This window comes from Nicotiana tabacum, chromosome 11 (assembly GCF_000715075.1).
Source record: "Nicotiana tabacum cultivar K326 chromosome 11, ASM71507v2, whole genome shotgun sequence".
Classification (NCBI taxonomy): domain Eukaryota; kingdom Viridiplantae; phylum Streptophyta; class Magnoliopsida; order Solanales; family Solanaceae; genus Nicotiana; species Nicotiana tabacum.
The window spans coordinates 8,043,336-8,115,424 of record NC_134090.1 but is presented as its reverse complement, the minus strand read 5'-3'; the positions used below and the strand labels follow the sequence as shown (position 1 = coordinate 8,115,424).

The 72,089-nt window shown below is 37.0% G+C and overlaps 5 protein-coding genes across 7 annotated transcripts; 3 read left to right on the top strand and 2 right to left on the bottom strand.

Moving 5' to 3' along the window:
* Window positions 1-31,278: 31,278 nt before the first annotated feature.
* On the bottom strand, window positions 31,279-31,704 carry LOC142165729 (secreted RxLR effector protein 78-like). The gene has a single exon (XM_075224091.1). It carries the CDS (start codon window positions 31,702-31,704, stop codon window positions 31,279-31,281), a length of 426 nt encoding a protein of 141 aa, XP_075080192.1.
* A 233-nt stretch (window positions 31,705-31,937) lies between these two features.
* Window positions 31,938-33,451, bottom strand: LOC142165728 (uncharacterized). The gene is made up of 2 exons (XM_075224090.1): window positions 33,043-33,451; window positions 31,938-32,713 (listed from the first exon to the last, which is right to left on the bottom strand). Exons 1-2 carry the CDS (start codon window positions 33,449-33,451, stop codon window positions 31,938-31,940), a joined length of 1,185 nt encoding a protein of 394 aa, XP_075080191.1.
* Window positions 33,452-34,033: 582 nt separating this feature from the next.
* LOC107788300 (hyoscyamine 6-dioxygenase) lies at window positions 34,034-40,538 on the top strand. Of its 3 annotated transcripts, XM_016609975.2 has the most exons (5): window positions 34,034-34,184; window positions 35,746-35,910; window positions 38,106-38,356; window positions 38,997-39,315; window positions 40,033-40,538. In XM_016609975.2, the coding sequence occupies exons 2-5, from the start codon at window positions 35,836-35,838 to the stop codon at window positions 40,285-40,287; spliced, it is 900 nt and encodes a 299-aa protein (XP_016465461.1). In that variant the 5' UTR covers window positions 34,034-34,184; window positions 35,746-35,835; the 3' UTR covers window positions 40,288-40,538. The 3 variants fall into 3 exon arrangements, with proteins under 3 accessions (XP_016465461.1, XP_075080840.1, XP_016465460.1); XM_075224739.1 differs by lacking the exon at window positions 34,034-34,184 and having other exon boundaries at window positions 34,212-35,910; XM_016609974.2 differs by lacking the exons at window positions 34,034-34,184; window positions 35,746-35,910 and adding an exon at window positions 37,085-37,388.
* A 1,027-nt stretch (window positions 40,539-41,565) lies between these two features.
* LOC107788301 (uncharacterized) lies at window positions 41,566-44,816 on the top strand. The gene is made up of 5 exons (XM_016609976.2): window positions 41,566-41,886; window positions 42,223-42,321; window positions 42,532-42,718; window positions 44,214-44,315; window positions 44,588-44,816. Exons 1-5 carry the CDS (start codon window positions 41,668-41,670, stop codon window positions 44,641-44,643), a joined length of 663 nt encoding a protein of 220 aa, XP_016465462.1. The 5' UTR covers window positions 41,566-41,667; the 3' UTR covers window positions 44,644-44,816.
* Window positions 44,817-52,684: 7,868 nt separating this feature from the next.
* Window positions 52,685-55,987, top strand: LOC107788302 (uncharacterized). Its single transcript, XM_016609977.2, has 5 exons — window positions 52,685-53,036; window positions 53,952-54,050; window positions 54,176-54,362; window positions 55,373-55,474; window positions 55,769-55,987. Exons 1-5 carry the CDS (start codon window positions 52,818-52,820, stop codon window positions 55,822-55,824), a joined length of 663 nt encoding a protein of 220 aa, XP_016465463.1. The 5' UTR covers window positions 52,685-52,817; the 3' UTR covers window positions 55,825-55,987.
* The last annotated feature ends 16,102 nt before the right edge of the window (window positions 55,988-72,089 follow it).

Genomic DNA, 72,089 nt, shown 5'->3' with positions numbered 1-72,089 from the left:
ATTTCACAGTGCATTGGTTGTGTACCTGGTATAGAGGACAAAGAAGAAAGGAATGATCAGCTGGGCAGTATGCAATAAATATAGCAACAGCAGATACACAGCAACAAACCAACAACCACAAGTGTTTTCCACAGTCCACAGACAACCAGCAACAGTTTCCAGAACAAAGAAAACTAGCAGATGGTCGAGCACCAAACAAGTAATCCCAGAAAAGAGTAATGAAACAACAGAAGTAACAGAGTGTTCGATGCAGCAACACCAGCAGTCCAACAATCACAAGCAGCTCAATCAGTGCAAACAACAGAACTTGGCCAAGACAGCTTGACCAATATGAACTCTTATGTAGCTTTCAGACAGTGTTTGGTTACAGTGTTTACTGGAAATTTCCTTATGTTTTCAGTTTTCTTTAAACTCACAAGACCTCTCTCAAGACTAAAATTTCCAGCCCCTCTTAAGTTCTGAAATGGCCTATTTATAAGCCAAACAACTAGTGCAGTCAAGCTGCCTGGATTCTGCCAATTTTGCAAACTGTCCATACCCTTTAAACCCATGCCTAAGCATCTTTTAATGCCAGCCATTTGTTCCCCACGCCTGGCTTATTCTTTAATCAAGAGTTATGGGCTCATTTTAGTATTCATTTTAAACCCCATACTCTTGTGTCTTGTTCCCCATTGGTATTAGTTTAATCCCAAATTAGTACCCTACTTGTCAGCTCATTTAAACTAATCATTTGTTCTTTTCAAACCCCAGACTACCCCTGTTAAACCCTGATTATTACTGCCCTAAACCCATTGCAGCATCAGGGCATTTTGAACTTTTGAAAGTTCAAATTCAGAACTGCCCATGGGCTGAATCTTTTCTGTCCTTTTGCAATACAAACAAACCCATTTCAAACAGTGTCGGGCATTCAGTTTGTGACATGGTTCGATTAGTCATGTGACATTATTAGTTCATTTGATCAATTAGTTATAGAAAACTAATCGACGATGTTTATCGAGTCGACTATACTAAATACAACAGGTAATAATCAATCGTTCATATAAACAATACGTACAGGGACCCAAAGGGCATCGGACAAATTTTGTTCAATTACTGGGAACCTATATGAATTATTTATGCGACGACTATCCTAATCGAACATGTATATCACAGAATATATTCAGAACATACACAGAAAACAAACGACCAAATAAAAGGTCTTTGACAGAGATGGAAGAAATTAAGAAAATTATCAGACAATAACACACAGTCACAACAAAGCATGCTAACAACTTAATTAGCAGTTGAATAAACAAAAAGGAAAAGAAAAACTTACCGAAAAATGTTTAAACCCACCTGACCCAAATCTGACTCAACTTTGACCGTTTGAGGCCGAACAAATTTTAACCAGGGTGTTCTCACATGAGAACACCTTGGTTAAGGTCCATTAGACCTCAAACCCCTGTCAAAACCGGCCGGAATCCCCAGGTTCATGTGTTCTAAGGTCTGGCTTTTCGGATCTGGTTTTTTAGAAGTTGTGGGTAGATTCGGACCAAACCAAGCTTGGTTTGGTCACGAGGGAGGTCTTGGGACTGTCTAGTGTGAATCTGGGGTGGTTTGGTATAGATCGAGCTTCGTCTCGAATCTTCAAATCCAGATTCGAGACGATGGAAGGTGATTCGAGGTACATGGCTAGTGGATTCGTGCTCAGGGTGGTTGGATGTATCGGTGGTGTGAAGGGGGTGGTCACCAGCGTTCATGCCGCCGGGTTCTGGTGAAAGGGAAACTAGGGCGGCTGCTAGGGTTTGGGGGTTTCAGGGCTTGGGGAAGGAGATGAGTGAAGGGTGGGGTTCGGATGGGGGCGTGGGGTACGATGGAAAGCTTATATACGATCTAGGGGTTTAGATCCTGGCCGTTGGATCAAATGAGATCTATGGCCAGGATCTATTCACTTGGGGAAGACGGTGTCGTTTTGGGTTTGATAGTGGGTGAGACCGGGTGAGGCTGGATCGGGTCGAAGTTTGACGGGTTTAGGGGGAATGGCCTAGGTCCTTTGGATCAAGGGGTTGGACGGCTTAGATTAATCTGCCTGAAACGACGTCGTCGAAGTGAAGTGATCAACCTGATTAGGACCGTTTGTTTGAGTCAGATCAACGGTTCTGATAAGGACGCTGATACGGCGTCGTTTGAATCAGTGTTTGGGTAGGCCTGACTTGGACTGGGTCCTTGTGCCGGTTTTGGGCCTATTTTTATTTCATTTCTTGGGCCCAAATCACTCTTTTCTTTGTTCTCTTATTTTAAAACAAAAATGAACTAACAAAATAAATAATAAAACAAATGAAATTAAAACAAACAACCATGTGACACTTCAACACAATTATCACAGCAGATTAAAATATTTAAGTAAGTTAAATCACAACCTAGAACGAACGATGCATATATATTTTTTGAATTTTCGTTCTTTTTAATGACCGGATTATGGTTTTAATTACCCTGACATACATGCTTTGTATTTTGATCGGTAAGATTAAATGCAGAATGGACAGACCCACAAATGACTAACGACACATGTCACGGAAAACTCAAAACATTGTACAGCGAAGTCATTTGTCACTATTTTTATTTTCTTTTGGAGCGATTGTCCGTGAAGCAAAAATCTCGTGCTTACAGTAATGATCATTGAGCATTTGCAATATTTTTTGTAGTATATTTTCTGATAACTCCGCATCCAATTTTGATTATACCAATGATTTATTTGGTCTCTGCTCGGACCTCGACCTTTTTCTTCTTCATTGGCTCACCATAGTCTGAACATCCGACCATGTCCATAAATTAAGCTATTGTACGAGGATGCTCTTTAGGTTATATCAACACAACCAATTTTAAAAAAGAGACGGTTAAATCAAGAGAAATATTTGAGATCATATGCCTGAGAATATAAGAGAATACAACTTATTGGTGAATGTGACTGTAATAAACACTTGATTGAGCTTATTGTATGAAGCAGTAAAGTGTAGTAAGAAAAATTGATGGAAAAAATAAGAGTATTGATGTGTTCATTTAATATACAAAGAAATAGGAAGAGGAAGGTGATTAACTATACGAGAGAGTTTTGTTTGCTTAGGGAAAAAAATGGGTGTATGATAGTTCTAGTTGGTGGAATAATTTTTAAAATAAAGAGGAGAAAGAAACGGAGGAAAAGGGTCTTAGAATGTGGGTGGGTTTATTTTAATTTAGGTGAGTCTTAAGTTAGGCCAATGAGACGATGACACATGAAAATTAATTAAGTTTTTTTTTGCCTAACAGGGTCTTTGAAAGTTGTATGACGTAACAAGAAGAATATGAACGCACACACGCTAGAGGGGGAGGGTGGAGGGGAGAGATTTTTTGAGATGGGGGGTATTATTGCACAAACTCCAATAGTCTAGGGACAGTTTTGACCTTTTTCGGTTATGACACGTGGACATTAATTAATTTTTTTTTATCTAACATGGTCGCTAGTCGTAAGGTCATTCTTGAGCCAAAAAGATAACGGTAAAGGCAATGTTTTCAAAATAGGTGAACGGAGGGCATTATTGTACCAACTCCAATAGTCTAGGGGCAGTTTTGACCCTTTTTCGTATTATTATTGTATAAATACCTTTGAAATAGCATATATATATATATATATATATATATATATATATATATATATATATATATGCATATATAAGCATGCACCGGGTTTTTATAAATGTTTCCATAATTTTAAGGATTTAAATTGATTTATTTCCTCCCCTTTTATTCATAAAATTTCAATAATTATTATTATGATAGTTTATTCATTTAATTTCTATACTTATACCAAAATATGGTTAATATATTTTTATGCATTTTTATAATTGCACTTGGTTATTTTTAAGCTAAATTGCATATAATTGCAATGTTAGCCCACTTAATGTATAAACACATTTTATATGCGTAAAATTGGTCCCTATATTTTTAAAATGATAATTACATATTTTAAATCATTTTGGTATAGAAAATTATTTTTCAAATTTTTTTATTACTTATTATAAATTAAATAGGGAAAAGTGGCTATTTAAATTATAGCCAGATTTGGCATTTCAATTGCAGCCCAAATTGGACCCAACCCCAACCCAATTTCTTATTAAAATACCCGACCCAAACCCTATATACACTTACCCAAACCCAGAACCCATCTACCCGATCAAATCCTAGATGTTGATCTCCTAGATCAACGGTCCATACCTATTCTTTCCTTTTTAATCCTAATACCCCCTAACCCTAGTCATTCTTTACAGCCCGCCGCCTCTGAATCCTCTCGTATCTCAACCTTACCCTAAATCCTTTTCAACCGTCTCCCTTCTCTAGTCTTCTCCGGGGACCACTCTTCAACCCCAAGCCTCCAATGGCTCCTCTATTGCCTTGCTCATCCTCTCTGAGACCTTCAAGGGCCATGGGCCATGCCGACTTGTATCTAGGGTTGCTGTTTTGGCTGTTCATGGCTTCTCCGGTGTGATTTTGGGCAAAGTCACACTATATTTGTTACGATCTTTAAAGTTTTAAGCAGGTTCTTCCATCTCTATTTAGGTTTCTTTTGAAACCCTAATTTTCGTATGTATCTATTAGATCTGGGCCATTTTTTTAACGAGTCGAGTCTGTTCCTTCTATGTTTTACACTGTTCTCGAGCCACCTTTGAAAATTATCGACTTCAAGCTGGTTTTACTTTCTTTAAAGTTAGGGTTTCTTAGAGTTTCTTCTACACTAGTTCAAACCGATTTTTCTTTATGTTTAAACCTCTATCCTTTGCATATCTCAACTAATTCAATGTTTCTACTTCTTTTTCAACTCGTCTATGTGAAAACCCTAGTTCTTGGTCTTAACCCAGGGTTCTGAGTCTGTATTTGATGATTTATTAGTTTAATCTATATACTTGCTTGTTTCTCATGAATCCCTGAGTTTTCTGTGAATTTACCCTACTATGCTCATTAGGGTTTCTAATTTTTTTCTTCTTCCGCCTCTACTATGTTTATTCTGTTAAACTCCTCTAATCAGTACTATGTTCCATCTGTATCCCTGACTTTGTATGATTTTTACCCTACTGTGCTATTAAGGTTTTTGATTTTTGCCTCTTCTTGCCTATTGTGTGTTTATTTTGTTTGTTCATACAAATTTATAGTAATTCCCCCCTAAATAAGTACTATTATCCATCGAAATCCTTGATTCCCTGTGATTGATATCCTTCTAATCTCTTGTAATATTTTCTTCTGATTTTCAACCTCTAAGTTATTTTTCTTCCCTTATTTTATGGTTGACTATGCTGTCAACCGACTCTTATGTTATTTCCTTAATTGGGATATTATGTACTTAGCCTTAATTACATGTTATATACTTGCACTATGCTGAAACTATTTCCTTGTGTGTTATATGCCAGTCTTATGTGATCTCTTTCCTTATTTGACTTTACCATTTGAAATTAACTCCCTTAATTAAGGGAGTACTTCTACTAATTTTATACTAATTGATACTTAGTTCCATAATTACTACTTGATTTTGATTCTTACATTATTATTCTACCTAGTTTCAAACTATATATATACTCTCTCATTAACACACACAGATATGGACTTTTGGTTCAAAACTATCTCCCATACTTAAAAATTTCTGCTCTCTCTCTTTTTTTACTTGCTACTGCTTTAAGTTAGCCGGCTGCAAGCCAAAGCTAACCATTTTTGTTCTCTTGTTCTTTCATGCTGCTCACTATCCTCTTTACTGGTATGTCCTAGTTTCAATTCAAAGTTCCATCAACAATATGATTATCTTATTGTTTCAGTTCATCTTGTTTCTAATTTGCTTCTATTTGTGGTTTTGTTGTGAAACTTGTAGTTGAGGGTTACATTATTAGCATGTCATCATGTCTTCCCCTCCATTGAAATCAGTATATTTCCCCTTTTGTTTGTTTCTGAGCATGTCTACACCAATTATCTCTTACTTCTTATGTTTGCCACCATGAATTCCCCAAATACCTATCCCCCTGCATGTGAGTCTATTCTTTATGTCTGATTTTTTGATTATGTCTAGTTAGCTGCTTCTGGGCATGACTATACTAATTCCCGGGTCTTTGTTTTATTATGTGTCCTATGTATTCCCAAACCCTTTTACCCATGTTTGTGATTACCAAACCTGTCTTGATGTTGTGACTCCTGGCTGTGTATGAACTTATCCTAAGGTATTTGGACTGTGTTAACTACTCCAATCTTTTTTTCAAACAGTCTATGTTACTTACTAAATTACTTTCAAAAAGACTTTTGTTTTAAATTTTTTTACTAAAACCTTCCAACTTGTGTAAATCACTTTCACTTTACTCTTAGTCAATAAGTTTTGTCCCCCCCCCCCCAGTATGTGTACTGCCTTGGGGTCCTCTTGAGAACCCTCTGAACTCTGGCATACTGAGGCTGGCCCTTCCACGCTGCACTTGTTCAATTTTGGTTACCAAGTCTAGGTGTAAGCACTGCCCGGGATCCTTGAGATCCTTAGGGAACTTTGATGCACCTAGACTATGTCATTGTCTATGGAATTGAGGCATATGAGGTCATTGGAGGCTTTGGGAAATCTGGGCCTAATTGAAAGCTCCCTATAGAATAGATTCTTGATTTTTTATTTACTTGTGTAATTCATTCATTGGTCTGTAATAACTTGTAAACAGATATTGGGGTATTTAGTGAAAAAGATGGGTAGATATATGCTTTATGGGGTAATATGGGTAGAAATTATGCTCCCAGGATCTTATTTTTAAATTTGTTTGCTCTACTAAGTAGTAATCATATCTATAAGGTTCTACATCTTGTCACGTCTAGAAACCATGCCTATAGGATTTGGATAATTTCGTATTAAGAAACATGCTTTCAATGTCTTAAAAAATCGGATTAAATAATAGATGTCATGCCTATAGGACTTAATCCAGATTCAGTTGTAACAAGTGTTATCTATGTTTCCATGCCTGCAAATCGTTAAAATCAGTATTACCCTTAGATATCATGCCTATAGGGAATCGTATTCAAAATTCTGCTTGTCAGTCTAATCTAGTCTAATAAATCAACTTGATCACACCTAGTTAATTTCTAAATTGGTTTTATTAAGTATTTCATATTTCCTGAAACAAGTTCTTTCAAATTGTCTCAACCTATCATCAGATATCATGCCTATAGGTATTAAAGAAGTCCATTTCAAAACCTTCTTTGTTTCTATACAAATGTGCTAATCAGTACTCCGCGTATAGGCAAGCCCTTAGGACATTTTCAAAACTGCATCTCTGAAACTGTCTCTATTGCTTAATGTTTTCTGATACCTAATAGGCTTTAAAAATCCATAGGCAACTGCTAGGGTTATAACTTCTGAGTCTAAAAGAGGTCGTTTGTCTTCTGCATATTCGCTTAGATATCCTGCCTTAGGACATTGTCTAATAAAAGACCTTAAGTGTGCTTGGATCGTGTTGCTTATGTGTTTGTTTGAGGAGGAAACTTTGAGCCTCTAATTGCTCCCTTTATGTGTTGAAAGTCCTAGGTGTTTTTGATTATCGCCTTAGAATTTTTGCCTTTTAAAACCTTAGGGGTCCATCTAGAACCACCTATAGGTAGAGGTACTAACTCCCTCTAGGACCATTAAGAAGGGACGGGTAGCCATACGCAATAGAAATCAGTGACCAAACACTTGCTTTGCATGACCAATAAGGGATGTAAAGGGTAGATATGGGATATAATGACTGTGCGCTAATGTCACGTGTAACCCCTCATCGAGAAGTGTTTACCGGACATTGTGTGGGGTGATCCTATAGGATAACCAACCTAGGACCCCTCTTTACCAAATTCCTTTTTATTTAAACCTTTGTTTTACAACTTGTCCAAATCTTTACTACTTGAATTATCCCAACATGCTTTGCCTCTGACTTATTTGATTCAATTGTTTACTTGTAATGGACTAATTTGTGAATATAAGTTTGGTCGAGACCCACAGTTGTGGACCAAAAGGGGTGCCTAACACCTTCCCCTCGAGGTTACTTTGAGCCCTTACCCTAATCTCTGGTAATGCAAACCAACCCAAGAGTTAATTGCTCTAGGTTCCCTAACACACCATAATCTGTTAGGTGGCGACTCTTCCAATACCCAATTCCCAAAAAGGAGATAAGTCATTACACCCTGTGAATGTCGAAACCCGGACTTCCCCGTCAAAAATGGAAAAAATGGGACGCGACAATATCAGCAGTCGATCAGACAAGATAGTGCCGCAATACCAATGAAGTATCCATAACTCAAACACATCACCCTTTGTGAAATTTATACCTTCATCAAGCCACACCAATCAGTGATCTCATTTATCTAGTCATCTGAAATTGACCTTGCTGCCTAAGAATTTATGACCTTCCTTTCAAAACTGAACCATGACCTTACACATGAAAATTTCAACCCCGCACAACATACCGCATATACCATACCGTCCCATGATAAATATAATAACTTTATAATCCACTCCGAGCTACAAGTAACTACGTACTCAACCAACCAAGAACTTTTCCATTTGATCCCATCTAGGAGAAAATCACTATACATCCCATGCACCTCACGCTAGTAGAAAATGCACACCTCCAACTGTAGTAGAAATCATCAAGAACTCTCCAAATCCCCTTTGCACAAAACCAACCATCAGGAATGACTCCTTCTAACTAAACCAAGCTATGCAAGCCATCAAAACCTAAGAGCATTGCCACGAAACACCTGTAGAAACCCACCGCATCATAAGCACCCAAGAACCGATCGTATCTATTACCATGTCGATCCAACCTACTACCAAGTTGTCCTAATTCTCTGAGTTCCTTCCGAATTACCTTCAAATTTATATGTTTCCTTGCTAGTACACCAATATCCTTAATTAAAATTTGCCCCATGAATTTCAGCATAAAACCACACCACACTAAGGCTCATAAACCGTTGTATTCTTCTGAAGCACACCCAAAAGTACCACAACCAAGATACCCGCTCTGAAGAGACCTTCTGCGAATCTAAAGCCATTACCTTTGCCTTCCTGATACTGGTATGTAGAATCCATGATAATATAGAAATGCCACAAGTCCTGACATCCTCCCATATAATCTCAGTTTCTAGCCCACACACATCCTGAAGATTCCCAGTTGACACGTATAAATATTGAATTCATTAGAACCGTTCTCGAGAGTTATCCACTCTACTCAAATCTCAATTAGACTGATCGAACGGACCGAACAACTTGTTCCCCATTAGCACTCCAACACCCATGGAAGTAACCCATTCTTCTACGCCGCCGAGCAATTTTTCCTACTCCATACACATTACAACCTTACAAAAAACAACTAAATCATCCAATGTTTCTCATATACCCATAAAGTATAACAAAACCCTTATCCGAAATTCCCTTTACTCAAGTCATCCTCTATCTCAACCTCTGTAAGCCATAACTGATTCACTAGTATACCTCGAATGGGAACCAACACAACACATGACCGTGCAATCAACTGATCAATAGCAGACTCCCCCACTTGGCTCAAAGCCATATATCGAAACACACAAAAACTCACAATGCCCATACTCTATTACTGCCATAATACCATAGTGAGATTCAACTAAATCCTTCATAAGCTCATGCAACACAAACCATCTAGTGTTTCAAATCATCTGCGAATCTCGCATTCACCTCGTAACAGTCAAGCCCACTCTTATTAGTGATCCAAATTCAAATTGTACTAATATAATTCATTGGTAAAAGAAGACTCACTACAAAACAACATAGGGATCACACACCCTCAGGACACCCTGCAGGAGATAACCCTCTTGCTTAACCTCAAACTGGTATCTCTCTATGCTCCTCCATAATCATAACTATTACACAATTACATAACCCTCTGAGTCTGAACTCATAACACAACAAGAAGATCTACTCCACTCCACAACTAAAATACATGAGAGGTCCTTCAACACACTCATAGCTCGAGGTCATACGCTAACTCAAGATAGAGGTCAAGCACCTAATACTCCTTGCTACATCTCCAGCAAACTCTTCTCGTCACATTCGAACAATTTGAACACATCTCGCAATCAAATCATACTAACCCCATAGTCATTCAGTCACAAATCTCAGCAATAAGGACACAAACGGATATATAAGTCCTAAATGCACGTGCTCACACAATCGAAATATCAATACTCAAGCCACAGAAAAAACACGGCCTCAAGTCCTCCAAACTGGCCCATTACCAACATGCCAAGATCACATCTCGCACCTCATCCAGAGAATCACAAGCTGTCAATCATAGTTGATATCGAGCGTTCACATGCGCATACGAACACGTGGAAAGAATTTCAAGAGTTACATTTCAAGCCGAATCAATGTCGCACGATAATAATTCAAGAATGTGAAGTTTCCTAAGGGTTATGCAGCCTCTCGAAGATAAGTACACACGTCTCCGTATCGATCCGCAAGACATTACTAAACCCGCTCATGACTCATGAGACCTATGTAACCTAGGCTCTGATACCAACTTGTCACGGCGCAAAACCAAACCGGTCGTAAAGGTGCCTAACGTGGTACTAAGCAAGCCGACTCATTTCCAAAACCAATCAATATTTTCATTCTTAAGATAAAATTCATAGCTATTTAACAATAAACCTTCATAAAGTGTATAAATCAAAACAACATTCCGGAAAGAAAGCCTAACATCGGGATATCACTAGTCATGAGCATCTCTCAAGGACTGTCCGATAAAACTAAAATATATACAGTCTGGAAGACAACTAATAACAATCTATAGGAAGATAGGAGGGAGAAGAGCAGGGCTTCAATCGCTATGCAGATACCTTGCTAACTCCAATAGATCCGCAACGGGTGAAATCAACAATCACTAACACGTCCAGCAACTCCTGGATCTGCACACAAAGTGCAGAGAGTAATGTGAGTATGCCAACTCAGTAGGTATAAAGGTAAATAGAGACTGAGCAGTAAAAAACAAATAAGATCCACATCATGATAAACTTAGTAAGCACAACATGCTTTCAAATCAGAATATGAGTCAAATCATCTCATTTAAAATCCATCTTTTGGTAAAAAATCATTTGTAGATGCAGTTTACAATAAAAGTGATGAAGATCATAATCAGCCCCTGGGGCAAAACATAGTTCGTATACAGTCCCTCGGGCAAACATGAATCATAAATAGCCCCTGGGGCAAACCTCTCGGTCACTCATATACATCTCATAATATATAAATCTCAATGGAAATAACAAAGGCAAATCAGTAATTAAATTTTGAACATCTCGTAAAAACTCCAGTTTCAATGAAAGTTGTTTAAAACATTTGTTCAACATTTTCAATAGAGACTCAGTATAAAGAGGAGTGAAAATAGTAATTTCATAAAACAAGCCCCCTCGGGCAAAGCATCACTCGTATATATATAGCCCCTCGGGGAAGCCTCTCAGTCTCTTATGACTCAACTCTCATCAATCAGCACTCACACTCAACACTCACGCTCAATAGGTACCTTATAATAACCGTTGCGGCGTGCAGCCTGATCCATAAATATATATAGTCGGCTACGCTCACTGGGGGTGTGCAAACTCTGGAGGGGCTCCTACAGCCCAAGCGTTATATCACTGCAGTGTGCAACCCGATATATATATATATATATATATATATATATATATATATATATATATATATATATATATATATATATATATATATATTGCCACGGGTGCAGCCCGATCCATAAATATATAATCCTCACAATCAGGCCATCGGCCCTTCTTAGTCATCAATCTCACAAGCCACTCGGGCATCTTAGTGAAAAATCAGGGAAACTCAGCCCAAACAACTTTCATATATTTAAAAATAGAGTAATGAAACTGAATCAAACAATAAACAGGTAAAGTCATGACTGAGGATATGCTTTCAAATCAAAACAGTGTGAGGATAGTAAAAAAACACCCCTCAAGGTCCAAACAGTACAGGCACAAAGCCCCAATCATGTCATTCAGCCAGGCTATAAGAATTCTTTCTAAAACATATATCTATTATACGGCTTAAATCAAAATATGAAACTCTATAGTCGTTGCGGGACAAACCAAGTCACAATCCCTAACGGTGCACGCCCACATGTCCGTCACCTAGTTTGTGTGTCACCTCACAATAGTAAAAAGATGTGAAATTCGGGGCTTCATACCCTTAGGACAAGATTTATAATCATTACTTACCTCTACCCGGTTAATCCTCTACTCCACAATGCCCTTGCCTCTTGAACCATCTTCAAAATGCATCGAATTTAGCCACAAACAATTTGACACAATCAACACAAGCAAAAGGGACCAATCCCATAAGAAAATACTAAGCTTAAGGTCAAAAGTCAAAAAGTCAACTCAAAAGTTGTGCCCTAGGCCCACGTCTCAAAATTTGACCAAAGTCACAGAATCCGGCAACCCACTCGATTATGAGACTAACCATACTAGTTTCACTCAATTCCGACTTCGAATCGGCTTTCAAATTTGAAAAGTTCATTTTATGAAGTTCCACAAATTTTCCCCAAATTGTCACCCCAAATTACGAATCAAATGATAAAATCAATGATAGATTCATGTATTTTAGCCAAATTCGAGTTAGAATCACTTACCCCGATAAATTTCTTGAAAAACCTTCAAACAATCGCCAAGATCCGAGCTCTCTAGGTTAAAATATGAAATAAAACCCTAAATCTCGTATTTATAGTGCACCTCTTAGATTTCTATTTCTACTGACCACCGAAAATCACCGCCCCAGCGTTCACTCTGCCGTGGTCGCGAAAAAGTAATAGCGGTCCGCGCTTCTGGTGGCTGCACAATCAGGCCTTAGTATTTTGGACATAACTTTCTCTACAGATTTCCAACTAGACACGAAGGGCTACAATTTTTGTTTTAGAGTCATCTCCAAATTCCTTGTAGATCAAAAGATATAGGCTTTCGAAATTGGACCAACGAATTTGCAGATCTGCCCTGGAGCATCTCCGCGACCAAATTTATGTTGTCGCGCCCCCTATTCTGTCCTCAACGAAATTATTCTGCCCTCGGCAAAAATTCCTTCGCCCCAGCGAAAATTAAGCACCAGAACCATGCCTAAGTTCCGGTAATGCCCGGACTCTCTCAATACTCACCTGAAACACACGCGAGACCTTCGGTACCTCAACCAAATATGACATCAAGTCCTAAAATACCATACCAACTCAATCGAGCTCTCGAATCACTTCAAACAATAACAAAAACATGAATCGCACACCAATTCAAGCTTAATGGACTTGAAACCTCAAACTTTCACAACTGATACCGAAACCTATCAAACCTTGTCCGAATGACCTCAAATTTTGCACACACGTCACAAATGATATTACTAGCCTACTCTAATCCCCGTAATTCTATTCTGACTCCAATATCAAAATTTTCACTACCGACCGGAAATCGCCAAATTTCCAATTTCACCAATTCAAGTCTAATTCTACCACGGACCTTCAAAACACAAATCGGACGTGCTCCTAAGTCCAAAATCAACTAGCAGAACTAACAGAGTCGTCAAAATTCAAATCCGAGGTCAAATACTAAAAAGTCAAAACTTGGTCAAACCTTTCAAATTTAAAGCTTCAAACTGAGAATCATTCTTCCATATCTATTCCGATTAACCTGAAAACCAAAACCAAAGATTTACATGAGTCGCAATACATCATACGAGGCTAGTCATGCCTGAGAACTAGCGAGTGACGTGCAAGTGCTCAAAACGACCGGTCGGGTCGTTAAAATTTAATCCCGAGGACTTACCTATTCTCGTCACCTTTTCACTCACCTTTTCTTATCCTTACTCATGTCTAGCTAAAACGTTTTCGCTCTACCATACTTTATCTTGCGACCTACACATATCTATTTATACTACTCGCAACCTTCTTTTAACTTGCTAGCAGCATAGATTTCCTTATGTTATTCTAGAACCTCAAACGAGACATCATATCGTCTCTAACTCTTACTCTCTTAACAAAACCTTTCTGTATCTGGAAACCACAGGCTGGAAAATATGCCACCGAAGACACCACTATCATTTCTTGATACAGAATTACGACGCTTCCAGTCTTCTATCTGATATCTGGATTATTCGTAACCTTATGTACTTGCGCATCTCGTACCTTCTTCACATATACCTTACTTACCTTTAAATCTTGCATCGTATATTCTATCTCTTTAATAACCTCCCTTCCACATAGGTAGGATTCACATCACCTCATGTGCATACACAATCCGGTGGAAGCTTCATAGTTATTCCTTATGAGGCTGATACTTTTCTAACTGGCTTTTATCATAAAGCCATTATATAATATGATTGTTGTACTATCTCTCTTCTACCTCTAACATTAAGAGTGATTCTGCAATGTTCTCAATCGCGATTTCCATAATTATCTTGGTCTAATAATCAAACTCCTGATTTACTTAGCTGATTAACTCTTTAGATTCCTCTTCTCTCTCAGCCTTTATGTAGGCTTAAGCTATCTTCCAATCTACGGCTCAGGGTATTAGCTATTACTTTAGCCCCTCGCGGATGCTATTGAACATCCATGATATAACCTTTTAGATACTCAAGTTTTTGTCTGTGACGTGGACTTAATTCTTTATTTTAACTTATATTGGAGTCTCCTATAGCTGTATCATTGTCAACATATATGTTACATGGATAACACTCTGAAATCTTAAGTGTGCTCATAACATAACTAACTCTGGGTCATTGATCGAATAATTTCTTTCGTGCCTTCTTTAAAAAGTAAGCAATTACTTTCCTGGTCGTTCTACCACTTGTTGCATGAATACTTGACTTATCTTAGTGCCCACGCTTATTGGAATTTAGTGGAAATTATATGATCTCGAATATTGCTTTGGATTTTACTTCACATTCCTTAGTCACGATAGCTACCACTTTCTTATGGAGTGCATACAATATTATAGTGAGAATGATGTTACAAGAACATTTCTTCTTTAGGTTACTATGCTTATGTTGAAGCTTTCTTCCTTATTTCTTCAGCTAGTCTTTCATTTCAGTGCTTAGGGAATATCCTCTGACTTTTGTATAGCTGCGAACATATTACATTGTATACCCCACGGAATTTCTGATGTTCTTACTTGCCTGTCATTATCCCTAGTTACTTAACTTCGCACCCTTGTGCTCGTAGGGTCACTTCAGAACTGAAATTCCAGTTGTCTCCCTAGTGTCACTCTCTTATATTTCCATAACACTTATATTGTACCTTCTACTACCCCAACTCTTACCTGAATATTTCTCGAGGATTACGATGTCGTATTTGAGAGACTGAATTTCCTATGCTAGGTTTCACTACGTTTATCTTGCATGATCTACTAATTTGTTAATTTGTCTATATCCCATAGCTAGGCTCATTCTGAATCAACTACTAACTACTTGTCAGTCCATGCTAATATTTATATTCAGTGTAACCTCTCTTGGGTTATGTCTTTTGTCGTAACTTACCTTTTGCACTGGCTTCTAATGTATCAAATGTTCATTCGCACTTATTTATCAATAACATCTGGTGTGGGAACTCTTACTACCTCTTTCGACATCGTGCTTGAATAATGTTCTGGAGTCGTAACATATTTGTAGGATCTGAATAAATGCAATCTCGTTCCTTTCGCCTTTTTACCGCATTCTTTTTTTACTATTCCATAGTTACTTGAACTACATAACACCGACTTACTACCGTATCACACTGTCTTCCCCTCTTTAGAGGAGTACGAGCATCTAATGCTATGAAGATTTACCTATATATGGTTTACCTCTTCATCTTTGGCATCTTTTCACGTCTTCGCTGACTCTTACTCGCCTTGTGATAACCCTTTTATACTAGGGATAACCAAAAAAGTTTACGTACGAGGGTGACACCTAGTGTAACAGGCACACTTAGTTTTATAAGTTTAACTCTGCTCACAATTCTTTCTTTAGGGAAGCGTCTTCCTGAATGACCTTTAAAGGTAATTCTTTTGTTATCCATTATATTTTTGCCGGAACATGATCTCTGAAATTCTCACGATGCCGACTATTATCGAATCCTTCGAACCCTAAATCATGTTCGATTTATCTTGTTTACTAGCCTATGCTGATTTCTATCATGTCGGAGGTCTAACTTAGCCTTCTGGTAATTACATTAGAGTCGCCAACTCATTTTCTCGAAATGAGAATATGACTTTATGGCTTATACTCTTTTATAGTCTCAAGGCCGGTCACCTCTTGTATTTTTCTTCACTCGACCATAGACTCTAGCATCCTACCATATTTGATTTACCGTTATCACTCATTTATCATACCTTACTCATAATTCTTCATTTACTCTCTTCTTATTCTCGTGCTAATATTTTTGTCTATCACATTATTCTGAAAATCTCAACAAAATATTTTTTCACTTTTCGCTCCCCTAGCTCAATCCACTATTTTGGGTTACTCTAACCCAAACTGGATGTTGATATTCCATCTTCTCTTAAACTATATATATTATCTCTAATAAGGCATAACTTAGATGGGTATGTCCAATTATACATACCTCTATTTCTGTTGAAGGTAACTTAGAAGCTTTATATTTCTCTACCTGAATTGAAAATTTGGATAATCTTCATTAACTAGGTACCTCGTACCCTTCTTCACCTTGCTTTTGTTATATGTTGAAACTTATACTTTTACCTTATGATACTCCAATGTCCTGCTATTCACGGGGTGTATTTGATATTCCCATCTTAGGGTCTTAAGCTGGAAATTTGCACATATGGTATGCACGATCTGATAGGGCCTCAAACAGGGCCACATCGTCAAGAACACTCTCTATTAGTGCCCTTACTTGTTGCTATATTATCCCTTTGGTTAGCTGTAATTTTTTTCTATTTGAAAGCATCTCTATATCATTAGCAAACATAAATATTGGCTCGAACTCTTATGACTCAGCTCTATAGCACGATTTGGATTTGAAAGAAGGGTAACTGACTCCTAAATACCTTGTAGCTTCCTGTTTATATAATGTGGTGTACACACATCAATAAACAAGGATCTACTAAACACGGCTTGTAGACTCCCTAGGATAGAACTGCTCTGATACCAAGTTTGTCACACCCCAAACCTAAACAGGCGTGGTCGGCACCTAGTGCCATACTTAGCCCGAGTGTACCACTCTATAACTGTGAACTTTAGAGGGTAACCCTCAACTTAGGCCGATGAGTCCATATTCTGAATTATCTAAATATATCATCTCTCATCTAAGGGGTAAAATTACATAAAAGCTCATGTATAGATATATAAATAACCGTGCAGGATGACGAGGCCACCATGAACATCTGCTGATATACAAACTATACAGGACTCGTCTACAAGCCTCTAGAGATAATTGAACTGTCTGATGGTCGGGACAGGGCCTCGACCTACCTATTAAACCTGTATATATATAATGGACTCCAAGGTCTAGAACTGGTAACTCCAAAGAAGTGGAGCTTACCAACCAAGCTGATGTTTGACTCTATCTGTTGGGAAGGTCTCTCCAATTCTCAATGAGGACCTGTAGGCATGAAATACAGTGTTCCCAATAAAAGGGACGTCAGTACGAAATAATGTACCGAGTATGTAAGGAAACAGGATAACTGAAAGCTGAAACTGAAGTGATAATATAATAATTGAAAGTAACTAGGGTCAAAGATAATCTGAGGATATGCTTACCTGCTGATACTGATTCAACTCTCTCAATATAGTAATTAAAATAGTTGTCCGGCCTTATAAGGCTCGGTATGTGTAACTGCTCTGTCGTAGTAGGCTCGATCATAGGCACTCGGCCATACTACACTCTGTATCTCGGCCATTTTGGGCTCGCTCATAGGCGTTCAGCCACAGTAGACTCGGTATATAACTCACCATCTGATCAGAGGTTGCCCAATAGGGTCCTGGCCATCGATTATAGCTCGATGGTAGTGAAAATACTGTAATACTATATATATATATATATATATATATATATATATATATAGAGAGAGAGAGAGAGAGAGAGAGAGACACTCTGCTCACTTAGCTGAAAGAAGACAAAACTAAACTGAATATGAAGTCCTGATAAGGGAGAACGCTGTAACTTATGAGACTAGGAAAATGTACATAAATTCAGGAATATGAATATGAAGTCCCCATAAGGGAAAATGTTGTAACTTATGAGACTAGGAAAATATAAATAAATTCAAGAATATGAACTTCTCTTTATGTCTTATCAAACACATGTAGTTACTATATTATGCCAAAATGAAAGAAAGGTTTAACCTTAACATACCTTAGAAATCTTCCCTTCAATCGTCAACCAAGCTCAATATGATCTTCTTACGTCTATAATGAGTAACCCGCCTTCTTCGTCATCATATAAGCATTGTAACACTCATATTTCAAAACCATTATTCTACAAGAAAATGGACAGCACCTCCCCTATTTTTATGACATCCCATAAGTGACTAAAAGTCACCAAAACAGCCCAAAGAACAATAAAATAATTTACAATAAGCTCTCTGATTACTTCAACAACCATTTTGAGCGACAAGCTCGATATACAATTAACAAAATATAATTTAATCCAATTCCTTTTCCATGAATCTTACTACAACTTATATAACATCATACTTATGCTTACCATATCATTTTCAGCCCAAAACATCATAAGAATAATTCTTCAAAAATAGTCCACACGCCTAGCACCTTAACCTTTATCGTCAACCTCTTGTTTTTCATTTTATTTTTTTCAATCCATTGAATTAGCACATAGAAAAGCTTAAAAACAACATCCACAATATAATCAAACTATTTATAACAATTTTCAGCCATAACAAACCATATATATAGACACAACACAACCCACAGAAAAAGATAATGATTTCTTATGCCATGTCAATTACTATCTTGTAGATTTTCACTTAAACAGCTCAACCAACACATGATTAATCTTAAGCACAAACAAGAACATAATTTAATTACTTTATGTTGTAGATAAAACTTGAAATCCCCAGCTTGTGTAGCTCACAACAACCCTCAATCACACCACAACACTATAGGAGTTGTATTCTCTTCTTGAATCAACTTTTGTATTCAAGTTGATGTGTAAACACTTGTATTTTGCCTTGCAACTCTAATATATATGAAAGAGGGACTTACTATTATCTTAATAATAAGGAACAACACTAAATATGAGGTAACGCACCTTTGAAGAACCCTCCAAGTTAGCCACATGATGAAGAACTACGATCTAGCAAGCACCACGGGATTTCTAGCGTTGGATTCATGTTTTCATCTTAGGTTTTCACCCTAGAATCATGGAGGAACCATTGGAGAGCATTTAGGAGGGTTTAGGAACTGTTTTTGATGAGAAAAATGAGTGAAACGATTTAGAATTGACTTAAATACAAGCTAGAGTTTACACCGACTTTCTGGGTCCCATGGGAGCTTCTTTGTGTAGTCGCACGAAAATGCAAATATTTTGCTACTCAATATCGTATTGACAAACGGTTAAATGTGTTAGAAACTAGACTTGTAGATCTTCAATTTGTTAGGTATATCATCCCCTAATTCCAAGTATATTGGGAGAAAAGCTCTGCTATATTTGACCTAAGTTTCAACAAATTTATGAATGTAACTTGTGATGCCCTTTTCCAACTTTCGTTATACAACTCGCTTGACTTCAAAACATAACACACGACTAGCATACGACTAAAATAACTCAAAAAATAATATCCTTATAATTTTAAGCACCCTAATCTCATCCCAAAAGTATATGTTATAACATTCTCAACCGTCGACTTTCGACGAAACTTATTTTCTTCAATTCGTTTAGCTTCTAAACCTTCAAACCCTCTTGGTACTTGGTAATCATGATCTTAAATTTATAACCTCCAAGGTAACATGATTAACTTACTTTATATGTTTTCAAATATAATCTTATTTGTAACCGTCGACATGGGGTGTAACACTCGCGAACGCGAAGGATGGGGGGCAAGCCTATGCGAATGCGTAGAGTTATTCACGATTGCGATGGCCATTTGGGAAGTGTTCTTCGCGAACACGTCAGATGTCTCACGAACGCGATGAACACCTAACGCCCAGTTATTTAAACTTTTAAAAATGGGATTTTCTTCATTTTCACTATCTTCACATTAGAGCTCGGTTTAGAGGCGATTTTGGATAGAAATTTCATCACCATTTCATAGGTTAGTGTACTTTAACTTGTTTTCTTCCATTTCCATCGCACCTATTGATTTCTAACCTTAATTTATGTTTCACTGTAGAAAATTAGGGATTTTGGTAGAATTGGGAGGGGGGTTTTGTAAAATTGAGATTTAGACCTCAAATTGAGGTTGAATTTCGAAGCTAATTACATAATCGGGCTCGGAGGGTAAATGGGTGATTGGGTTTTGGTCTGAATCTCGAATTTTGACCAAGCGAATCCGGGATTGACTTTTGTTGACTTTTTTTGAAATCATTAAAGATTGAATCTTTTTCACTCATGGGTAGTTTCTAAAGCTTATTTTGAATTGTTTGAACAATTTTGGAGGCGAATTTTAGAGGAAAGTCCCAGGTTGAACTTTGATTTGATTGCGAAATGAGGTAAGTGTCATGGTTAATCTTGACTTGAGGGGTTAGGACTTGTTTGCATATTTGCTACGTGATTAACATGTGAGTACAACATATATATGAGATGACGAGAATTTATGCGTTGTTGTTGGGATAAAGCATGTGGTTTGAACTTGCTTCCTTGTGATTTGTTGCATTTTTAATTATGATATCCATGCTTAAGTTAGTTTATTACTTATTTTATCATTCCTTCTGTAATTATTGCTTAATTAGTAATGGTTGAGTATTTTGGAAGTTGAAGTTTGGTATCTTGGCATCATATTTGACGTAAAGCACAATCTCTGCACTATTTATCTCCCGCATTTATAATATCTTTACTACATGATAAGGGAGAGTGTTAAAGCACGAATGGTGATGTCGTGTCATTGAATTATCTCATTTATTGATTAATACATAGTGAGAAAGAAAATTAAAGCACAAAGGGTAATGTCTTGTCATTCTTCCCAATTATTCATTAATACATGGGCAAATCGAGAGTAAAAGCACGAAGGGTGATGTCGTCCCATTTTATTTTACTTATATCATCATTTTATGGTAAGGATGAGAGTAAAAGTACGAAAAGTGATTATGTGCCATCTTTATACTGTATGTTTATCTGTTTTCATTGGTTGATGATCTATTTGGATATCTTGTGATGTCTTCCCTGTCGTAGTTATTGTATCTTTTCTCCCTTCCGCATGCCCCGTCCCAATTGTACATTGTTAAATCTCTGTTTTGCTATTGTTTTATGTGTGTGTGTCTATATATATATATATATATATATATGTGTGTGTGTGTGTGTATAAAATCTTAATTACGTGAGTATCTTGTCATAGCTTCGTCACTACCTCGTCGAGGTTAGGATTGACAGTTACGGAGTACATTGGGTCGGTTGTACTCATATTATATTTTTGAATTTCTTGTACAGATTTTGGTATTTGTCCTAGCGGTGCGTGAGGTGCATCAGCTCAGATTAATGCATATGGAGACTTGAGGTAGATCTGCTAGCGTCCGCAGACCTTGGAGTCCCCTTCCTCTTTCCTCTTTTACTATTTATTTCCTTCAAAACTGATGAGTGGTGATTTTACCACTCAATCTAGTCTCTTTTAGCTTTTATGTCCTTTAACTATAATATGAGGTCGTTTATGGTGTGTATTGTTAGATTTTTAGGTAAGTGATGCTATGAAGTGATTTGAATTGAATTGAAGTGAAATTGAGCAAAAGAGGGTGAAAATAATGCAAAAACTCCCTTGTGATTCCGCATCTGCAGAAGGATGGTCGCAGAAGTGACCCGCTTCTGCGTGAGAAGAACTGCTTCTGCGGTGGAGTCTGGGCTTGGAAGAAATCGCATTTGTGAGTCACTTTACGCTTCTGCGGTAGCGCATCTGCGGTGGCAAGCATATTTCAACATTCTGCTTCTATGATAAGGTATCCGCATCGGCGAGAATTCATCCGCAGATGCGGTCAACGGGCATCAGACCTGGGCAAAATTAGGCATTTCACATTTTCTCATTCCCAAACCATTTTTATACTCGTCCAGGCAGATCTTTGGATATCTTTGGGCTTATTTTCAGTTCTTAGGGCTAGAGAGAACAAGTTTTGGAAGCTAGGGTTTCCACACACACTTGGGTTTTGAAGATTTCAAGCTTGTGGTTAAGGATTTCTTACCCATTTATGTTTATTTCTTTATTTCCTTGCTTTGTATTGAATATCTAAGTGTGTAGTATTTTATTCAACACTTGAATCTTGTTTATGGAAATATTCATGTTTAAAGTGTAAATTAAATACTTTGTTGTGCTTATGTATTGAATGATTTTTATCCTTTTATGAAGTGAGTTATTGTTACTTTAATTATTCTTATTCTTTAATGTTTCCAAAGGGATTAGCTAACCCTAGGACTCGCCCATTAACTCCGAATTAATTTTGGAAAAGATAATTTGGGGTTGGAAAAGATTAATTAACAAGAACTTGAGGCGTTAACCCTCATTTTATAGATTCTACCTAGGGATATGATTGAACTACTTGTAGCCATATCCGGGTGTGCTTAATATCTTAATTAGGTTAGGAATAATTCAATTAGAAAGTCTTGTTAGTCTTCAAAAGAAGCTAATTAAGAATTATTATCCGTGGCTAATTAACATAAACTCACTCATATTTGTAAAATCGTGAAATACATTGGATCGTTACTTGAGTGTAATTCCCGATGCATTCATCCTTGCAGCCAATAATCATTTTAATTGCTTTCTAGGTTAGTTTACATTTCCGCATTTAGTTATAAAATTTTTTCAAAAACCAATTCTAAGTGTTTGGCATTGCGCGATAAGTGATAATTTTCTTACATTCCTAATCGCCTACATATTGTTCTCTATGGGATTCGACCCCGACTCATAGTTGGGTATATTATATTGCATGCGACTGTATCCATTTACTTTTTAGTAGTGGATTTGGACGTCATCAAAATTGGCGCCGTTGTCGGGGAACAATTTGGCGTAATTTAGGTTGTTTGAGAAATAAGCGTAAGTGCTTTGATGCAAACTTGTGAATATTTGTGTAATTAATTTTTCTTACCTTGGTCTACTTTTCTTGTTTGTTTCTTGTTTATTTTTCTTATTTTTTTGAAAAATGGCATCATATAATGAAAATTGGTCGGATGGTAGTTGTTCATACTTTGATGACCCTTGTCCTTATTGTGGAGGACCACACTAGTGGCAAAACTGTTGAATTCTCCCAGAGGTGGATTGTGCGCACAATCGCAAACCCATGAGTGGAGTATTTGTGATAGGTGTGGTTTTATAAATGGTCATTGGGATGATTATGCTTATTTTTCCTTCCCTTCCCCAAGCCCCCGCTATGATGATTCTACTTTTTGTGATGAAAATTATAGGGCTATGGAAGTGGAAGAAGTTGAGCATGGCCGAAATGGAGAATTCAAGCTCATGTTGGAGTGCTTACTTGAAGGAGGAAAGAAAGAACAAAGTGCCTTGGAGGAGCTTTTTGAGTATAGTCTCCAAAATGACTTGGCACTTGCAAGGTTGCACTCACAAATGGGAGAAATACTTGAAGCTTTAGAGGTCCAAAGATCCTCGGAAGTTAATGATAGCCAAGAATTATTCTTAGATGTGGAAGCCGAAAATCCTTCCTTGGCGCTTGATCAAAACAAAGAAGAACTCTCAAATGCTCCAAATGAGAAGATGATGCTCATGTTAGAGACCATTCTTGAAAATGAGGATAAGCACAACTTTGCACTCGAGGACTTGAAACAAGGCTTGACTTACAATGATGAACACTCGAGGAAGATCAAATGAAAATATTGGTTGAGGCTCACTATGCCCACCAACTTGAGAGTGTGGAAGGAAGCTAAGAAGAGTCCAATTCCGAGGAATAAAGTGAGCTTTACTTCAAGGAATCAAGAATTGAACATCCGCCAACCAACTCCAAGATTGTTAGCAATGCCAAGAAAAATATGAAATTAGAGTCAACCAGTGTAAATGAAGATTTGGTTGAGATTGGCTCTAGTTTGGGGGAAGAAGAGGATGTCAAAATCCGAGAAACATTGCAAGTTGGAGGTTTAAAGTCACATTCCAAGCATTTTTCAACATTGGAATTGTGTGGTGATATGGGAATTAAACTACACGATTCAATGAGGGATTGCGAGGAGGAAAGGCAACAACCATACATCTTACAATTTGAGGGAACAAGAAGGCAAAATGACATTCCTCACATGAAAGCCAAGAAGTGCAAAATGAAGAAATTAAGTCTTGGCTTGATCATCGACTTACCACCTCCCATCACTTGTGGTCACAAGATTGATTTCAATCTAGATGCCTAGTTTATATCATCTAAGTGGCGAGAAAAGTGATAAAGTTGACTTGCGTCATGACACGACGTTAATTGCGGTGCTTGGTGGGAGGTAACCCATCGGTTTTTCAAAATTTTTAGTCATTTTTAAATTTTTCTTTTCTTTAAATAGCTTATAATATTATTTGTAACTAATCTACCAAGTTTTAGATTTTTTTGAGTTGATTTGAGCAGGTCGGAGTGATCCGGAGGGCTAAAACCAGTAGCTACAGAATCTGTGCATCAATCTTCTGGTGTAACCGCATCTACAGATATTTGACTGCAGAAGCGGTCTCGCAGAAGTCGGTTTCCAACCGCAGATGCGCTCCATATCGCAGAAGCGGCCAGCTGGCTGCATAAGCGACGCCGCAAATTGAAAAAATAACCGCAGATGCTGTAATCGAGCAGGTTTTAAAAAATTAGAAATCTCATTTCATCAGGTATTCTCTGCACACTTCTCCCCCCAACCCTAAACTCCCCCATCTCTAACATACTCCAAAACCTCCATTGCTTGTGAATTCTACTGCACTCACACGATACTCAGGTATTTTCTCTTAGTTCTCATCTACTCCTCTCTCCCTTTGTCTTCTCTTCTCTCCCTTTTCTGTGCTTAGATGCGCAAAATAGTTAGAAAGATTCTTATGAGAAGATGGCAGCATCAGTGACCAAACTTGAGACAGCCTACAACACCTTGGCCAAGGCGCATTTAGATCTCCAGTCAGACTTTGAGAAGGAGAATAAGAACAACAAGAAGAAGAACAAATTCATGATAAAAATGTGGAGAGGCATAAAGGCCATCTTCAAATGGGGGGAACCCAGGCAAGAAGATACCAGTGGCGAACAAAGATGATAGCGAGGAGTATTCCTTCATGTCAGAGGCTGTTGGTGATGGTGGTGATGGTGATGATGAGGAGACTGATGATGATGAGGCCAGAGTTCAGCACAGCATTGATCAGACATCCTCCCACAGTCTGCTAGTCTGATGCAGACCTCAGGGAGACCCTCAAACTATTTGTGCTTTATATTTGATATTGTGCAGTGAGGACACTGCAATGTTCTTAGTTGGGGTGGCTGTAAGAGTATACTATATTCATGTTATGATATTGTGTGCCCTTGCTGGGCTTATTTTTGTGCTATGGATATTGTGTGCCCTTGTCGGGCTTATTGTGCTGTTATGGATATTGTGTGCCCTTGCCGGGCTATTTTGTGTAGCAGGTGCTCTTGCTGAGCTTGGTGTGATTAGTCTATTTTTTTATCTTTCTTTTGTTATTTATTTTCTTTAGTAGCTTGTTGTTATTAGTATTAGTCGCTTTTATTTTAGTATCCTTTTTAGTAGTGTTGTTTTCTTTTATTTTTATTTCCTTAAGTAATATTTCCTTGGGTTTTCTTCATGCTACGGTTCTTTCCCAAGGAACATTTTTTAAGTGAACCGGGTGACTTTTCCCTATGATAGATGGCGTGACAACTTTCTTAAGAGAATTAGTCATGTTTTGCTAGGAGGAGACTTTTGGATTATTTGGTACTAATAAAACTAGTCTCATGTATCTGAAATGTGAATTAAGAATACCCCTCCGAATTTTGGTTTTGAACTAAAACAAGTAAGTTGCATGATGAAGAATAATTTTTGTGTTAAATTTTTGGCTCTTTTAGTGACTCTTTGCCCACTAGTTTGAATATTATTGCTCTAGATGTTACTATTAGAAAATGAAATTGATCCATCTTGATTAATTCATGTACCATGTGTGTTAGTGTTTGTACAAATAAATCTTGTGTTTACTTCTATCATCTAGAACTTGCCCGGTTGATCTTTCAACGCTAATGATAGTATGTTTTGGTTGGAGGGATGATCTTAGGCATTCTTTGTTTTGTTTGCAAAACCTCTTTAGCCTTTCAAGACGACCATTGCATAAAAGAGATCACTAGTACCCTATTTGAGCCTTTAACCTTTTCTTTAGCCACCTCATTACAAACCTTTCCACTTTTGTAAAATAATTCCCTCTTTTGAACCCGTCCCTCCTTGAACATTGAGAATGAGGCTAAAAGCCTAAGTTGGGGGTGTGGTGTCAAAATGGAAATTGGTAAGGTTGTAAATTGAGTGTAGGAACATATACCTCAAAGTGTTCATATCAAAGTATTCAAGCTCCAAAAGAAAAATATGTATATAAAAAAAGAGAAGAAAAAAAAAGAGAAATATATGTATGTATATAAATATGGAGCCTTGAAGAAAATTAGAGAGGTATGTAAGGTGGTTCGATGTTGGTAACTAGATGCCAATGAGGCTATGTGGTTTGAAAGAAACAAAGTGCAAAAAGAAAGGCAAGTGTGAGTAGTGTTCAAGGAGGGTGAAGTCACTTGTATCCAAATGCTTATCCGACCCTTCCTTAAACCTACATTACAAGCTTAAAAAGTCTTTATGGGACCTCTGACCGAACATTCTTGAATAGGCGATGAATTAAAATAAAAGCAAGCTTATGGTATGAGATGTTGTAACACTTGAAATTCTTTGTGAGAGTGAGTGTCTTTGTAAATTTATTCCTTATGTTGTATTATAAATATAGTGATTTTGGGACTTTCTTTCTTGTGAGGGCACATGAATTAGAAAGGATTGGTGAAATTGAGTAAGCTGAGCATATGTAGTGGACTAGTGCTTTTGAGTCACTTCTTGACGCTTATTCTTGTCACTTGATTATTTTGAAACTCCCTTGTACATTCTTGAAGTTGTTTTTAAATGAGGGAGTTATTCGGGAAAGATACACATACTTGAGCCTAATTATTAGTACCAACCAAATCCATAAGTATGGTACTTAATTGGAGAATGTGATTTGTAAATAATAGCAATACCACTTGTGTTTTAAATGGTAAATCCTCATTGAAGTGTTGGTTTTGATTTGCTTGAGGACAAGCAAAAGCTTTAAGTTGGGGGTGTTGATGAGTGGTGATTTTACCACTCAATCTAGTCTCTTTTCCTTAGCTTTTATGTCATTTAACTATAATATGAGGTCGTTTATGGTGTGTATTGTTAGATTTTCAGGTAAGTGACGCTATGAAGTGATTTGAATTGAACTGAAGTGGAATTGAGTAAAAGAGGGTGAAAATAATGCAAAAACTCCCCTGTGATTCCGCATCTGCGGAAGGATGGTCGCAAAAGCGACCTCGCTTCTGCGTGAGAAGAACCGCTTCTGCGGTGAAGTCTGGGCTTGGAAGAAATCGCATCTGCGAGTTACTTTACGCTTCTGCAGTAACGCATCTGCGATTTTGGGGTCCGCATCTGCGATGGCAAGCATATTTCAACATTTCTCTTCTGCGATAAGGTATCCGCATCTGCAAGAATTCATCCGCAGATGCGGTCAACCGGCATTAGACATGGGCAAATTAGACATTTCACATTTTCTCATTCCCAAACCATTTTTATACTCGTCCAGGCAGATCTTTGGATATCTTTGGGCTTATTTTCAATTCTTAGGGCTAGAGAGAATAAGTTTTGGAAGCTAGGGTTTGTACACACACTTGGGTTTTGAAGATTTCAAGCTTGTGGTTAAGGATTTCTTACCCATTTATGTTTATTTCTTCATTTCCTTGCTTTGTATTGAATATCTAAGTGTGTAGTATTTTATTCAACACTTGAATCTTGTTTATGGAAATATTCATGTTTAAAGTGTAGATTAAATACTTTGTTGTTCTTATGTATTGAATGATTTTTATCCTTTTATAAAGTGAGTTATTGTTACTTTAATTATTCTTGTTCTTTAATGTTTCCAAAGGGATTAGCTAACCCTAGGACTCGCCCATTAACTCCGAATTAATTTTGGAAAAGATAATTTGGGGTTGGGAAAGATTAATTAACAAGAACTTGAGGCGTTAACCCTCATTTTATAGATTCTACCTAGGGACAGGATTGAACTACTTGTAGCCATATCCAGGTGTGCTTAATCTCTTAATTGGGTTAGGGATAATTCAATTAGGAAGTCTTGTTAGTCTTCGGAAGAATCTAATTAAGAATTATTATCCGTGGCTAATTAACATTAACTAGCTCATATTTGTAAAATCGTGAAATACATTGGATCGTTACTTGAGTACAATTCCTGATGCATTCATCCTTGTAGCCAATGATCATTTTACTTGCTTTCTAGGTTAGTTTACATTTCCGCATTTAGTTATAAAACATTTTCAAAAACCAATTCTAAGTGTTTGGCATTGCGCGATAAGTGATAATTTTCTTACATTCCTAATCGCCTATATATTGTTCTCTGTGGGATTCGACCCCGACTCATAGTTGGGTATATTATATTGAATGCGACCGTGTCCATTTACTTTTTAGTAGTGGATTTGGACGTCATCAGAAACAACTGTATTTATTTCAGACTCTGTTTGTAGAACTTCTAGTTGCTTATGTACTCATGATTTCGAATCTTTGAGAGTAGATATTATTACATGACTTATGTTGGTGTTGTATTACATTGAATTCTTATCTCTCGTTATTTATCATCACCTTGTTTAAACTGTTAAAATTTGGCTATTTAATTATCTCATGTCGGCTTGCCTAGCAAGTGGATGTTAGGCGCCATCATGATCCCGAAGTTGGGATTCCGGGTCATGACAGCATAAGTTTTTTTATAACTTTTCATTTGCTTAATGTATTCAGAACTCACTAGTCCGACTAACTTAAATTCGTACCAAATAAGCTCACTAAAGGATAAAGTGTTTTCTATGAAGAATTTCTCCATTTTCAAAACATAAACGTGAGATTTTTGGTTAGGGATGAAGGAATTCCAACCATTCTACCGCACCCCTTAGTGGTCAAATGTTGACATCTCTCCATATCAAACACATACATTAAAAATTGTCTTAGTGAACCTCTTTTAACCTTCAAAATTTAAAGATCTTGTTGGTGTTGTTCTGATGGTAAGCAACCTCCACTTCCAACCAAGAGGTTGTGAGTTCGAGTCTACCCAAGAGCAAGGCGGGAAGTTCTTGGAGGGAAGGATGTCGAGGGTCTATTTGGAAACAGTCTCTCTACCCCAGGGTAGGGGTAAGGTCTGCGTACACACTACCCTCCCCAGACCCCACTAAGTGGGATTATACTGGGTTGTTGTTGTTGTTGTGAAAACTTATAATAAGAGTAAATTCTACTTGATCACTCCACCTTTTAATGATCGAAAACATTTTCTCCATCTTTTGAGTGGAACAGATAATTTTTTGAACAATATTTCCTAATGATATTTAGAATCTTAATACATGGAAAAAAGTACTATTATTGCCTCTTTTTTTCTATACGTGCGCGGGCGGGCTATTTTCATCAACAAGGATAATGTTGGTTCAGCTTGGAATTCGTTGACCTTGAACTCGGTGACGGTGTTAATGTGAACATGATCACTATCGACCAACTTTCTATCATGTTAAGGAAACTGGACGTAGCTTCGTTGGAAAAATATGAAGTACTTTTTTTTTTGTTGGTAATTAAACATTTTATTAATCACCAAGGAAAATCTGTACAAAGCCATAGTTAGTTAACTCAACTAACTATCTAAAAACAAGAAAATTATCTATTCCTCTATCTGTTATCCTAGGGAATTTAAAACAAACAAGACTGGAAATAACTCCTAGTTCTAACAAATGCTCTAGAACAACATAAATATGCTCTAGAACAACATAAATATGCTATCTCTTTTGCAATGGTGATCCAGTCTTTACTCAAAGATCCTTTGGTTCCTTTCTATCCAAATAGCTTGAACTGTTTCAGTATATAGCAACTTGAAAACCTGGGCAGCTGTTGATTTCCCCTTGGCATTCTCAATAGTCCACTGTTGATATTGGATTCATTCAGTTGGAAAGGTTGTATTCTTCTTTCCCCATAACAGAACCCTATCCCATATCTTTCTTGAGTCTTCATTGGACAAAGAGGTGTTTATTTGTCTCATTGTGTTCTTGGCATAGACTACACTTTAGTTTCTTATTGAGTCACCATTTTACTAGTCTATTTGCAGTGAGTAGTTTTTCATGCAAGTGAAGCCACATAGTAAATGGTGTTATAGGTCTAGGCATCATTGGAGAACATTAGGCATTTCCATGGTATTCTTGATAGGTCTCCTAGGAGCTGCAAATAGGTCTGCTTAATCAAGTTTTTCCTTGATGTAGATTGATCGAGTAGTTGCATCATGGTAGTTCTAGCATAAAAAATCTTCCTAACCATCCAACATGCACATTGTGGCACCTTCATACTAGCAAACTGCCACCCCTTAACGTAATAGCTATTAATCCATCGGATTCATAACCTGTCAGTTTTATGTGCTAAGTCCCAACAAGTTTTCACCACTGCTTCTCTATTCCATAGCCGTATGTTCATAAGGTTGAGTCCACCTGCAGACATAGGGGGGCAAACCTTTTCCCAGGCAACTAGAGCCTTCTTATTTATAGTGTTGACACCTGACCAAATATAACTGTGACAGTATGTATCAATGATATCCAATACCTTGGCAGGGATCACGAAGAGTTGAGACCAGTAGGCTTGAATGCCAAATATGACTGATTGACCAGTTGAATCCTCCCAGTATATGATAATTTTATAGCAGTCCTTGAGGAGATTCTTTTGACTATCTTCTGAATAAGAGGCTGCCATTTTGCTGTGGTCAGCTTCTTAGTTGACAAAGGTATACCCAAATATTTGAATGGTAGTTCCCATAGTGTATCCCAGTAGCTGTAAAATTTTATCCCTTTCTTCCTGTATCATCCTCCACATTATAATGAACTTTTGCCTAGATTAGCTTGTAAACTTGAGGCAGCAAAAAATTGATGAAAAAACTTATGAAGGTGATGTACAGACCCCACATCTCCATGAGCAAGAGGTCATCTGCAAAGGACAGATGTGTAATCCAAAGCTTAGCACATTTGGGGTGATATCTGAAGGTTTTCTCATCTTTCAAATTGTTCAATTGCCTGCTAAGATACTCCATTGCTATGACAAAAATGAAAGAGGACGTGGAGTCCCCTTGTTTCAGGCTCCTTACATCAGCAAATGGTTCAGTTGGCTCACCATTGATTAAGATAGAGTAGTTCACTGTTTTAAGGCATTCCATAATCATATCAATGAATTTCCTAGGAATAAACAATTCCTCCAGAACCTGTTCCAGATAGCACCATTCAACTGTGTCATAAGCTTTCTCAAGATCAATCTTGATCATACACCTCGGAGACACATGCTTCCTAGTGTAAGCCTAGACTAGCTCATGAGCCAAGATGATGTTATCTGCTATTTTCCTCCCTAGTATGAAGCCTGCTTGTGCTTTACAGATAATGCCAGGCATCTCCTTTTGTAATCTTGATGCTAAGACTTTTGAGATAATTTTATATAGAACAGTGCAGCAGGCAATTGGTCTATATTCTTTCACTATGAGAGGATTCTCAGACTTAGGGATCAATGTGAGTGAAGTGCAATTAAGAGCTCTTTGTAGCTTCCCTGTTGTGAAGAATGATAAACAGCCTGGTTTACCCCTTCCTTGATTATGTGCCAGGTCTTTATAAAAAAGACAGTATTGTACCCATCAACTTCAGGTGCCTTGTCATCACCAATCGAGTATAGGCTGTCATAAATCTCAATAGTGGTAACAACTTCACACAATGCCAATTGTTGTTGATGAGTTAACTTTGGTCCTTTCTGCATGATCAACCTGTTTATAGCAGGTAGCTCCTTGGCTGAGGTCCCAATTAGGCTTCTGTAAAAGGTGATGATTTCATCTCTTATAGCCTTTGGATCAGTGATCTTATTTTCTGCTAGTGTATTGAGTTCCATTATTTGTTTCCTGACTGTTCTCTCCTTGATTACTGCTGTGAAGTACTTGGTGTTGGAATCACCCAATTTGATGCAAAAAATTCTAGATTTTTGTCTCATCACACTCTCCTCTATTAAAAACCATTTTTCCATGACTTGAGCTGCCTCTTTCTCTTCTATCACCTGTTCATCTATATAGTGTTGAGCTATTTGTTCTCGTACAAGTTTCAACTGTTGTCTAGTGATGTCAATCTTTTGTGAGATGCAACTAAATTCTTCTTTATTGAGCTTCTTGCACAAAGGTTTCAAAGCCTTCAACTTCATCCATATATTCTTCATGGGGTTGTTATCTAACTGTTTTTTGCCACACCTCCTTGACAAGTGATTCAAACTAACTATGTTCAGCCCAAATGTTAAAGAACCTGAAAGGAGTCTTGGGTTATATGGTTGCAGATTTCAGGTATAGCAATATTGGAGAATGATCAGAAATGAATGGGATGTCATAGTCCACTTTAATATGGCCACAACATATCATCCAATCTCCATTATCCAAGGCTCTATCAATTCTACTGCACACTCTATCATTCTCCTGTTGCTTGTTTGACCAAGTATAGTGATGTTCTCTCCATTGCAGCTCATTAAGGCCTAAGTTGAGTATACAATCTTCGAAGTCTTTGATCTTAGAGGAACTGATTGGGTTGCCTCCTACTCTGTTTGTGCGATACAGTACATCATTAAAGTCCCCACTCACCAACCGAGAGAGGTTGATTGAAGGGTCCAATGTATTCAGTGCAACCCATAAGGATAACCTCTGCTCCATAATGTTGAAACCAATAGATGATTGTCATCAGTTGTTCAGTTACAGTAGTTTTATCTGTAACTTTACGATGGACCATTTGGGATGCAACAACTAACAGGTTCACAGAAAACTTGTAACCATCCCAGATTAGCCATATTCTTCCATTATCTGCTTCCTGATAATTATTATGAAATCCCCAACCAGGGGCAATGTTGTTAAGTATCTTCATAGCATTATGTTGCTTGACTCTTATCTCCACTAATCCTACTAAATATATTTTGACAGTTTTGAGGTAATTCTTTAGCTCCTTTTGTTTATAGCTCTTATTAATGTCTCTCATATTCCATGTATACCAGGTCATTGAGAGGTACTTGGATCCTCCCCTTTATCAGGAGGCATTATGTTTTCACTTCTTTGTTCCTCACGTAGGAAACACTTTTTTTAAAAGCGTTGTTTGATCATCACTCTTCTCAACGAGATTGTTATAGATTGTAAGCAAACAACTTTACTAAATATGACAGCCTTTGAATTTCTGCACAAAGCAAATTATGACGAAATTCATCTAGAAAAGCAAGAATTTGCAACTTGATCTTTTGGACAAGAAAATTAGAGAAGAAACGTAATTTTGAAGAATAAATGGAGGAAACTATTCAGGATTAACAAGTTATAATGTTAGATTTTTTTATACATTGGAAGAGCATGAGTTTCAACATGCTTGCTTATGTGTATTTTAAGTTTTGTTTGAGGGCATATTAGACTTTTGAGCTTATCTGTATACCTGGCTTTTCTATATTTACCCAATTTCTGTACGTCACAATTTACGGAGCTTCTCAGATATCTTCGGTCTTCTTTGGTTTCGACCAGGCTGTTATTTGTCATTTCAGACAAAGCTGAGGATATTTTAAACAATCGGCATCTCTTATTGATGTCATTTACGTGTCTTTTAATTGTTTAATTGTATATCTACGTGGACACTGCGGATCACTCCACCCAGCATATTAGTTATTTTCCTTTCTTTCAAGAGTTCCAGTTTCTACGGGCTCTCTGCCAACTCAAGTCCCTGTGTTCTTGCTGGTATTAATGTCAAGGATGAAGTATGTTCCTCTTTTACTTTTTCCCTGATTGCCTTCTCTATGTACTTCATCCTTTTTTCTTTTCTGTCTTTTTTTGAGTTCTCATCATGCTACTTAATTTTTGTAATCCAATGACACACATGAGTTAAATTTGCAAGTGTGATTAAATGCAGATAGAGAGTAATTACATTTGCTTTAGACTCATTTTTTAAAAAGTATTCTCTCTCGATCTGGTTAGACTCCTAATTTTGCAACTTCGTAGTTGTTGTGTGCAAAATCTAAGGGTGTGATTGGGAGTACATGGAAATTAGCTCTATAATTTTTCTAAATACGTAATGAGTTCCCTACTTAATTTGGTTGCAGATCCCTAAAAATAGATAGATGAGTTAATATTTAAATTGGGCTGTGATGGCTTGTGCTTATGTTGGTTTCAGGTCCTCTTAATTAGGGACTGTCAAAAGTGTTATGTTTTGCACAAACAATTTCTACGGTTACGTTTTTGTACTCAGAAGGCTAATTATTTAGCTACTTTAAAAGTTGTTTTGATCTTTATATTGGACTTTGAGAAGAGTACTTTTAGAAGCTTTGACGTTATATTTGTCATCTTGATGTTCATGTTGTGCTCCATTTATTTGAAGTAAGACAGATGCGGTTATAATTCGTATTTTTGATTACCTAACTATAAGTATATTTGACAATTATTCAAAGGCGAGATTAAATTAGCTAACAGTGATCCTTGTTTGTTGTTTTGTGCTAAGAGTATTGGCCGCTAGAAGCTGCAAAGTTTTGAAATGTTTCTGAAATGCCCTATCCTAAGTAGCAGCTGAACTTTTTGATGCATAACTTAGGCTTTTGTTTGAATAATTGTATTTGCTTTAGATTTGTTTCTGAAGATCTTAATCTAGGAAAAAGGGGTTTTGTCTTCCAATGTTGTTTGATTATTTGATCTTAGTCTAAATACTACACTAATTACTGTCCGAATGATAGTTCTCTTGCATATGGTAGAAGAGAATCTCAACTCTCAATACTGTCTAGCTTGAAGCTTCTGGCGGCAGTTACTTTGCAGATATAAATCAAACATCCTTTTCCAATGTTATTGAATTATGCATGTCTAGCTTTCAGCTTTTTCCTTTTTGAGCGTTTGATTGAAAGTAAACTAGCGAAGAATTGACATAATTGTTTTGACATATTTAGTTGATATCTTATAGTTGACTCTCAACTAGCAGGCATGTCAAGTCGTGGAAGCCGGTACGGGGTTGGTTTTTATTTTTGATGTTATATAGGTTGTTATTGTATTAATTTTTAAAATGGTAAATAATTGATTCTGTCATACATATTTGGGGGCGCATATGACTTAGGGGGGTAAAATTGCACACAACCTTTATAAAGCTTGAGGTTATCTCTATAGCAAATCATGTACACAATGTGTATTTGACAATGACATGCACTCCACTATAGTCTACTTATAGTGCTCAAATGATTATTGATGTTCATCAGAATTACTGACGAACAACTGATGAACTAACGTGTCTGTGTCTTGCTGCTTTTGATGGAGTAACAGCATTTTTAAATGTAATTACAGTTTCAAATTCGATCCTATCTAAAAAGATAGGGGGGCAAGATCAGGAAAAGAAAGCTGTGACTGAAGCAATTCGAATAGAAGAAATTCTTAATGCAGAGATGGCTGCTGAGTATGATAATACGGGGCAAACCCCTAAGAAGTTGCTATGATGCACTGGATGTCAAGGTTGTGAAATGTTTCATTTTCTGGTGTAAATATTCATGTTTGTTGTTGCTTCCTATGTTTTATTCCTATATATATGTAGATAAATTTTATAATAATATACACGTATCAATTTTTTACTTTTTGTAATTTCATAAATTTGATCAAAATTAAAAAATTTAGTGTCTATATTATTGGGCATCATCACTGTCTAGTTTTAACTAAGAACCGGTGATAACCAAATTATGGAAGGATTCAGCTCTTCACTTAGTAGATACTTTTTCATTTAAAATGCTTATTATTAATTTTATTTAACCAAATGGGAAACAACATGTATCTTTTTCAACTCTTCTTGGCCAGAGTCATGCAAGGATGAGTCCTTTTCTTCAATTCCTGTTGAAGATCTCATTGAGGAATAAGCTGATGCTTTTTGGAATTTTTTCAGTTAATTATTACACCTACTTCTAGCATTTAAGTATATGATTAAGAAAGTATTAGTGACGATAGAACAAACACAAGGGCTCAAGTTTATGTAGACCACAAATACGAAATCACCCGAAAGCTTAGTGGAGTATCTTTTTTCCTTGTATTAAATCCTGAATTTCATGGAAAATTTAAGGGGGTTATCGGTCTCATTCAAAAGGTGAATTGAGTATTATTTAAGGAGGTTACCGGTCAGGGGTTGTTTGATAGGACGTATAAAAATATTACTGAATATGGTGTATTAGTAATACTGAGATTAGTTATGCTGAGATTATTTCTTATCGATTATTTGATTTGGTGTAATAAAGGTTTTAAAAGAGCAGTTCTGTCTTTATATATGCTTATCTATGTATTAATAACCATGGCACTGCTGATATTATGGTTTGCTATGTATAAGAATAATACTGAATAGAGTATATAACTAATAAGAAACTACCAAACAATGGAATAATAATATCAAAGCTAATACATATATTATTTTCCTAATACATCCTACCTAACCGTCCCTAAATGCTAAGGGGATTAAACTGAATTTTCTCCTTTGATAATGCAATTCCTACACTTGTTCGTATTAGGCTCAAGGAATCTAAATGATTGATACTCTGTAACAATGGCCTTGTCCTCACATCTTGAAAATGAAATCTCTTTGTTTAATTGATAGTACTCATTCCTTAATTAATAACAATTTATAGTACTCCTTCCTTAATTAATAACAACAAAATCATTTGAATGCTCATGTTATTTATATAGATCATCTATGTACAAATAGAATTAAACACGTAAGAAAAGTATCTTTTGAAAGAGATCAAAAACTCAAGAAAATGGAAGTCTTGATTTCAAACTGGTCGAATGTTGAATCTGTGCCTAAAACATACATTTTTCCACCAGATAGTAGACCAGGAAAGTTTGAATTTCCTGTTTGTAATGATATACCACTGATAGACCTGGACCATAATCATCCAGCTGATGAGATAATTCAACAAGTTATTAGCGCATGTCAAAAATATGGATTCTTTCAGGTATAATTTTTTATTTTATTAATTTTGTTTTTCAATCCTCGTGTCCGCTTTGAGGCCTGACTAACCAAATTTCGCGTCGAAGGGGTAAAGTGTTCCTAAAAAGCATAGGCAAAGCCAGTATTCCGTACAAGGGGTAGTAGGGTTAGTTTGGTAGTTTTTTCTTGTACTTAGATTACTAACTGTACATGTTTTCATATTATCATCCGCATTGGTTTCCTAATTTCTTGATGTGCTTGATGATTGTTGCTACTGCTTCGTTCCATCTATTTTCTAGCCTTAGTTTGCTGTTATTATCTTTATGGCCCTTGATGTTAGTGTTGCTTATTTTTACTATTTTTTTTTCTTTTTTTCTGAGCCGAGGGTCTATTGAAAATAGCTTCTCTACCATCCTAAGGTAGGGGTAAGATTTGCATACACACTATCCTTCTCACATCCCGCTTGTGGGACTTTACTGGATTTGTTGTTGTTGCTGGGTTAAAGATTCTAGTCTTTTTAAGTAATTTGTGCATTTTTAGTGTATTTCTTTAGATAAAATACAAGATTTGGACCAAAGTTACTGAACTCGGCCGAACTTGTATTTAACATGCTAGCACCGCCCTACCTAAAAGCGACTCCTTACTCTGGACTCAAACCTGAGACCTCTAGTGATGGAGGGTTCCGCTACAACTTTGGTAGGTTGTTGTGTGCTTAATAATGTTTTATTTTGCATATAATCAGGTGATAAACCATGGAGTATCTGAAAATCTAATGGATGAAACCATGAATATGTACAAGGAATTCTTCAAATTGCCAAGTGAATACAAGGCACAGTTTTACTCAAATGACATCAACAAAAGCTGCAGGATATATTCTAGCACATTATCGTATGACAATGAAGAGTTTCATTACTGGAGAGATAATTTTACTCATCGTTGCCATCCTTTAGAGGAAAACATTCAGTCTTGGCCTGATAAGCCCACCAAATATAGGTAATTTATGTCTCTGTTGTACATATTTTTCATCCTTGTGTTTCACGTTTAATGACCCTCTATAATAGTAAAATGGAAACCCGAGACTGTTCTTGCAAAAGCAGCCCCCATTTGACTCAAAAAGAGTTTAGGGCTATTTGTGCAAAACAATCCTTAGGACGGACTAAAACTGCGACTCAAGGGTATTTTTGCAAAAATAACCGCTATCTACTTTTCCAAAAAGGATTTAGGGCTAATTCGCAAAAATAACCACTAAACCGGACTAAAAAATGACTCCGAAGGCTAGTGTTGTAGAAAATGGATTTCGAGCTTGCTTTGAGTCATCAGGCTAGTAAAGCGTTACTTCTATAACGATTGTTAAGGTCATTCACTTGATTCCCTCCGTGGATTTGCTACTGATGGATCAAGATATGATGTCTGCCTATCATGCCAAAGGCGTTGCTGGTAAGCCCCAATCTACTTTCGAAAAAGAATTTAGGGCTAGTTCTGCAAAAAATGGACGTGACAGACAAAAATGGACCCAAAAGGCTATCTTTGCAGAAATAGCCCCTATGAGTTTAATGTCAAATTCAGAATCCATAAATTTCAAATCTTGGCTCTGCCTCTGACGTAATAAATATATTTTTTTGTTGTTTTCCAGAGAAGTAGTGGGTGAGTATTCCATCGAAACGAGGAAGCTACTATACAGGATTCTGGAGATAATATGCAAAGGATTAGGACTAGAGCCAGGGTATTTTGAAGGTGAAATCAGTAAAACTCACTTGATATCAGTGAATCATCATATTCCATGCCCTGATCCAAGTTTGACACTGGGAATGCCAGTACATTCTGATCCAAATCTCATAACATTACTTCACCAATGTGATGTCCCTGGACTTCAAATCCTTAAGGATGGCCAATGGATTGGCGTTCACCCTGTTCCTGATTCTCTAATTGTTATTCCTGGTCTACAATTAAAGGTATATCCAAGTACTTTTCGGTGCTAATTATGAACAATAACACCCTTAAAAATCCGAATATATTTTAGCATAATATGCTAGAGTTCGAATTTTTTACGTATGAGATTTTAGCGTAATGTGCTGGAATTTTATAACGTGATGGAGTTCCAATATAATATGACGGAAGTTTAAACACAGAAACTCCATAATCGAGCTACTTCTTTTTATGTAAAGATAAAATCTGAATAAAAACACTCTTAAAATCCGGAAATATTCCAGCATAATATGCTGGAGTTCGAATTTTTTACATATGAGATTCTAGCAAAATGTGCTGGAATTTCATAAGGTGATGGAGTTCCAACATAATATGCTGGAAGTTTATATGCAAGAGTTCCATAATCCATTATATTATTCTAGGACTTTTCGTGTGCTAAAATTTCAACATAATATACAGGAAGTTTATATGCAGAAGATCCATAATCCAACATATTATGTTGAAACTTTCCATGTGAAGATGTTCAACACAATATGCAGGAAGTTTATATGTAGGATCTTCGTAATTCAGTATACTATATATAAAACTTTTTGTGTTTCAGCAAAATAGTGGCTATTTTAATGACTTTATAAACGCTGACTATTTTTTAATTACCAATCTAAAAACTGGCTAGCTCGTGCTATTTTCACCCAAATGTCGAGTCCTTGGCGTGGAAATGTTGAGTTAATATTGTAATAATGCAGGTAATAAGCAATGACAGGTTCATAACTCCAGTTCATCGCGTCGTGACACATCCGAAAGACGCTCGAACAACGATTGGGGTTTTTCTTGGTCCGTCGCCCGAGTCTATAATAAAACCAGCCGCTGCTTTGGTTAATTGTAGCAATATTGAACCAGTGTTCAGAGCTTTTACCTATCCAGAGTTCTTTAAAGCATTTTCTGCTGGTGCAAAATGTGATGCTCAAATTGCACTCAACCATTTCAGGAACAAACCATAGGTTTTAGTTAGTTCTACATGCTGATATGTGAAAAGGAATTGTTGTAAAAAACCATGTTATGGTCTGTTTCTGTACCTTAATTTACCTTGTCACTCGTATATGATAAGTAAAATTTGTACTTATCATAGGTTTGTGTGTGCTAGAAATCGCTTCCATTTTCTTAATGTACGTTTGAGGATATTGCTTTTTATCTACTCTTGGCTCATGTAAAACCGTGTGATATATATATAAAATACTTTATGTTTCAATTATATATAAGCAATCTGAAAAAATTCCATCTTATTCCAGTGGAAATGACGGATTAGCGCACCAGCAAATGGTGACACATTTTCAATTATGTGACCTATCAATGTTGTGCATGAGATAGGACTCTTTTGCATATATAGGAAAAAATTGCTCCATTTCGAAGATAAACAACAACAAACTCAGTGCAATCTCACAAGTGATGTATGGGAAGGATAGTATGTACGCAGCCCTTACTCCCACCTTGAAGATAGAGAGACTGTTACAATTTCGAAGATCCAATAGTATATGCAGTTGTTTGGAATGAATTCAACAGGCCATTAGATATACAACAATAAGTACTTAGTTACTTTTACGATTTGACATTGATCAAACGCAACTTATCGATGATAATTGCAGCACAAGGAGCTTTCAAGGGAGCTTATGGGTGATAATCACAACTCTATGAGCTTCCAAGGGAGCAGGCCAGAATCTCCAGTTCTGGAATCAAAACACAAAACTTAAATCGTATTGCTATTTGAATTCAAGCAAAAAAGGTTGTGATGAAGGGAATATATTCAAGCACTAAAATGGAAGTTGGCGTTGGCAGAGTCCAACTTTAGACCCGAAGATCTGATCTTGAAACTTGAGACCCGCAACTTCAACTTCAGAATCACATATCTAAAGTTGATTCTGAAGCGGCTAAATTTTAAATACTTGATAAATATTGACTATTCTTTCAATAACGGTCCTTTAAAAAGTGATTATGTGTGCACTTAGCCTTTATTCCTTGAAGGCTGAAACCCAACATGGAGAAGGAGAGGAGTCAAAATGGAAATTAATTGCTCTATAATAAGGATAGCAATTCTAGCCCAAACTTATTGGACATGCCCAATCTGCCCAAGGTTGGGCCGATAATTGACCCACCAATTTATTGATTCAGTCCATTTTAATCCGCCCAAAATCAGTTTAACTGGTTTATTTGACACCCTACACTATATACTAGTACAAAATTACAAAGTCCACCAACACTAGTAGTTGTTGGTCATTTTTGGCTGAATGATGGGCTAGTACTTAAAGAGACCACGTGACAACCTGTCATATAATGCCTTACATTTTCCAGGAAAATTAAAAGAAATATCAAAAGGCTACCTAACAATGGAAAAAGAACCAGACAAGAAGAAACCAAGAATCCTTTGCCTCCATGGTTTTAGAGGCAGTGCTGAAATCCTCAAGAAATTGGTTCTCCGGTGGTCGGAGTCCGTCGTAGATAAATTAGATTTGGTGTTTTTGAATGCACCTTTTCCAGCTCAGGGAAAATCTGCACTTGAAGGTTTCTTTGATCCACCTTACTTTGAATGGTTTCAATCAAATAAGGTATTAGCACTTTGCTTCTTTCCATCCTTGATTCACTCTTAATTCTTCTATTGACGATTCAGTATATAATCAACGGGTTCAACTAAATTCAATGTGCCTGTGAAAATCACTAGAATTTTAACAAAGTGGATTGCGTTAACATAATGGTTGAACTCGTTAAGTTTAAATCTTGAATTTACCTCTAATTTTTGCCTGTATTAATTCAATCTTTTTATTTTTTGATTTTTCGAAAGTCAAACTTACCAATGAAGAATACATAAAGATCAAAACTTTCCATGTTAGTATTTGTGTATAACATGTGGATGATTCAAAATTGCAAATAGTTTATTTTTGTAGGATTTTACAGAGTATTACAACTTTGAAGAATGCCTAGAATACATAGAAGATTTTATGTCAAAGCATGGACCTATTGATGGTGTTCTTGGTTTCTCCCAAGTAAGCCTTATTACCATTTTCTTTCTGTTTTCTGTTTTCTGTTTTTTTTTTTTTTTCCGGAAGCAGCCTCTCTAACTCCATAAGATAGGAGTAGGAGGAGTAAGGTTTGTCGCGCACTACCCTCCTCAAACCCCCGGTTGGAATACACGGGGTATTTTGTTGTTATTATTTTTTAATTTTTTATTTTTTATTTTTTGGTTGTTGTCATAGGGAGCAGTTTTAGGTGCAGCAATTCCAGGCATGCAAAGGGAAAGAGTGGCTCTAACAAAAGTTCAAAAAATAAAGTTTGTAATCATAATATCAGGAGCTAAATTTGGAGGACCTTCATTTGGGGTACCACAATTAGCTGCCAATGCATTTTCATCTCCTATCAACTGCCCATCCCTTCACTTCTTAGGTATGTTCATATTATAATTTGTTTTTTTAGCAGTTGTTGAAGATCCATTCCTTTTCAATAGATTATTTTCTGGGCAAATACCGTTGGGTTTAAGCTTGGTTAGCTTAAAATAGAGGGTGAATGGGAAATAGAGGGAAAATGAAATATTTGGATTTCCCTCCCAGACAAAGGGATATTGTCCTATATTAGAGGAAGAAAAGGCTTTTGATTGGTATATATATATATATATATATAATTGTTCTTCTTCTAGCTCTTAAAGAGTTAAGAAGAAGGCAAGTCTTGCGTCGTCGTCGTCGCTTGCGCTGCTTCGGCTTCAGTCAAAGATTGATTGATTAATCTTTTTGGACAAAATTTACCGGATCCGTGCGCGACCCGATTCACTTTCTTCCTGAATTTTTATTTAAATTTCCTTCCCGTTTTTAAGTGACTGTTCTCAAGAATTATAAACTTTCAGAAACAGTACTTCCATTAGCTATAAATTCGTTTGATTCCTCAGATTTTTCCTTACGAATTTTCTGAACTTTAAGTCTTCATCTTCTGCACAAATCTATTCCAGTGTGATTTACTATCATTGAGTGATTCGCTGACATTGTGGCTTTTGATACCAATACATCTGGGAGGATAATATTCCAGTACCTCGGGTACTTGAGGGGAATAATTTCCTTAAGAATATACTGCGCATTCAGTGGGCTCGATTTATTTCGAAATTATTTTTTGCAGATATTATTTCGACATCCCGTTGTTGCTAACTTTCGATTTCTGTTTCTTGTTTCAAAAAGTTTACTGTTTAGTAATACAGATTGTCTAACAAATAGTTTGGTTAACATTAGGCTCATGTCTACATTAGTCCACATATTGAGCGTGTGCTCAAACTGATTCAACCAATAAACATGATTTGTGATTTATTTGTAAGTTGTTACAATGAAAATATAAAATAATAGATAGAAATACGGCGAAATAAGATCACTGTGACACCCATCAAAGAAGTTGTTCATCCCCTGTCAAACCTTACAGATTTCTTGAAAAAAAAAAATTCAAGCTCCAAAAATTGATGGTGAAAGTTTATCTTCCACTCATAAAATTTTAATTTTTTTTTCAAATAAAATACATGTCCAAACACAATTTCAACTTTCAAAAATTTTATCACCACAAATTTAAATTATTATTTTTTCGTCAAGTTTCAACCGAATCTATATACAAATGCCTATTAAAGTGTTATATGAGTGGGAGCTGGACTATTACTCTGTTTGACCAAACTTTTGAAAAATAAAAAAGTGTTCCCAAAAAGTACTTACTAAGGCCTAAGCTACCGCTATGCACGAGATCCGGGGAAGGGCCGAACTACAAGGGTTTATCGTACGCAGTCTTACCCTACAATTCTGCAAGATGTTGTTTCCACGGCTTGAACAAAATAGTATAAATGAGGGAATGAGCTCGTTAGCATTTCATTTATCCAAAACACTTATTTTAAATATATTTAATTTCCTTTTTAAAGGAGAGGCGGATTTCCAGAAAAAAGATGGTGAAATTCTGCTGGAGAGTTTTGTAGATCCACAAGTGATTCACCATTCTAAAGGCCATACCATACCAAGACTAGGTGAGTATTTTATACAGTTGCAGCTTTGTAATTTACAATCTACTTGGTTTAGAATATAAATATAATTATTAACTTGACTAATATTTTAAATTCAAATATTGAAACACTCCTTTGAAGTAATATCTTGGTCATCAGTTAACTTTTCGAATTGATTTTTACTGCCACTGCAAAAAACTAATTATTTAACAATCAGAGTAAAATGTAGGAAGATAGCACCCTTGAAATTATCTCCTGGAATTAAACTTGATTATATATTTATTGTTACTTTGCAGATGAAAGCAGCCTTGAAATAATGCTTGGGTTTATTGAAAAAATTCAAAAATTATGAGACTGCACGAGGAATTAATTGTAGTTATGGGTCTCACTGTTGGCCCCTCCACAAGAATTCTCGATTGTATGACAAATGAATAATCGTTAAATGCTTTTTTCAATTATATTTTCTTGATTATGGACATCTACTGATGTAATATTTCACAAGATTAACACGATAATTTACTAGTATATCTCAATATAAGATTTAGATTTTTTGATAATTGGAGAAAAACTTCATAGAAGGAAATGAATGTATGCAGTTGTATATTATTTCTTAAGGGTAATCTATATCAATACTATATTACGCAATTCACAACTTCAGTTCATCGCGTAGTGACACACCCAAAGAGGCTCGAACAACGATTGGGGTTTTTCTTGGTCTGTCGCCTGAGTCTATAATAAAACCTGCCACTGCTTTGGTTAGTTGTAAGGTCTGTGTACATATTACCCTCCCCAGACCCCACTTATGGGATTTATACTGGGTCGTTGTTGTTGCTTTGGTTAGTTGTAGCAATATTGAACCAGTATTTAGAGCTTTTACCTATCCAGAGTTCTTTAAAGCATTTTTTGCCGGTGCAAAATGTGATGCTCGAGTTGCACTCAACCATTTCAGGTCCATGTTTAACCAAAAATAGATATTTCGGTCAAAGTCAATATTTAGAAGAGAACGAGTTACTGATAACCAAAATTTACTTCACTTTCCCAACAATTTTAGGAAGAATCGATCAAAGAAATTATTTTCTCTACATACCCTTGTGGATGTTTCTCCCGTGCCTTTTTTGCATTCTTAATTCATCTTATTGTGAATGCCACTTGTCGCTACATCGATGTTCCACGTGTCATGCCCTGTTAGCTTGCTGACAATTCACGTGTCATGTCTTTTTTCCACCAATACAGATAGTCTCCCCACTTTCCGAATATTCTCAACTGAATATTCGGGAAGTGGTATGTTTTTATGGTAGGAATTCTTTACCGTCGTTTCTCGAGTGTCATCATGTCTCCTTCAGAATCGATGCGACGTATGTCACATTCATTTAATGCCCATGACATGTGGCTTCTTGCGATTGGATCTATAGTTTCTCAGCGCTTTTTCTGCGGCTGCGTTAGTCACGAAGTGACGGTTCCATTATGACGCTTCATAATGATCAATTTTAACGACGATTGTATCTTCTTATAAATACTTCAATCTTTTTGATTTCTTGAAGCCCTCTTATCTTTTTGATTTCATGAAGCCCTCTTTCTTCGGTATCCATTACCTTAATCTTTCTTCGTATCTTTGTACCCTTTCTTCTGTATTTCCTTTGATAAACATGTCTTCGTCAACACCAGACCAGCGCAAAGTTGTGATCGTTGATGAACTTGCTCCTTGCACTGCCCCTGCTAGAAGTAGGAGAGGTGGTAGACTTCGTATCCTTGGTTCATTATCTAATCATGGTTCCGCTTCTCAAAGTAGTTCTGTCAGACCATCTTCTTCTAGACCTAGGGCTCCTCTAACCCCTATATCTCCTTCTAGAAATAGGGACCTAAATGAATTTGTGCATGAACCTACAATTGCAGAGATTGTTCCTCAAGAGTTTTCTTTTGTAATAGATCGTGAGACCATGAGAAATCAAGTCTTTTCTATAGCTTCCCTTAACCCTGCTGAACTTTATCCAAGTTTAATTACTGCCGATCTTCTTTCCTTAGTTCGAAAGAGTATCATTGGAAACCAGATTTCTCGATTTTAGTCCCTGGTGCCAACCAAAGAATCACCTCTTACCATGTTGGTTTCTCTTTTGTTTATACCTACCCTTTTACTTTAGGGTTTAAGCCTCCCATTGATCCAGTTATTATTGAGTTTTGTCGCTACTTTAATGTGTGCCTTGGCCAGATTGGCCTCATCGTATGGAGGGCTGTAGCATGCCTTCATTACTTGTCGGATTTGGTTTCTGTTCCTTTTACCTTTCGACACTTACTTCATCTTTACTCCCTCAAGTTGTTTCATGAAGGAGTTTTTTCCCTCGTGGCTAGAAGTAAAATAGTGTTAGTTAGCCCTGAGGATGGCCGGGATCGTGGCTGGTACGCTCGCTTTGTTGTTGCCCCCACTAATGGGTTAGCAGGTGAAGAAAATATGTTTTTTTCTAGAAAAATGAAACTTTGCACATACGTTTTCTTCTCTTTTTTCTTTTTATATGTCTCGAATTACTTCATGTAATCACATACCCATATTTTCAGCAACCATGAAAGTCTTTGATAAGATTCCCAACTTCCATGCTTGCGTAGAAAAGATGTGATTGTTGCTCCTATGGACAAAAGATCTTGGAAGCTTCTTAGATGTTGATTGTTGTTCTTATGGACAAAAGATCTTAGAAGTTTCTTTCTTAAAAATTTGATCGGAAAGTGATAACGCACGGTACTTTTTACCTTCATAATTCTTCTTCTTCTTTTACTTGTTCATATGAAAAAATTTCATCCTCCCTATTTTTTATTAGGGTTTGCTATTCGTGGCATTAGTCCTGCATCTGTTCCATCAACCAGGCTTTCTATGAGTTTTGCCCAGGAACGGATTTTGAGTGCTTTACCCTCTTTTGGCTTGGCTAGAAAAGGCGGATTTGATAGATACAACTTTAAGTCCTTGAGAGCTTGTTGGCACTTATCAACCCATTCAAACTGATTTTGCTTCTTTAATACTGAAAAGAATTTAAAGCTTTTTTCCGATGACTTTGATATAAACCTCGACAGGGTTGCTATCTTGTATGTTAATCTCTACACTTCTCGTAAGTATATCTGGTATTTCCTTGATAGCTTTGATATGTGCAGATTCACTTCAATACCCCTATTAGAAACAAGAAAACCTAAAAACTTACCTGAAGCCACGCCAAAAGCACATTTTTCGAATTTAGCTTCATATTATACTTGCGGTGAATCTCGAAAGTTCTGACAAGTGTTTAAAATGATCTCCCGCCTGTGCTAACTTGACTAACATATCGTCTATGTAAACTTCCATAGTTTTCTCCAGATGTTCTTGAAACATTTTAGTCATCATTCTTTGATATGTGGATCCAGCATTTTTCAAGCTAAATGGCATGATTTTATAACAATAAGTCTCTCTGTCTGTGATAAACAAAGTTTTTTCTTCATCTAGAGAGCCCATTCTTATTTGGTTGTATCCTGAATATGCATATAAAAAAACTCAAAAGCTAACGTCCTGCGGTGGAATCAATTAGTTATTCTATATGAGGTAAAGAAAATGAATCTTTAGGACAAGCCTTATTTAAATCAGTATAATCTACACAAACTCGTTATTTTCCATTATTTTTGGGAACTACCACGGTATTAGCTAACCAGTCAGGGTACTTTACCTCTCGTATTGACCCAATTTTTAAAAGGTTTTGTACCTCATCTTGGATCACTTGATTTTTGAAGGATCCTTGCTTCCTCATATTTTGCTTTACAGGTGGGCATGACAAATCCTTATTCAGTTCGTAGGTCATCACCTCCGGTGGTCTGCCTTTCATATCTGACACCAAGTAAAGCAATCTATGTTAGTTTACAAAAATTCAATTAACTTACCTTTCATCTCTGAGCTTAAATTTGCTCAGATGTAAACTTTTCTGTATGGCCAGTGTATAAATAGCACAACAACTTCGAGTTCTTCGGTAGTTGTCTTCATATTTTCATTCTTTTTTTGGTTCTTGAATAACATCAGGTCTCGAATCAACATTAGTCTGTTCTAGTATGTCTTCAGTTGGGGTCTTTATAACGATGTCCTCAACCAAATTATGTAGTTGCTATTTTGCATCTGCCTCATTGATTACCGTGCTTGCAATCATTACTGAATTGATACTTCTTGAAGCTTGCTGATCTCCAAGGATTTGACAGATTCCCCACTGTGAAGGAAATTTGATAACATGGTGAGTACAACTTCCCCTTTTGTGATAACGCTTGAATTATCAAACCCGGACAAGGATCGTGCCTTTGGTATCACCTTGTTATTAGTTGCATTTCATTCACCACCCTCAGTAAAATGATGTTCACCGAACTACCTGAATCAATCAAAACTCATTTTAAGTTAATATCGTGTACAAGTAAAGATATTACCAGTGCATCGTTGTAAGGAATCATCAAGTCGTCAGCATCTTCATCATAAAATGTATACTGTCACCATCCAAGACCTGGAGAACTCTCTTCCGGGGGGTAACCGTGACTTTTTATGTCTTTTTTGCAGTTGTATATATTATACCATTGACCTCATCTCCCTCAGTTATTACGTTGACTGTTTTTTTTGGTGACGGAGGTTTTGGGAGCTCTTGTTTGTTCTTCATATATGATTGTCTTCCTTTCTCACTGAACAAATCATTAAGGTAACCTTGCTTCAACAAAAACTCGATTTCAGTCTACAATCTGTTGATTTATGGCCATGATCATTATGAAACTCGCACCAGAAATCTGGATTTCTTTTGCTTGGATCTAATCTCATTTCTTTAGTCCACCGCACCTTATCCCACATACCTCTTAAAGCAACTACTAACTCGGAGGTGCTGATATTAAAGCTGTAATCTCCTATCCTCGCTTGCGTATTGGAATTATTGCCTCGGGCATCCTGTTTCTTTCTGAAGGTAGATGAAAAAATCGTGTCTTTTTGCCTTGGTCTTGAGTCGAATCATGCGTTTTCCTGTTTAGATCGAGAGTCTCGCCCCCAGGTCCCATGTACGGCTCATACCTATTTTTCGGACCTTTTACTTATTCTGAACGTCTCGATCCTCCTCTTTCATCGGCCCTTGGCCGTGCGACTGTATCTTCTTCTATACGCAACTTCATATTATACCTGTTGTATATATCGTTCTAAGTTGTTGCTAAAAATTCTCACAAACTTTCCTTCAGCCTTCTCGAGGCTTCTAAACTTTTCTCGTTCCAGTTGCTCGCGAATGTCATGGCTGTCCAGTTATTAGGTACTCGAGATAACATCATCCTTTTCCGCTAGAATCTGTCTACGAATTCTCTGAGCAATTCTGTATCTCCCCACTTAAACTTAAAGATGTCTTCCATCCTTTTCTCAACTTTTTGAGCTCCCGAATGTGCTTTTATAAATGAATCTGCAAGCTCAGCAAAATAATCAATAGAATTTTCAGGTAAATGAGAATACCATGTTAATGCTCCCTTCGTGAATGTCACCAAACCTTTTGACCAAAACCGATTTAATTTCTTGTTTGGTTAAGTCGTTGCCTTTCACGCACATAGTGAACACAATTACATGATCTCGAGGGTCAGTTGTTCCATCATATTTGGAAATATCAGACATTTTAAACTTTTTAGGAATTGGTAAAGGTGTTGCACTTGGCTTCTATGGTTGTTGTGAATACTTGTCAATATTTACCCTTTTGATTATGGATGGTACGCCTGGTATCTGCTCCATACGATCATTCTGCTTCTTTAACTATTTTTGCGAAGTTAGCACTAAACTTTGTAAATTAAAATTATTTGGAGTACCTGACCCTCAATCACGAGATTCATTAGGATTTTCTCCACTTCTAGAATTATCAGACCCCGAACACGGGTTCTCCAGAGTAGTTGTGTTAACTGGTGGAGGAGTTTGCACCGTATTAGGTAATCCCATGACAAAAGCTTGCAGTGAATTATTCATGTGCTCCACAATTAATTGCTTTAGAGCGTCTTGCTCCATAGTTTGTTCGTTTCCCTGTTGATCGTCAGCACGGGAGGTGGACCTTGCAAATGAACTTCCACGTGACTATTGAGGGGATCCTTCTGGTGTGAGGTGTGGTGGAGTTGTACCTTGTTGGTTCAGCTATTGTTGTCGTTAACGGTAGACATATTTGATTGTTAGAGATTGAAAATTGAACAGATTATCAGTTTTTCGGTAACGGAATCAATTTATTTAACCAAAAATAGATTTCTCGGTCAAAGTCAATATTTAGAAGAAAACGAGTGACTGATAGCCATGATTTACTTTACTTTCCCAATAATTTTAGGAAAAATAGATCAAAGAATAAAAATGATTGGCAAAGAAAAATAAGAAACGAATTGACAATCACTCCCCGAAATCAAGGCTTAAAACTTGAAGAGTAAAGAATAATAGTATGTATTTTAGTAATAATCGTAACTTGCCCTTACAAATGAGATTTCTGTCCTTATATAGGAGCTTATAATTATAACAATTCTCACACTTAATTTGGGCTCACTAATGGTATTAATTAAATTGAGTGCTCGTTACCATACGTAAGCGTAACTGACACATTTATGACTAAAAATTCCTCGTAACTGCTCCGATTTTCCTTCCTTATTTACTTCTGATTCATGTATCTTCCCTTCTTTGCAGTCTTTGTTCATTTCGTTCTTGTTTCTTCTTTAACAGCTGTCAGGTCCGGTTCTTTTCTCTACATAACCTCGTGGGTGTTTCTCCTGTGCCTTTTCTGCATTCTTAATTCATCTAATTGAGAATGTCACTTGTCACTTTATCGATGCTCCACGTGTCATGCCCCGTCAGCTTGCTGACTGTCCACATGTTATGTCTTTTTCCCACCAATGTAGTCCAAATCATAGGTTTTAATTAGTTCTACATGCTGATATGTGAAAAAGAATTATTGAAAAAAACCATGTTATGGTCTGTTTCTGTACCTTAATTTACCTTGTCTGATAAGTAAAATTTGTACTATCATAAGTTGTGTGCTAAAATCGCTTCTATTTTTCTAGTGTACGTTTGAGGATATTACTTTTTATGTACTCTTGGCTCCTGTAAAACCGTGTGATATATATAATAAAACACTTTATATATCAGTTATATATTAGCACTAGGAGCTTTCAGGGAAGCTTACTGTGATCACAACACTACGAGCTTCCAAGGGAGTGGGCCAGAATCTCTGGTTCTGAAATCAAATCACAAAATGTAAATCTTATTGCTACTTGTATTCAGGAACGTACGCATAATTTTTTGTAAGCGATGTCGTATTTACATAAATAAATAAACGTAAGTATAATTTAATATCATTTTCCCACAAGTTAAAAAGCTTGGCCAATGGTTTAGTTGAATATTACTACAAATGGAGGTATAAGTTCAATCCTCCTTAGCCTTAATTTTTTAATAAAAATTCTCGCTCAAAGATCTTCAAAAAATAGGATATCTAGGTCCAGATTCAAACCTACAATATTTACAAGTCAGCTTGACCAGCGGACCAAGAAGTACTCTCTACCAAGAAGCAGTGTCATTATTATATAATGCTTCATTTTTGTGGAATATTAGTATAAATTTTTTTCCGACACAGTAGTATCGGATGACACCACTTCCACTTATGTAAATCCGCCCCGCTTGTATGCTCGCAAAAAAAGAAGGAAGTATATTCGAGCACTAATGGACGTTTGGCGTTGCCAAGAGTCCAACTTTAGACCTGAAGATCCTAAAAACCTTTGTGGACCCACGACTTCAACTTTAGAGCCACTTTTTTCCGAAGTTAATTCTGAAGCGGCTATACTTCAAAAACTTTATAAATATCGACTATGCTTTAAATAAGAGTCCTAAAAAAGTGATTGTGCACATCGCCCTTATTTCTTGGTAGAAATTCAAAAATTGTCAGATTTACAAGTGATCATTTAAAAATAGCCACAATTTCAAAAGCAATTGAAATTTAGTCATTTTTCATGTAAAGATAAATCTAAACGAAAACACTATTCAAAATCCGGAAAAATACTTCAGTATAATATACTGGAGTTCCAGTATAATATACCGGTCCAACATAATATACTGGAACTTTCCGCGTGTTGGAGTTCCAGCTAATATGTTGGAAGTTCATACACATGTGCACCGATCTCCAGTATATTATGCTAGAACTTTCTGTGTTGCAGCAAAATAGTGGCTATTTGTTAATGACTTTACAAACGCTGGCTATTTTTGAATGATCAGTCCGAAAACTGGCTAGCCCGTGCTATTTTTACTTATTACTTATAAGGTTGAAGCCCAACTTGGATCTATGTACCCAGGCTAGGAAAAGTAAACACTCCGAAATGAATATGGGTGGCTATTCGTGTAAAGATCCCATAAGTACAAAGTCCACCAACACTGTGGTAGTTGTTGGTCAATTTTGGCTGAATTATGGAATAGTACATAAGCAGACAACGTGACAACTAGTCATATAATGCTAAGTGGTCTTACATTTTCCAGGAAAAGAATACTCCTAGCAAAACTAAGACTACCTAACAATGGAAAAGGAATCAGAGAAGAAGAAACCAAGAATCCTTTGCCTCCATGGCTTTAGAGGCAGTGCTGAAATCCTCAAGAAATTGGTTCTCCGGTGGCCGGAATCCGTCGTAGATAAATTAGATTTGGTTTTTTTGGATGCACCTTTTCCAGCTCAGGGAAAATCTGCACTTGAGGGTTTCTTTGATCCTCCTTACTTTGAATGGTTTCAATCAAACAAGGTATTAACACTTTACTTTTTCCCATCCTTGATTCACTATTATTTTTATTATAGAAAGGAACAATTTGTTGAGAATGTTGATAATGAAACCACACAAGTTTCTTTAATAATCTTTTTAAAGTTGATTAATTCTTAAATATAGTAGACATAAATCATTTTTTCACTTTGGGGGTAGATTTGAACATTTTGAAGCATATGAAAGTATTTTAAATTTTCTATTTAGTAGTAAAAAATTGAGATTATTAGATGATGAAAATTTAAAAAAACATTGCCTTAACCTTGATTGATCCCTTAAAAAATAATATTAACTATAATATTAATAGTTTAGACTTATTTTTTGAATTAAAAGTGTTGAGAAAATAGTACAAGTAGAAGATAACACTCGAATTAATATGCTCAATCAGATAAAAAACTTAAATTCTTTTTCAAATGATTATATTGATTATAGAAGAATATTAACGGTTCATGTTAGAGTTGCCTCAGCTAGCAGAAATAGCTTTTCCAAAATTAAGATGCTAATATTACATATTAGCTATATTATCAATTTATAAAGAATTATAAGAGAACTCAATTATAGATAAATTATTAACATCTCAGAAATAAAAAAATAAACTTAAAACAAAAATATATATTAAAGTTTTTTGTTTAAATTTAAGGCCTCCAATTAAATTTTTGCTTTAGGCCACAAATATTCTTAAGCCGCCCCTGGACAATGGGTTCAACTAAACTCAATGTGCCTATAAAAATCACTTGAATTTTAAGAAAATGGATTGCATTTACATAAAGATTGACTCATCAAGTTTAAATCCTTGATTTATTTCTGATTTTTGGCTGTATTAATTTGATCAAAATTTTCCATGTTAGTTTTTTTATATAACATTTGGAATAATTAAACTTGCAAATATTATTGTTGTAGGATTTCACAGAGTTTTATAACTTTGAAGAATGTGTAGAGTACATAGAAGATTTTATGTCAAAGCATGGACCTTTTGATGGTATTCTTGGTTTCTCACAAGTAAGCCTTATTACCATATTTTTTGTATTTTTGTAACCTTCCTCAGAAGTTTACTCTATCCTGTTTATTTATTTTTTTTTAATAATAATTTTATTATTATTTTTTGGTTGTTGGGTGAAAAATAGGGAGCAGTTTTAGGTGCAGCAATACCAGGCATGCAAAGGGAAAGAGTGGCTCTAACAAAAGTTCCAGAGATAAAGTTTGTAATCATAATATCAGGGGCAAAACTAGGAGGGCCTACATATGGGGTACCACAATTGGCTGCCAATGCATTTTCTTCTCCTGTCAACTGCCCATCCCTTCACTTTTTAGGTATGTTCATATTATAATTTGTTTTTTAGCAATAGTTGAAGATTCCTTAATTTTAAATAGATTATTTTTTGGGCAAATAGATTGGTTAACATTAGGCTCATGTCTATATTAGTCCACACATTGGGTGCTCAAAATGAGTCAACCAACTAAACATGAGTTGTGGTTTATTTGTAGCACCGAAAATATAAAAATATGATGTGTGTGTATGAACAAAGTCCTATAATAGTTGCTGAAAAGATTGAAAGTCTATATAAAAAATGTAGGGATCTCTTAACGGTGGGAGGTTTTTCGAAAAAATCGTGCGGGTCTAGCTTAAAGCAGACAATATCACCCAATATTTAGAGTATATTTGGGCTAGTTTAGCCCAACTACGGATATCAGAGCGCGGATTCGGCGGAACGAGTATGGAGATGGTAAAATAATGGTCTGAGGCGGGCACACACAAGAAGAAGCTAGTTGCGGGCTTCAATTGCGATAATATTCTAACAATATGGGTGGTACATAGTGAATGTCAGAAATTGACCCGTGGATTGTGGCAATGGGCCATATGGAACTTAGTTCGAGGGGGGACCCGTGAATCGCGGTAGTGGTGAGCCACGTGGAACTTAGTTCAAGAGGAAGATTGTTGGGTGTGCGAACAAAATCCAATATTGGTAATTGAAAACCTACATATTAGGTGTAGACATCTATTAATGGTGCAAGGCCTTTTTAAAAAAATCGTGTGAACTTAACTCAAAGCGGATAATATCACATAATTGTAAGAGTATATTTGGACTAGTTTAGCCTAACAAAATAATAGATCGAAATAAGGTCATCGCAACACCCATCAAATGAGTAATTCAACCCATGTCAAATCTTACAGATTTCATGATTTCAGTTGATTCTTGATACAATAACTTTGTATTGAGTGTTGGATCCTTACTTTAATATTATAAGGATTTTTTAATTTTTTATGTAGCACCATTTTCTAATACAATTAGTATAAATATATTCATTTTTCTTTTTTAAAGGAGAGACGGATTTTCAGAAAAAAGACGGTGAAATTCTGCTGGAGAGTTTTGTTGATCCACAAGTGATTCATCATTCTAAAGGCCATACCATACCAAGACTAGGTGAGTATTTTATACAGTTGCTGCTTTGTAATTTACAATCTACTTGGTTTAGAATATAAATATAATTATTAACTTGACTAATATTTTATATTCAAATGAAACTTCTTTTTGAGGTATAATTTCTTGGTCATCAATTAACTTTTCAAATTGATTTTTACTGCCACTGCAAAAAAACTACTCCTTAAACAATCAAAGTAAAATGTAGGAAGAAACGTACGTTTCCTTGTTTCATCAATTTAGTTTCAAATTATCTATTGGAATTAAACATGATTATACCTTAATTATTTTTTGCAGATGATAGCAGCCTTGAAATAATGCTTGGGTTTATTGAAAAAATTCAAAAACTTTGAGACTGCACGACGAATTAATTGTAGTTCTGGGTCCACAAGAATTCTCGATTGTATGACATATGAATAATGGTTAATTTTTTTTTTCCAGTTATATTTTCTGGATTATGGACATCTATGTTGGGTTTTTAAATATATTAATGTTTAAAAGAGGGTGAATGAGAAATTGAGGGAAAATGAAATATTTGAGTTTCATTTGAGATTCCCTCCTTGATGAAGGAACATCGTCCCATATTGGAAGAGGAAGAGGTTTTTAATAAGTATATAAGCAATTGCTCTTCTTCTAGCTTTTAAAGAGTTCAGAAGAAGGCAAGTCTCGCGACGTCGTCGCTCGCTTGGCTTCGGCTTTGGATTTGATCAAATGATTGATTGATTAATTTTTTGGACCAAATTTATTTGTTAATAGTAAATATTAACAGAAATGTTATTAATTATCCGTTTTAATAACTAAATATTAATATTAAATCCAAGAATATTAATATTAAAATCCAACCGTTTCCACTTTCCCGTTTTCTGCTTTGCTTAGATTTTTCATACGATTTTCTGAGTTTCTTCTCCTTCTTCTGCATTGTTTTAACTTCAAAGAAAGCAACAGTAAGTGTGATTTGCTACTGAACTTTGTGTTCGCTGAAATACTAGGGTTACCACTATACCAGTGTGTAATTCGTTATATCCTGGGAGGAAATAATCCATAACCTTGGGTACTAGGAAGAGATTAAATTCCTTAAGGGAACCCTATGAATTCAGTGAGCTCGAATTAACTTTTGTTTCGTTTATATTTCTGTTTATGTTATTTTATTTTCTCCAGAATTATTTTAGAAATACAGTTTACTAACAATCTAATGATGTAATATTTCACAAACACGATAATTTACTAGTATATATAATTACCACAGACTTTTTAAACTACATGCTTTAACTTTATGGAGATTCTATTCCAGTCCAACCTTTGTTAGTACTTTATCTCACATCATATCGTCTTAAGAGTATATACTCAGATAAAAAAAAGTTAGGTGTTGTAGGAGGTAACTTATATTATTCTTTTTTGTTACTAATTTCATTTTTATTTAAAAAAAATTCTTCTAATTATTTTTCAATTGATACACCTAACACAAGCGAGAAGGAGAAAAGTAAAAAATGATACTATTAATTACTATGTTCAGCTTGTGAAAAAATACAAAGTCAAGACAAAAATTGTGGTAGTTGTGGGTCAATATTGGCTGAATGATTAGAGTAGTTCTAAAGGAGACAATGTGACAACAAGCCATATATAATAACTAATAAGTGAGAAATCAAAGTGGCCTTACATTTTCCAGAAAAATAATATCAAAACAAAAGCTAACATGGCAAAAAATCTCAGCAGAAGAATCCTCTGCCTCCATGACTTTGATCCTCCTTAATTTTAATGGTTAAAATCAAATAATTTACTACTTCCTCCTCTCCACAATAAGTGACCAATTTACTACGCCCATAAAGGAAATACAAAATTCTGAACCAAAATAGTTAGTGTGACTAAACTGCCCTTAGTTAAATGTTGCAGCATACTTAATGTGAAGAATAAAAGACTTTTTAAGGATACGTACATAAGGATAATTTTAGAAAACAAATTGAATTTTTTCTTAATTATATAAATGGACACTTATTTTGAACCGAAATAAAAAGACAAATTAATCACTTATTGTGGATCAAATGGAGTATTAATTAACACTTGCTTCATTACCGAAGTACTCCCTATCATAATTTCTTTATTATAAGAAAATGAATTGAGACATTTAATTAAGGAGGAAGGGATCCAACTATCTCACCAGGTGGTTCATCCTATCCTTGATTCACTACTGTATCTGCTCATATTTATTCAATTTTAGTATATCTTTTTCTAGTATATCTTTTTATAAGGTCCGTGTACACATTGCTTTTTTCAGATCCTGTGAGCGGAATGTCACTGGGTGGTTGTTGTTGTAGTATATGTTTTGTAGGATTTCACAGGGTTTTACAACTTTGAAGAATGCCTCGACCTGTACATAAATGTTAATTTTATCTTACAATAGGTTTATCTACGGTCAACAACAATAACAACATACTATTATATTTCCACGAATGTGATCTGGGGAAGATAGTATATACGCAGACTTTACTCTTACCCTAGGTAGGTAGAGAATTTGTTTCCTATAGTTTATCTACGATCAACTACCATATTTCTGAGAATTTTTAGATGAGAAAGTGCCTAGGTGGCAACATAAAGCAACTTTTCAGAAGCGTAGACAACAGAGTGCAACAAGTAAAGGCAAATCCTAAAAGAACAAAGATAAAATCTCTAAAGGTACGATAAACTGCATATATCCAAAATGCAATAAGGTAATTACTTTGAAACAAAAAAATGTAAGTGTCATATTTGGGCATGCATATGATACAAAAGCTGCAAATTGAATTTGAACTTGCCCTAGGCAGGGGCGAATCTAATGTAATGGAATTCCGAATTCATCTGAATTTAATATTTTCGAAGCGAACCATAAATTTATGTGGAAAAAACTACAAAAATTGTAATAAATAGCAGATGTAAGCCCCACAACTTTATAACTAAGAACCGTAAATATAGAACATGCAGAGTTCAAATTCTGAATCCGCCTCTGCGCCAGATATATCTAATTTGTCATTGGGAAAACCCTAGCCTTGATGTCCTCCATAGTTAATCCTTTCTCCAAATATTCAATGTTAGAAGGGTCAAAAGGTCCTTTTATTCTATCTACACATTTAATCACTGCCCTAGCTGGAATCACACTCTTTGATGGATCTGGACAAGTCCCATAACTCAAACAAGAAGAAAACCCTTTGAATATTAAAACTTCCACTTCTTCCTCATTCACAATAGCTTTCACAAGAAGAGCTTCATTTCTCACTGATTGACTATAAAACTCTAACATTGCTATTTCTTCATTATGTCCATATTCTTCATCATCTTCTTCGTCATCATTATCGTATATAACTCTCCTCCTTGCACGGCAAAATACGGATGCCAGAGGCCGTCCGACGTTTGATTTCCGAGTAGTGGTGGAGGAGGAAGAGTGAAAGGTGACAGCAGTTTTAATTGAGTTGTTATTATGGCTGTGAAAGTAAGGTAAAAGATATGGTAAATATTGTGAATTGCATGTTATTCTATGCTTCAACATACTAGCCAAAGTATAACTTGTTTTTCTTCTTTCTTGTTAGCCTTCTGCTGATGTTTTGTCCTTATTTTTTAGGTGTAACAATCCCAGGCATGCAAAGGGAAAGAGTGGTTCTAACAAAAGCTCCAGAGATAAAGTTTCTTTTCATATAGGATACCACTGGGGGTGTCAAATGGAGGGTTGGGCCTATTTTAATCGGTTTAAATGGGTTGAGTCAATAAATGCACGGGTCTAATGACCTGCCCAAAAATTACTTGGATTGAGATGTATTGAGTCAAAATGGGCTAAAATTTGGGTCACAGCCTAACTCGTCTAACTCTTACCAAACTTTAACTAATATGTAATTTTTTCTTATAAATTGTATAATTACTAAATATGACCTTTTTTCTTTTGTTATAGTCATATATAACATATCAAATAAAAAAAATTATTTTTAAAATATTTTGGCAAAGTTACTCATGGATCAATTTGGGCTAAAATCAACCCAACTTTAAATGGGTTGAGATGAATTTGGGTCAATATAGCTGAGTTCAATAATGGGTTGATCAATAACCAGCCCAACCTTGAACACACGGGTTGGACGGGTCATTTGAGCTTGGGCCAAATTGACAGCCCTAGTACCACCGTTGACTGCCAATTTGGGCAGACTTACTTGTATTATTGAAGGGTCATCGGAGCCGTATATGTGTGAATATCTTGAAAATGATAATATAAATAACTTGGTACCCTAAATACTAAAAGAGTTTAGAGGGCATCGGTTGAGCAGTTTGCTCAAATTTCCTTACCCAATCTGCTGACCTTGGAAAAGAAATAATGGTGCCTGTGTCGCGTTAAAATCTTAGGACCGTCTTTGATTCAAATGCATTTTCTTATGGATAATATGAGCAAAAAAGTAGAGCAAAATATAGGAAGGATCATTTGCTTGGTTTAGTAATTATTTACATGATCTAAGTTTGAAATAATTTACTAGAACAAAACTTGATTATACCTTTATTTATCTTTGCAGATGATGGCAGCCTTAAAATAATGCTTGGGTTTATTGAAATAATTTAATAGTATGAATTAATTCTCAAATATTTTTGGTTTCGGCTGTTTCGTTGTTGATTATGGGCATCTTGTGATGGAATTGTTCACAAGTAAACGCGACAATTTACGCTCTATTTTATCTAATGACTATAAGATAATATTTTGACAATTGGTGGAAAATGTTAAAGATGAGAAGAATGTCTACAAGTTAAATGTGATGGAGATGTTTGATTTTTCAGACAAACAAGCTAGAGGCGAAAGAACAAAATGCTTTTTTCACTTTTAGCCCGCGCTAAAAATTATTTACGTTCAATAATCGAAAAAGTGTATAGAATTTATATAATTTTTGTATATAATATGCAGAATGTGTGTGTGTGTTTCTATTTATCTACAAAATTTCTACAAATAAACTACAAATCAGTTTAAGTATTGTATAAAGTTGTATTGTTTTTAAGAGTATCTACAAAATTACTATATTTATACTACAATTAAACTACAATTTATGTTGGAAAAAAATGTTGACTACAAAATTTTCTCTTCACCTACAAAATTTCTACAAAAAAGTTGACTAAAAGTTGAATCTTTGAATCAAAGTCAGAAGAAGGGATAGGGGATTGATTGGTTTCAGGGGTGATTTGAAGGTAAATATTGTATAGAATTTTGATATGGACATCAACATTTGACACGACTGAGGCTGGGCTTATGCTTCTCTTCTCCAGCGGCAATAGCTCTATGTCGTAAAACCATAAGAATATGATTTTGAATCCGAAAAGAAATAGGAAAGCGTGGGCCCTACTATTTCGTACGTAACAAAATTGCAATTTTTATCTCTGTATTTTTTGAGAAGAGGAAGAAAGGGGAGGGGGAAAACGGCGTAGGTCTTGGGAATTAGGGGGATAGAGAAACGTGGGATATATGGGCACCTTTAATTAAGGAGTAAAAACTGCCCATTAATTAGACCATTAATTAAGTATGGTATAGGATTTGTAATTTGTATACTAAGTGTAATTAAATCAAACCTTAAACATTAAGGGTAATAAAGTTTCCTATGTGGCATAGGAAAGTAAAAATCCTAATATGGGATTTTTTCCTTCCTATACCATATATGAAACTTTATTACAAAAAATGTGCATATTTTGTAAATTACCCGCCTTGTGCACTGTTTTTCTATAATTTTTATACCATTCATTAATTAGTAATTAATAGTAGCTGAATCTTCCGAATATGGCGCGCTAAAAATCAGGAAAAGAATATCATATACAGCCAAGTCAGATTTTGGTTCTCAGTTCCAATTATTAGAAAAATTATCATTTAAGTCTTTAAAACCTTAGGAATGTGACTAAGTGTTTCGAAACAGTGTTAAAAACTCAGGACTGAAATCATATAGCATGCTGAATATCATGTAAACAGTGATAATAATCCCAAAGGGATTCAAATAATCGGCACTCGGCCCAAATATATCATAACAATCCAAGTAGGATGTTTACTAATCAGTCTATAGTCCAAGGCACAGCTTGAACACCACTCAGGGTGGACTAAGCCACAATCCCCCCAATCACAAACGACCCCGCACTCATCATGGAGTGCGTGTCTTGCCTCAATATAGCGTCACAGTGTGATAAATCGAGGTTTCAAACCCTCAGGTCATCATCTACATCTATTACTCACCTCAAGACGGCCGAAGACTAGCCCGCAATGCCCTTTCCTCTCGAATCGACTTCCTTGCGCGTCGAATCTGGCCAAAACCGCAACGAATACGTTACAATAGGCTAATAGAACACAACCCAATCGAAAAGACTCGAAAAACACCAAAAATCACGAAGTTGGCAAAACCCGAGCCCCAGGCCCACTTCTCGAAAAATTACGAAATTCACATCACCGGATTCCTCGTCTCGCCACGAGTCCGTACATATAAAATTTACCAAAATCGGAGTTCAAATGCTCCCTCAAATCCCAAATTTTCATTTCAAAAACCAAGCCCTAGCTCTTCCAATTTTTTACCCAAATTTCCAAGAATTAAAGGTTGATTCTTCAATAAAATGATGTTTCTAAGTCACGAGACTCACCTCCAATCAATTCCCATTGAAACCCTCTTCAATTTCTACCAAAAAGCTCTCAAGGTGGTCAATTGAGGAAAAATGAATAGGCTCGCGGATGAAATAATCAATTAAAACCCTTCTGTCCAGGTGTTTTTAACCCTATGCGATCGCGGTCCTAGGCATGCGATCGCGATGAACAAATTCTCAGGGATTCAAAAACGTTCTATGCGAACACAAAGGAGCTATGCGATCGCGGTTAACAATTTCCCAAACCTATGCGAACGCGTCCAATTTTATGCGAACGCGTAGAGTAAAAATATGCTGCCCCAAAATCCTCTCGTGCGAACGCGGGATGAACCATGTGATCGCGTAGCTTTACCTCCCAGTGCTATGCGATCGCGACTCAATGGATGCGATCGCATCGGCCAATATTTCCTTCTGCAATATCTGTTGAAACCTGCAACTTTCAATAGCTAAACTTGGTCCGTTTGACCACCCGAAATCACCCCGATGCCCCCGGGACCTCAACCAAAATCACAAACATGACCTTTTGCCTTATTCAAACTTGCTCGAACCATCAAAACGCTATTGTTAACATCAAAATCCCCTAATTTCCTTAAATCAAAGTCTAAGTTTCTTAAAAACTTCCGAATCGCACATTCGATCAAAAACCCGACCTAAACACATCCGAATGACATGAAACTTTGCACACATATCCAAAATTACCTAACGGAGCTACTGCAACTCTTGGAATTCCATTTCGACCCCCGGATCAAAATCTCACCTATCCACCGGATTTCGCCAAAATACTAACTTCGTCAATTCAAGCCTAATTCTACACCGGACCTCCAAAATCAATTCCGATCGCACTCCTAAGTCACAAATCATTTCCCGAAGCTAACCAAATCACCGAAAATCACATCCGAGCCCTATAACTCATAAGTCAACGTCCGGTTGACTTTTCCAACTTAAGCCTTCCTTAAAGAGACTAAGTGTCTCATTTCTTATCAAAATCATTCCAAATCAACTCTCTCACACCACATACCGATAATGAAATATGAAGAAGCAATAAACGGGAAAAACAGAGCAGCAACACATGAGACGACGGGGCGGGTCGTCACATCTTAGGAATTAGGGGGAGCAGATTAAAATTGTTATGTTACAAATTCTATGTAAGTCTGATTTTATGTTAATATCTACAAAATTCCTACATTTATCTACAAATAAACTACAAATCAGTTTAAGTATGTATAAAGCAGTATTGTTTTTAAGGGAATCTATAAAATTACTACTATTATACTACAATTAAACAACGATCTATGTTGAAAAAAAATATTGACTACAAAATTTTCTATTCATCTACAAAATTTCTACATATAAACTACAAATCAGTTTAGTATTGTATAAAGCTGTATTGTTTTTAAGGGTATCTATAAAATTACTACATTTATACTACAATTGAACTACAATCTATGTTGAAAAAAAATATTGACTACAAAATTTTCTCTTCATCTACAAAATTTCTTCAAAAAAACTAAAAATAAACTACAAATCAGTTTAAGTATTGTATAAAGCTGTATTGTTTTTAAGAGTATCTACAAAATTACTATATTTATACTATAATTAAACTACAATTTATGTTGAAAAAAAATATTGACTACAAAATTTTCTCTTCGCCTACAAAATTTCTACAAAAAAGTTGACTAAAAGTTGAATCTTTGAATCAAAGTCAGAAGAAGGGATAGGGGATTGATTGGTTTCAGGGGTGATTTGAAGGTAAATATTGTATAGAATTTTGATATGGACATCAACATTTGACACGACTGAGGCTGGGCTTATGCTTCTCTTCTCCAGCGGCAATAGCTCTATGTCGTAAAACCATAAGAATATGATTTTGAATCCGAAAAGAAATAGGAAAGTGTGGGCCCTACTATTTCGTACGTAACAAAATTGCAATTTTCATCTCTGTATTTTTTAAGAAGAAGAAAGGGGAGGGGGAAAACGGCGCAAGTCTTAGGAATTAGGGGATAGGGAAACGTGGGATATATAGACACCTTTAATTAAGGAGTAAAAACTGCCCATTAATTAGACCCTTAATTAAGTATGGTATATGATTGGTAATTTGGTATACTAAGTGTAATTAAATCAAACCTTAAACATTAAGAGTAATACGGTTTCCTATGTGACATAGAAATATAAAAATCCTAATATTCCAATATTTATAGGCCCATTTGGATTAGAAACTCCTAGTGGTCTTTCACCTTCCTTCCTCCTGTGCCTCCACTTTTCAATATGAACAAACATATGTTGGTTGAAGTCCTTTTTTCAAACTAATAGCGAAAGAACATATCTTTAATTATAGGCCCTTGTTGGATTAAAAAAAATTCCCCCTTTAATGTGACAAAATATGTTTGAGATCATATATATGGTTTGAAATACAATTTGATAAAAGCAAAACTCAATCAACTATATCTCCTCAAGTTTAAATTAGTTGTGTTGGCAATATGAATCCTCTGATTCTGCTATATTCAAGCAACATCTAGCAAACTAGTAGCAAAATAGCATCTTTGAATTATGTGTGACCACTTAATGTAACAACTAAAGCTTTTGAAAGTATCTTTAATACATCTCGCGTGCAGCGACGTACGCAAAAAAAATTGTAATTGAGGTCAACATGTAGACAACAAGGAATTGCTTAATTTGTGGAGTTTTGTTTTTGTAAATTTGTGGAAATTTTCGACCCCTATAAAATGAATGTCACTGTTATATTTGCCATGAGCTATTTTGCGACGGTTTTCTAAAGCCGCTATGACGACCGCCACAAAATAAAATCTTAACTTATGACGGTTTTTTAAGGCTAGTATTGGTGGTTTATACCCAATATTTTTATTTTTCTTATTATCTATGTACATACATATCTATGACAAAAATTGATGAAATGGTGTCACGTAATACAACTTGAGATAAGGTGAGTGTATATGATTTCTTTTCATGGGTTTAGCATGTGAAAGATAAACTTTTAAATGATATGTAGTAGGTTATGAAGTACAAAACACACTTAGACGCAGGGGCAGATCTACATAGAGACGAAGGGGTGCACCTCCACCCGTAGTCCTCGGTCGGAATTCTCTGTATATATTTGTATATGTAGATGAACTATCTTACATATAATAAAATGGCACCCTGAAGAACAAACTGTCATTGGGTGCCAATGGTAAAGGTCCGAAAATTTCTCCAAGGCAGCGTGAATTTGACTCTGGCCCAATACCTATGGTATATGTTTTGGAACTTTGCTTAGTACTTTGGACAACTAACGTGAGTTGTCATATGTTCAATTGTTTTATTTTTTATTTATTCTTTGTTTACTTTATTAATTCTTTTTTACCTTTTTATTTATTTAATCTTGTTTGACTTATTTATTGTGCTTTTCTTTGAGTACATTGTTTGACCCAAACATTATCGAACACTTTCCGAGTAAATCAATCAAAATAAATCAAGGGTAAATCGTAATCGAAGATAATAAGACCTTAGGATATATGGTATGTTTGTTCGTTTTTTATCTCTGTATGCAAATGGTATTCAAAGATGAAGAGAGAGAGATAGATAGATAGATAGAGAGAAGTTCAATAATAATCCTCCCCTTTTTACAATGCTAGGATCCCTTTTATATATTAAGAGACTCTCCTCCTCGTATTAAAATAAATAGAAACTCAACATATATCCTCGAAGGGACGACGGAACCTATGGTGTCGCTTCTTCAAATGCTACTAAGTCGTACCTCTACCCTAGCTAATGCATGCTTGACGGTTATTCGTGCCAACATAGGGACGTGGTTGATCAAATTTGACCCCATACAATTAGTCCCTCCGTTCGTCGGGGTCGCAGTGAGGTGCGTCCTCGATGGACGGAATCAATAACCTCGTTCAGGGAGAGTTTGACCTTTGTTCAAAAGTGGTAACATAGCAGGTGGGAGATGGCACTCATGACTATTGAAATGCTGACATGCAATTCCTTTACTTTGGTGACGTCAATACTCGCATGCGTCATCATTACGCATATTTTTGAGGCAACACAAAGGGCGCTCTGACGTTTAGTTTCTCGTGTTGGTTCGAAATCTGTCTCTTCGATTTTAGTGCCACCCAACCCTATAAATAGGGGAAGGTTTTAACCTAAAACAAGTTTTGATCACTTGCAGGAGATATTCCATTTACTCAAGTAGAGTTTTCCTTCTCCGACTTTTCTCCGTGGTTGGAAAATTCCCTCTCCTCCGTTGTGTTACGCACATTTCCTTTTTGAACGGAAACCATGGCCAAATATCGGCGGGATAACCCGAGGGTTACTGATACTAATTCATCAAATATACTGCCTCCCTCTGGCGGTGGTAAGAGAGAAGAAGAGGAAGATATTAGTCCTCTCACAATGGATACCTTGCTGCCAAAGAACCTCCTATCTCGGAGCGACTTTAACAAAGATTCGCCTGCGCAACCATCGAAACTCTCCAAGTTATTACAAGATTATTTACATGATTTCCGCACGACATACGGTATATCTGCTCACGTGGAGATGGTTCCAGCGGGGGCGGATCACGTAGACGTGCATAGACCGGGATATTGCATCTTCTACGAATACCCATTCGTGATTGGCTACGGTCTCCCCATTTTCCTTTTGGCGGAGGAGCTCTGCCGCTTTTACAACGTATGCCCATCTTAGCTTACGCCATATACCCTAAAGGTATGCCGGATACTGTCCAAATATGCGGAGCTGGTCAGGTATGAAGTCTATGTCCACCATCTTCTGCAATTATTCAGTGTCGGCTGCCTGAGAGGCACCATGCTACATTTGAGAAGTTGTGGTACAAAGGGGCTGGTGAGCAAGACCGATGACCGACCTAGCCGCGGGTTTTGGCGTAGATATTTTTATGCTAGGACCGAGCACCTGGTCTCTAACCCTGCCGGGTTCCCGAAAAAGTGGAATTCGAAACGTAAGTGTCTCTATTCGCTGAATTCCTCGCTACTTGCGACTGCCACTATTATAACTTTTTTCTGTTGCAGCCATAGCTCACATACCTCGGCTCGTTACCGGTATTAGGATATGGGTTACTGAACTATTGTCGTACGTAGAAAGGACTCGCACATTGCCAGCTTTCTCCAACATTATGGCCCCGCGGCCCCTTCAGGTAGATTTTAGGCTTTGTTTAATGGGTTTTGCCAATTTCGCTGACTGGTTTATCTGTATGACGACAGGACGAGCTGCTTCTAGGAAAAGGGCGGTGGTACCGACTTCTACCTGGTCTAGTGCTACTTCGGATACTCAAAAGATACTCTGCGTGTCCGTCCGAGGAGGCGTTACTATGGTACCTTTGTAGGGATTCACGTCGGTGGCAATGTTTGTGAGAGAGTTGGCATCATCAGTACCGGCTCCGCAGCCTATAGATAAGTCTCCTTAGGGTGAAGAACGAATGGAAAGGAAAAGGCAGAGACTTGTGACGGGCAAGGCAGTGGCTACAGAAGATGAAAGGAGTAGCATGTCTCAACAAATGCCTAGACCCGTGTCCATGGCCGACACCATCCGTTTTGGGAGGTTGGCCCCGAAGAAAAGTATCGTTGTTGGTACTAGTTTGGCACGTGTCACTGAATATGGTTCGACAACCAACATCGATGGAGTTGGCGGGGAATTCGATGGATAAGACTCCGAGATCGCCCAGGAGGATGTGGACGAGCTTGTAAAGGGTCTCACGCAGGTGGAGATGAAGGCGAACGGGTCCGACCGTCGAATTGTGATCTCGAGGGCTTACAATTTACTTCTAAATAGCGAACACGCCACATGAAAGCGAGACGCTCAGGGTCGTCAGTGATGCAGAGTTGTCTCGAAGGGTCGCCCGCATGACTTTACAGTTAACCTTTTTATTATTATTTTCTTTTTTTTTTGCTTGTTGTAAGGTTGGCTCGATGTGTTCTGATTTTCGCGGTTATTTTCAGACCCTCATTTTGGAGGTAGAGCAAAGGCGTCGTGAGCAGAAAAAGGCGATCATCTTTGACAAGATGGTCAAGAGGTACCGATGGTACTGCTCCAAACATCGAGCGGCGGCGGACCTTTTCCAGAAAGACCCTGAATTTCGGGTGTTCCGTGAGGGTCTTGAGCAGAGAGAGGCCCACCTAAAACGTAGGGAGGTTGAACTGGAGAAGGCGGAGGATGAGCTGGTGAGATCCGTAGCTCGTAGTAGTGAATTGGAAGCACTTCTCAAGGCAAGAGATGATGAGCTTGAATTGACTAGGGGGGTGGCGGAGGAGAATGCCGATCTTCAGTGTAGGGTGGCGGATTTGACCGCTAAACTTGAAACCAGGGCGGCAGAGATTAGCGCTCTTAGGCAGGGTCCCCCCAAGGTCTGGGGAGGGGGTTTGACCTTCAAAACTTTCCTCATCTTGCCCCCCGTCTGATTAGAATGTGCGTCGCAATGCGCATGAGATGTGGATTTTTGCCGAAGCCAAACTTGACGTATATAGTGAGCTTTACACTATGGGTCGAGCGACGGAGGAGGAAGTCCAAGTGCGACGAAGCGAGGCTCGCGCCGCCCACGAAGCTTGCTGGTATAGCTCTAACTCCCCTGACCGGAAAGGCTACACTTTGGAGGACATCGACCGTCTAGACTCCAACTCCTGGTACAATGAGATTTATTGCCCAGTAGGCGACGTGCAGGGTGGCAAGGAGCCTTGAGCTTGTACATGTTTTGTTGCTTTCTTCTTTTTCTTTTTGGAATGTAATGGGGCCCTTCGCGGGGTTAAATGTAGATACATTTTTGCTGTGATATATAAACTTTATTTTGGTCGTTATTCTTTTTTGATCATTTTGTTTGTTTCTTTTCTTCCCCTTTTTTTATTTAAACCCTCGTCGTGACGTGATTGGGTTCAAAACGATTTTGACGTAGCTAATAGGACGTTACTTCGACTGTCGTCGAACCTTAATGGTGATGGCCTTAGCCAATAAGATGTTACTTCGACTGTCGTCGAACCTTAATGGCGATGGCCTTAGCCAATATGATGTTACTTCGACTGTCGTTGAAGTATTATCCGTCGTGGTCAAACTGGATCGAACCTTAATAGCGATGGCCTTAGCCAATAGGATATAACTTCGATTGTCGTCGAAGTGTTATTCGTTGTGGTCGTACTGGGTCTAACCTTAATGGAGATGGCCTTAGCCAATAGGATGTAACTTCGACTGTCGTCGAAGTGTTATCCATCGTGGTCGAATTGGTTCAAACCTTAATGGCAATGGCCTTAGCCAATAGGATGTAACTTCGACTACTGTCGAAGTGTTATCCGTCGTGGTCGAACTGGGATGAACCTTAATGACGATGGCCTTAGCCAATAGGATATAACTTCGACTATCGTCGAAGTATTATCCATCATGGTCAAACTGGGTCGAGCCTTAATGGCGATGGCCTTAGCCAATAGGATATAACTTTGACTGTCGTCGAAGTGTTATCCGTCTTGGTCGAACTGGGTCGAACCTTAATGGCGATGGCCTTATCCAATAGGATGTAACTTCGACTGTCGTCGAAGTGTTATTCGTCGTGGTCGAACTGGGTCGAACCTTAATGGCGATGGCCTTATCCAATAGGATGTAAGTTCGACTGTCGTCGAAGTGTTATCCGTCATGGTCAAACTGGGTCGAACCTTAATGGTGATGGTCTTATCCCATAGGATGTAACTTCGATTGTCGTCAAAGTATTATCCGTCGTGGTCGAACTGGGTCTAACCTTAATGGCGATGGCCTTAGCCAAATAGGATGTAACTTCAACTGTCGTCAAAGTGTTATCCGTTGTGGTTGAACTGGGTCGAACCTTAATGGCAATGGCCTTAGCCAATAGGATATAACTTCGACTATCGTCGAAGTGTTATCCGTCGAGGTCGAACTGGGTCGAACCTTAATAGTGATGGCCTTAGCCAATAGGATGTAACTTTGACTATCGTCGAAGTGTTATCCGTCGTGGTCGAACTGGGTCGAACCTTAATGGCGATGGCCTTAGCCGTTTACATAATGGAGATAATGGCCTTGGCCGTTTGCATAATGGAGAAACTTTTGTACAATGAAGAATTCTTTAAAACGTAGAGTTTTGCCCATACAATGGAGATTTGACTAGTCTAGTCCCTTTATTATATCGGTCCGGAGACCGAGTCGACTGGACGATGTGATAAAGTTGCTCTCAGATACCGCCATGTGTCCCCTCCGCAACCTCATTAAAAACCTCCCAGAGAAAACCCAATCGGGACAAAACTCATGTAAGGGAAAAAGAGTAAGACTCGGGAGACGCCTTTCAGAAGTGGAAGTATTTGAGGTGGGCGACGTTCCAATTATTTTGGAGTGTTTTCCCTCCTTTTGTTTCCAACTGGAATGCTCATTTGTTCGCTGTTGCTGTGATTTTGTATGGTCCGTCCCAATTGGTACCCAGTTTTCCTTCACTCGGGTCTTTTGATGCCAATGTTTTGGCTTTGAGGACGTAATCGCCCACTTTGAGTGGTCTTATTTTGGCTTTCATGTTGTAATACCTTTCAACTTGCTATTTTTTTGCCGTCATTCTTATGTTGGCCATGTCCCTTCGTTATTCGGCTTCGTCCAGGTCTTACAGTCTGTTTTTGTCGTTCTCTGCCCCGCTGGTATATGAATATCTCAAGCTTGGCTCCCCGATTTCAACGGGTATGACTGCGTCGGTCCCGTAGACCAATGAATACGGTGTTTCTCCTGTGCTCGATTTGGGTGTGGTCCGGTATGCCCACAATACTTCTGGTAGTAATTCTGGCCATAGCCCTTTAGCTTCTTCGAGTTTCTTTTTCAATATGTTCAATATTGTTTTGTTAGAAGACTCGGCTTGGCCGTTGGCGGCCGGATGATATGGAGTGGAGAGTATCCTCTTAATGTGCCATTTCTCGAAGAACTCAGTTGTCTTTTTACCGATGAACTGGGGGTCATTGTCGTAGCTGATTTCTTTGGGGATGCCGAAGCGACATATGATGTTTTTCCATATAAAGGTGATAACTTCCTGCTCGCGTATCTGTGCATACGCACCTACTTCCACCCACTTGGAAAAGTAGTCAGTCAAAACTAGAAGAAATCGTACCTTTCCTCATCCCGCTGGTAGGGGACCGATTATATCCATTCCCACTTGATGAAAGGCCAAGGCGAGGTCACTGAGTGGAGAAGCTCTCCCAGTTGGTGTATCATGGGGGCGTACCTTTGGCACTCCTCACACCTGCGGACGTATTCTGCTGCCTCTTTTTTCATAGTGGGCCAGTAATAACCGGCTCGGATGATGTAGTGTATGAGGGCGCGATTACCTGTATGAGCACTACAGTGGCCTTCATGCACCTCTTCTAATACTTGTCTCGTTTGATGCAGCCCAAGGCACTTAGCGGGGGGTCCGCCAAACGTCCTTTTTGTAGAGATCATGATTTATCAGGTTGTATCAGGTGGCTTGTACGTGGAGTTTCTTGGCTTATTTCTTGTCGTATGGGAGCATCCCATCCTGTAGATAGGATACAAACTGGTTGCGCCAATCCCAAGTAAAGTTTAAGAAGAGTACCTCAACGTGATCGATGGCCGAATGGAGGATGGTGACTACACTTTCCTTGCTGATATTCTTGGTGTCCTAGGCTAAATTTGCTAAGCCATCTGCCTCGACATTTCGTGCCCTAGGGATTTGTTCGAAGCGGCATTAGTCGAATTCAGGCATCAGTTTGTGGATTTCCGATTGGTATTTTTGTAGCCTCTATTCTTTAACTTGGTAAGTCCCGGTGACTTGATTTACTACGAGTTGGGAGTCGCATTGGAGGATGAGTCGTCGGGCCCCGTATTTGATGGCTAACTTCATACCTGCAATCACGACCTCATACTCGGCCTCATTGTTAGTCATCTCGGGGCATCGTATGGACTGCTGAATTATTTCGCCTATGTAGACTTCAAGGACGAGTCCCAATCCCAATCACGAGGCATTAGCGGCACCGTCAGTTTAGAGAGTCCAGAGGTTGGTGTTAGGGGAAGCACG

Bases quoted from the DNA above. Each gene is read 5' to 3' on its own strand.
- LOC142165729 (XM_075224091.1), bottom strand. From the start codon at position 31,704: ATGATCAAGATTGATCTTGAGAAAGCTTATGACACAGTTGAATGGTGC.
- LOC142165728 (XM_075224090.1), bottom strand. From the start codon at position 33,451: ATGACCTGGTATACATGGAATATGAGAGACATTAATAAGAGCTATAAA. The intron at 32,714-33,042 runs GTGAGTGGGGAC...GACTCCTTTCAG, and splicing joins CAATCAACCTCTCTCGGTTG to GTTCTTTAACATTTGGGCTG.
- LOC107788300 (XM_016609974.2), top strand. From the start codon at position 37,191: ATGGAAGTCTTGATTTCAAACTGGTCGAATGTTGAATCTGTGCCTAAA. The intron at 38,357-38,996 runs GTAATTTATGTC...GTTGTTTTCCAG, and splicing joins GATAAGCCCACCAAATATAG to AGAAGTAGTGGGTGAGTATT. The intron at 39,316-40,032 runs GTATATCCAAGT...GTAATAATGCAG, and splicing joins TTCCTGGTCTACAATTAAAG to GTAATAAGCAATGACAGGTT.
- LOC107788301 (XM_016609976.2), top strand. From the start codon at position 41,668: ATGGAAAAAGAACCAGACAAGAAGAAACCAAGAATCCTTTGCCTCCAT. The intron at 42,719-44,213 runs GTATGTTCATAT...TCCTTTTTAAAG, and splicing joins CCCATCCCTTCACTTCTTAG to GAGAGGCGGATTTCCAGAAA. The intron at 44,316-44,587 runs GTGAGTATTTTA...GTTACTTTGCAG, and splicing joins CCATACCATACCAAGACTAG to ATGAAAGCAGCCTTGAAATA.
- LOC107788302 (XM_016609977.2), top strand. From the start codon at position 52,818: ATGGAAAAGGAATCAGAGAAGAAGAAACCAAGAATCCTTTGCCTCCAT. The intron at 54,363-55,372 runs GTATGTTCATAT...TCTTTTTTAAAG, and splicing joins CCCATCCCTTCACTTTTTAG to GAGAGACGGATTTTCAGAAA. The intron at 55,475-55,768 runs GTGAGTATTTTA...TATTTTTTGCAG, and splicing joins CCATACCATACCAAGACTAG to ATGATAGCAGCCTTGAAATA.